The 72,089-nt window shown below is 38.8% G+C and overlaps 1 protein-coding gene across 1 annotated transcript; it reads right to left on the bottom strand.

The window, feature by feature from the left end:
• Positions 1–12,971: 12,971 nt before the first annotated feature.
• ASIC5 (acid sensing ion channel subunit family member 5) lies at positions 12,972–50,724 on the bottom strand. Its single transcript, XM_068990307.1, has 10 exons — positions 50,685–50,724; positions 47,901–48,207; positions 36,110–36,347; positions 35,364–35,489; positions 32,976–33,125; positions 31,155–31,302; positions 28,565–28,621; positions 26,376–26,544; positions 15,997–16,088; positions 12,972–13,162 (listed from the first exon to the last, which is right to left on the bottom strand). The coding sequence occupies exons 1-10, from the start codon at positions 50,722–50,724 to the stop codon at positions 12,972–12,974; spliced, it is 1,518 nt and encodes a 505-aa protein (XP_068846408.1).
• Between the last annotated feature and the right edge of the window lie 21,365 nt (positions 50,725–72,089).

The following is a 72,089-nucleotide window of genomic DNA, read 5'->3' as shown; positions in this document are numbered from 1 at the left end:
TACTTTGGAGTACACTGTGCAACAGAAATACTAGGACTCTGTTAATTCACACAGTACTTCCCTCTAATTTTCATTTCCGCATGTGATGTTGGTTTTGGTTCAGCATAGTATCCTGAGGTGGATTTCTCTTCCTTGTCCTTAGACATTATGAGACCGCTGAGCTTGTAGAGTCATAGATCTGTGTAGCAGAAGTATTTTATGTGCAGTTTTTGTCTCTGGAATGCACAGTTCACAGAGATTGGTTTCTTTTACAGTTGTCTAAATCATGCTTATAAAACCACATATCCCCAGTGTGCATGCAACTGTGTGCCCTTTCCTTCTCTGAAAGTGAAAGTCACTCAGTCGTGTTCAACTCTCTGCGACCCCATGGACTATACAGTCCATTGAATTCTCCATGCCAGAACACTGGGGTGGGTAGCCTTTCCCTTCTCCAGGTGATCTTCCCAACCCAGGGATAGAACCTAGATCTTCCACATTACAGGCAGATTCTTCACCAGCTGAGCTACCAGGTAGGCCTAAGAATACTGGAGTGAGTATTCTATCCCTTCTGTAGTGGGTCTTCGCAGCCCAGGAGTCTGAACTGGGGTCTCCTGCATTGCAGGTGGATTCTTTACCAGCCGAGCTACCAGGGAAACCCTCTCCTTCTCTAAATCACATTTTAAAATGAGTGCTGTAGATATCTTTAAAAGAATCAAGACTGAGATTAGAATTATGCAGTCCCTGTGTCATAGGGCTGCTGCTGCTGCTGCTGCTAAGTCGCTTCAGTCGTGCCTGACTCTGTGCGACCCCATAGACAGCAGCCCACCAGGCTCCCCCATCCCTGGGATTCTCCAGGCAAGAACACTGGAGTGGGTTGCCATTTCCTTCTCCAATGCATGAAAGAGAAAAGTGAAAGTGAAGTCGCTCAGTCGTGTCCAACTCTAGGCGGCTCCTTTCTTTTCCTTTTTTACTCCCTTCTTTCTTTCTTTTTCCTTCCCTCACTCCGTCCCCCCTTCCCTCTCTCTCCTTCCTTCTCCCTCTCTCTCCTCCCTCCCTCTCAAACCGAAAATAATATAAGGCATTTTATTGTAAGAAAGCTCCCTTTGGCCTCAAGAGGATAAGGGAATAGCTCCAAGGTGATAATGACTTGCTCTTAATAGAGACAAAAACTTTGCCAGCACTTTAGAAAGATGAACTCATTTACTGAGGATATTTGATTAGTCACTGTAGAAGTAACATTTAATTGATGGTTTACTGTGATTTGGGGCTTTCCAGGTGGCTCAGTGGTAAAGAATCTGCCTGCTATACAGGAGATGTGGGTTCGATCTCTAGGTCAGGAAGAACCCTTGGAGAAGGCAATGGCAATGCACTCCAGTATGCTTGCATGGGAAATCCCATGGACAGAGAACCTGGCAGGATACAGTCCATGGGACCACAAAAGAGTCAGACACAACTTAGCAATCAAACAACCGCAAAAACAAATACTGTGGTTTGTTAGCATATGAAAAAAAATTGAATGTCATCTGAAGCTTACATTTGAGTTATCTGAGCTACTCTACCTCTTTTTTCAGATAATAACTTAATGTAAATGTGTGAGAACATGGAATAATGAATTTGCTTAAAAGTTGGCATTGTGTGGATAATAACTCACTATATTGTAAAAATTGTTGAGCAACTTTGGCAATGCTCAATCTTCTTTTTCATTTTCTCAAAACCTCTAGCTCTGGAAAAGTTTGCGTCAATGGATTCTCTTTTCTTTCTAGCTTTTATTAAAGTAGAGTTGATATACAATGTTGTGTTAGTTAGGTGTGCAACAAAGTGAATCAGTTATACATATAAATATCTCCACTCTTTTAAAGATTTTTTTCCCATATAGGTCATTACAGAGTATTGAGTAGAGTTTCCTGTGCTATAAGGGGACTAATGCATAGTACTATTAGTTTTTAGTTGTCTAGTTTATGTATCACTTCAGTTCAGTTGCTCAGTCGTGTCTGACTCTTTGTCACCCCATGAATCACAGCACGCCAGGCCTCCCTGTCCATCACCACCTCCCAGAGTTTGCCCAAACTCATGTCCATCGAGTTGGTGATGCCATCCAGCCATCTCATCCTCTGTCATCCCCTTCTCCTCCTGCCCTCAATCCCCCCCAGCATCAGGGTCTTTTCCAATGAGTCAACTCTTGCATGAGGTGGCCAAAGTATTGGAGTTTCAGCTTCAGCATCAGTCCTTCCAATGAACACCCAGGACTGATCTCCTTTAGGATGGACTGGTTGGATCTCCTTGCTGTTTAAGGGACTCTCAAGAGTCTTCTGCAACACCACAGTTCAAAACCATCAATTCTTCGGTGCTCAGCTTTCTTCACAGTCCAACTCTCACATCCATACATGACCACTGGAAAAACCATAGACTTGACTAGATGGACCTTTGTTGGCAAAGTAATGTCTCTGCTTTTGAATATGCTATCTGGGTTGGTCATAACTTTCCTTCCAAGGGGTAAGCGTCTTTTAATTTTATGGCTGCAATCACCATCTGCAGTGATTTTGGAGCCCCCTAAAATAAAGTCTGCCACTGTTTCCACTGTTTCCCCATCTATTTCCCATGAAGACCAGATGCCATGATCTTTATTTTCTGAATGTTGAGCTTTAAGCCAACTTTTTCACTCTCCTCTTTCAGTTTCATCAAGAGGCTTTTTAGTTCCTCTTTACTTTCTGGCATAAGGGTGGTATCATCTGTGTATCAGAGGTTATTGATAATTCTCCCAGCAATCTTGATTCCAGCTTGTGTTTCTTCCAGTCCAGCGTTTCTCATGATGTACTCTGCATAGAAGTTAAATAAGCAGGGTGACAATATACAGCCTTGATGTACTCCTTTTCCTATTTGGAACCAGTCTGTTCTTCCATGTCCAGTTCGAACTGTTGCTTCCTGACCTGCATACAGATTTCTCAAGAGGCAGGTCAGGTGGTCTGGTATTCCCATCTCTTTCAGAATTGTCCACAGTTGATTGTGATCCACACAGTCAAAGGCTTTGGCATAGTCAATAAATCAGAAATAGATGTTTTTCTGGAACTCTCTTGCTAGTTTTGTATAGTAGTGTGTATATGTCAATCCCAATCTCCCAGTTTACCCCTCTTGTTTCACCTTTGGTAACCATAAGTTTGCTTTCTACATCTGTGACTCTATTTCTGTTTCATAGATAAGTTCATTTGTACCATACTTTTAGATTCCACACATAAGGGATATCATGTGATGTTTGTCCTTTTCTGTCTGACTTACTTCTGTATGACAATCTCTAGGTCCAACTCTAACAGGATTTGTAGGTTTAAGTCCCTTTTTATAGGATTTGTACTCCAGCTATTCCCCATTCTTTGTTCTGATTTTGAATATAGACATTCCAATGAGTTCATTTTTATTTTTGCTAAGGTTCACATAATCTGATGATAAATACAGCATAAGGGGAATTCTGAATTCTCTCACTGCTGCTGCCTGTGTGAATTGTTAGAGCAACATCAGACAGCAATTTGACAGCAGACAGTCAAGGTGGAGAAGTATGTTCCAGAAAATCCCAGAAATTTCACTTCTAATAACATAACCTAGATATATGTGTATGTACAAATGAACCACTTTGCTGTGCACCCAAAACTAATACAACATTGTAAATCAGCTATAAAATAAAATAAAAATTAAATTTAAAAGTAACCAAAAGGGATGTACAGACATTCATTGCAATATCTTTGCTATAGGTAAAATACTGAAGTTATGTGAATATGAATTAGTTGGGGAAAAATAAATAAATAATGATATATTTATTGGTAATTTTGTGCAATAAATAAACTAGATCTTCATATGTTGACATGGACACATAGGAAACATGTAAAATAAGAAAGCAGGCTTTAGACTGACACATTTAGCATGATTCAATACATGTAAAACCTGAAGGATATTGGGCAAAATGTGATATTAGTCAAATTTGGTATTAGTTAAATAAATATGGCTGTTATCTTATTTTCTTAAATTTTTCAGTTTTTTTATTATATTTAATAATCACTAAGGTGTCAATTGCATATAAATTGCTTTCTATGTTAATTTCTATATATTCAATTATCTTATTTAACTACTGATTTCTTATAAAATTTAAGTAATTTTAAAATGTCTGATTACATGTCTTAGCATGTTTAGACAAACAGGAATGAAGCAGACATTGAAGAGCCTGAGAGAAGCTAAATAGAGAAGATGTAACACTGAAGAGTGGGAAAGATTGCAGAGATCCCATGCAAAAAGAATATTGCTGCAAAAGGGGAGAGGATGAGGAGAGTTATTAAGGAACAAATCACCATGGAAACTTTGTGGGACAGAGAAAGAGCTGTCCTGGATTAAAAGGCCCAGAAAGAAAGATGCTGACTATGTAAGATGGACAGCTTGCAAAGGGTGACGGGAAGTTGCAAACAGTAAGACCATTTGAGGTGAGAGGAGTGGTCACACTATGACATTTGTCATATAGTAAATTGTTGAGAGGAGGTATGGAATTCCAGGAGAGTATTTGATATTCTGGTTTCAGAACTGAAGGCCTCAGTTACGACAGAGACATGAGAGAAAATGAGAAAGGAGAGAAAATGTCCAAGGAGAACAAACAGGATTTTGTGATTAGAGGTGGAACACATACTCAGCAGAAACAGCATTGTCAGAAATTCAGACACAGCAAAATCTAAACCTCCGGTCAATAAATAGTACTTAGTAACAGTTTAGTGGGCAAAGAACAGCTCGAGAACCGGGAGCTTTACAAGAAATAACCTGGTTTCATTTTCGCTTGTGAGATGAGCTAGATTCCATTTTGCTTAAGTGGCTTTAATGGTTTTGTCTGCTCTGGGAATTCTCAAATTTGTATAGAATCTTTTTTAAAGTTTTAAAAGATGCAGATCATTTTCTCAAAGTCTTTATTGAGTTTGTTGCAATATTGCTTCTGTTTTACGTTTTAGTTTTTTGGCTGTGAGGCATGTGGGATCCTAGGTCTCTGACCAAGGAGCCAACCCACACCCCTTCATTGGAAGGTGAAGTATTAACCACTGGACCACCAGGGAAATCCCCATTTTTAACAGTGTTCATGCTCACAGCATTAAAGAGTCTTCATGACAGCCAGGAATTGTTGCCAATGTGCCCCAGACACTGCTCTGAGGACATGTGCTGTCACGTGAGGCAGTGGTGGCCTCCAGTTCTGGGGCTTCTCCAGCTTTTATTCCTTACTGATCACGGGGGTTCTCAGGGTCTGTAACCAGCTCTTAGCTCCAAGGCAGCTCAATAAACACCCCCAACAATGCAGGTGCATGTGTTTCCCATGACCCACAGTGCTTGGCCTAATTTTCAGTTATCTTGGTATTTTGCTGGAAGTTTAAACTTTTGTTTTAGGTTCAAAGGATTCATTAACAAAAGAAACCACTCATTTTATACAAATAAGTAATTTCAATATTTAATAGAGAATTATCTAACTTATTTTCAATATAAAATCATTAAAAGAAAAGAAAAGCAGAAACAGTAGAGGAGAGTAACAGCATAAACATCACCTAACTGGGGCCAACTGACATCCAGATTTAAACAGCGCTGGGACTTCCCGGCATAACAGCAATCTGGAGTCCACATTGAGAAAAGGTCCCAGGCAGTGCATCCACCCCACTGGTGGGACTTCAAAATTGCAAGTTTGGGGGTTCCCACTTAGAATCCCAGGCCACAGATGGATATCATCATCAGTATGCAAGCAAATTGCAGCTCTGACTTCACGTCACTATTTTTTACAGTGCTGTTTGTTTTATCTTGCTAGTTGTAGGATTTTGTTAAGACTCAAGCTTGGTTGGCCAGGCCTCCTCCAGGGGCTCAAGAATTCCAAGACCCACTCCCTATCTTATCTATATTGTCATTCATCTTACTGGTAATAATTGGTGTACTTGCTATCAGGCACACAGTCAGGACAGTGTCCAGGCAGGTCAGAAGCAAGGTCAAAGGCCTGCTCTGCTTTCTTGGCTCTGAAGCCTGAACAAGGCCGCTTCCATTTAACGTCCCTAACACTTGGCTCTGAGCCAAGTTGAGTCCCATAAATCCCTTGAATTTTCAAGGTAATTAATCCTTGAGGCTGGGGGAGAGGCCACAGAACCAATCCTGTATTCTCACTTCCATCTCCTTGCTACACATCCCCCAGGCACTGCTTGTCATTCTTCCTCTAGTAATTTCTATAATAGTCAACCCGTAGGAGCAGACTAACGAAAACACTGATGACTGTCAGGACTTGCAGCTTCCAGTGAAATGCAGGAATTCGCTTTCAAAACATGCTAATGATGACCACAGGTCTCACAATTTTTTTATATTCCTTAACCACTTGGATTATTCATTTCCTTCCTTAATCCATTATTTTTTGCACCTTCCAATAGCTTTCATAGAGAAATTCAACTGCATATGGTTACTCTCCCAAACTTAAATTTACTTCTTTCTCTGGCCAATTAATCTCATGAGCTCTGACATCGGTGGGGAGTTTTAGGTTAATTCCTGAAAACTTACGTTTATCCTGAGATTATAGTTTACTTAAGTTTCATTTATTTTAAGGTTTACAAGTAAATCATAAATCTTTTATTATGACACATAGCTGCTGTGGAGCGCTTCAAATATACTTTAATAACACATCTCAGTTAACAGAAGGGCTTCCATGGTGGCTTGGCAGGTAAAGAATCTGCCTGCCACTTCAGGAGACTCTGGTTTGATCCCTGGGTCTGGAAGATCCCCTGGAGAAGGAAATGGAAACTCACTCCAGTATGCTTGCCAGGGAAATCCCATGGGCAGAGAGGCTTGTCTATGGATTCCAAGTGGTGTTCATGGTGTCCAAGAGTCGGACACCACTTAGTGACTAAATTACAACTCAGTTAATATTACAATGTTATGTCTCAAAGTTTCCCACAAAGATCTCTTTTTATACAAACTGCACTTCCAATGAACAAAGGAGTTACTGGAGGCCAGTGGTCACTAAATTTCAGGTCCATCTGGACTGGGGGAGTATTCCATACCTTAATCTTTAAGAAACAGATTTCCAGTGACACAGGATTCCAGGTATCATTTTGACACACTGACATTCTTCCTTCTGACTCATTCAATGTACTGTGGGGAAAGTTCCTTGGTAATTCAGAGTGCTCTGGCCAGAAAATTATTGTCACACTGTAGTCTGTGTATAGTCATGCTTCAAATGCATCCCTCTATTCAGAGTTTCCATCATCCCTCACCACTGCACTTTAAAAAATATAAATAATACACTTCATTTTTTGGAGCAGTTTTAGGTTGACAGAAAAATTGAGTGAAAAGTAGGGAATTCCCATACACCCATTACTCTACCACCTCTGTCTTTCCCTGTTATTGATGTTTTGCATTAATATGTACATATGTTATCATTGATATCCCTATGTTGGTATATTATTATTAACACAAGTCCATAGTTTACTTGAGAGATCACTCTTTTTTTTTTAACATTCTCTAAATTTTGACAAATGTCTAACGTGTCCACCACTACAGTATCTTGCAGAATATTTTCACTGTCCTAAAAATCTCCTGGGTGTTACTTCCTTTCATCCTTGAGTCCTGTAAACCATTGATTTTTCTTCTTACATTTTTGTCTTTTTCCAGAACACCATATAGTTGGAACCATACAATATGTTGTCTTTTCAGATTTGTTTCTTTCACTTAGCAATGTGCGTTTAAGGATCTGCTATGTCTTTTTCATGGCTTGGAGCTTATTTCTTTTTACACTGTTGCACTTTTAACACAATAGGTTTTATTGTAATCAAGACATTAATGAAAGATATAAGCCCTTTCCCAGCAGGGTTGGAAAGTACAATGTTCCACTGGTTTAGAGATATGAATAGTGTATCATGTCTACACATAATCCTCTCAGGCATCCTCTAGTAATGCCAGGACCACTTGGCTCAACACACCAAGTTCTATTTCCCAGGTACCTACTCTCTTAGGTTGTTGAGATCGATATTATCTAAGCCAGTGGTGACACTTCTACCTGTTATATTTTATGCATGTACATGAATAGTACCCTCCAGAGGTAGTGAGTTCAAACATTCAGCTTCTATGTGCAATTATTTCTGAAGATTCTTTGGGTGACTCATCGGTGACTTCTGGCTGTGTAAAAGCATCTTTGTCATAAGCATGACTTGAAAAATAAAACCCAGTGATGATTTCAGCCTGCTCTTCGTTCAGGCAGGTCATCAAGGGGTGCTAATGATACCTCTTCTGCTATGAATTCAAGTAGTTTTTTGGGTTAATTTTATAAATAGGCTTAAGGTCACTTTTCCATCTTAGAGGAAAAACAAATCCAGGGATCTTTTCCCTATGGTTCATGAACTGCTGCTCCTGAGAGAATTAAGAACATTAATTCTTTCATGCAAGCCCTCTCTCAGGGAAAGTACGACAGCATCCTTCCTGATGTTATTTGTATTCACAAGCTCCTTTCCCATCTCCCCAGTTTCTCCTTGTCTGTTGTTGACCTGTTTTAACTCAGACTTGGTTTTATAGATTCAGTCAGACTACCCACAGTCAGGCAAGTAGCAGAAATCTCCCTTCTGGAATGTTCCCTTTTGTCCAGTCCTAAGGAGCACCTTCCAAAGGCAAAGGCTTTGGGACCACTGTGGCCATGAGCAGGGGGCCAGCATCCTGATCAGTCCTAGGCGAGCCGCACAGTGTGCATTTCTCTGTTCTACTGGGGATATTTATACTTTCAGGGGAATTGACAGTGTGGTGTCAATTGTTTGCACAGTGATGCTCCCCTCCTTCAGGACACACAAGTGCAACCCTTGATGAGCAGTGACTAGATCCAGGAAAATAAGGAAAGTATTTTGAGATGAGAAGTCAGTGTGTGATCATAGCATCGTCAGCCTTCATTCTCATCCCTGTACTCTTTGAGAAACCTTCTCAAAGATGCTCCTCCTCCACTGTCCCTCATAGTGTCAGCTCAGCTCTTCAAGACTATCACAGTCTCTGCATCTTTGAGTAAAAGTGTTTTGAGTCCAGTTTGAAGGTGGTAGGAAATTTCCTAAGATCAGACAGCTTTAAGCTTCTCACTGTTTTGGTGTGCTGACAACAGTGATGTGTCACTTTGGTCCATGAAATGTAGTGGGTAGAATCAAACAGAAACACAACCTGTTGCATCAAACCCTTAATGACGAGACTGGCTTCAGTCAAAGGGTAATACAGCCCAGGGTAGAAATCATGCCTATTCCCGTCAGAACCACTTTGAAGCCACCAGGGTTACTGGTAAGGATTTTAACAATCTACATGCTAGTGTTTGTCCTTAAGCATCTTACCCAAAGCCTTTGAAAGCAGTTCTTTTCCTCTCAGTCTTCTGGACTGTGCTTGACCATATGGGAAAGGAATACACCATCTTCCTACCTATTATTATGTAGCTGGGACATCTCTGTGCTCACTTCCATTCATTTGCCAATTAACCAGCTCCAGGGCCAGAACAAGCAAGCCTCAGCCTTCATATGCCACATTCCCTCTGAGTCAGCCATGGGGTTTTCCAGGCGGGCATCTCATAAGCTGCTCTGATTCTCCTTCAGAATTCTGACAGAGATTTCCAAAATCACCTTCCTCATTGAGAGAAATTCCTAATCGTCCAATTATCTTGGGCCCATTTGACTGGCCACACATATCTATAAATATCCAAGTATTATTCTGGAGTGGGAATCCCAAGGGTCAGTCTCCCCATTGAGCCTTCTGTTTTCCCACTGTGTGGACTCACTTTTACCTTCTGCAACCAAAGTGTTACCCTCTAAGTGTGAAGGGAGGCTGGTTTCCAAACTGACTTTCAGTTAAGAATTTTCCATCAGTACCTCAGGCAGCTTGCTTTGAGATAGCAGAGAGGGGATTGTAACGTTTAGGGCATAGAGCAATAGGAGCTGGCCATTGAGATTTTGTTTACTGGCTTTATTTTTTACTTGTAACATTTACTTGTTGAGTCTCAGAATATTAAGTTCTGTGCATCTTTTTTATACACCATGTTCATTTTTTAATTTTCATTTTTAAATTAATTTTTGTTGGCAAATAGTTGCTTTATAATGTTGTGCTAGTTTCTACTGCACAGCAAAGTGAATCAGCTATACATACACATATACCTCCTCTCTTTTGGATTTCCTTCCCATTTAGGTCATGACGGAGCACAGAAAACAGTTCCCTGAAATTAGTTATCTATTTTGTACATAGTATCAGTAGTGTATATATGTCAGTCCCAATCTCCCAATTCATCCCACCCTATCCCCTTACCTGTCTTGGTGCCCATGCTTTTCTCTACGACTGTCTCTATTTCTGTTTTGCAAATAACATCATCTGTACCATTTTTACATTTCATATATGTGCAATAATATATTTGTTTTTCTCTTTATGACTTATTTAACTGTGTATAACAGTCATATATATATACATTCACATCTCTGTAAATAGCACACTTTTGTTCTTTTTATGGCTGAGCACTATTCCATTGTATATATGTAGCTTTATCCACTCCTCTGTTGATGGAATGCTAAGCTGCTTCCCTGTCCTGGTTATTGTAAATGGTGCTGCAGTGAACACCGGGGTGCATGTATCTGAATTGTGGTTTTCTCTGTGTATATGCCCAGGAATGGGATTGCTAAATCATATGCAATGTGTATGCTGGGCTCTAGTTTTAATTTTTTAAGGAACCTCCATACTGGCTTTAAATGCACAGCTACAAACTGGTTTTGGATACAACGTTCTTCTTCCCTTCCCTCCATGTGCTCCAGAGTCCACATCAAATGTGCTCCCTGAGTACCATTTCCATTGCAACAGTGACTCTGCTGAGTTGCTCTGTCTTTATTGAAAAGTCCTTCTGATATTGCAGTTATGAGGGGACTTAGATGTCTCAGTGGCAGGATATATCTTCAGCAAAACCTGGTAACACATGAACAATTGACTCCTGGAAGAATTCTAAGTAGTTGCTGCATCTGGTGACTGACAGTCTTAAATTTTCAGTATTTTATGCTGAGATTTGATATTAAATTTCTACCAAAGACTAATCTGCATATATCCATTTTCTGATACTTCCAAAGAGATTCTTACTTTAATTAAAGTTACAGTAGTCACTGTGGATGGAAATCAGGCAATTCTAGAGGTTCTCAAATCAAAATGGAGCAAAAGATGAAACTGACTTATTTAAGTGATAAGCCACTAGTGGCAAAGCCCTCTATCTTATGTGATAAATGCATCATCAGAGGGCTTTTTCTTTCTTGCTCCCCAACCCACAGTTTCCTGTTCAGCCTAATGCCTTCCACTGCAGCAGCACTGCATCTTCCAAGCTGCCCTTTCAGCTCTAAGATATTGCCTTCCGCAGCGTCAGCTTTCTTTATGGCTTCATTCCTTCTTAAGAGGAGGTTTGTATTAAGGACTCAAACCTTTATCCACATCCACCATCACGCTCTTCAGTGTTGTATCACTTGAGGGTGACCCATTACTGGCTGTCATGTCACAAACAGGTTTGCTTGTTTCCACAATATTTAAAATGCTTCAGAAGGACTAGACCTTTTTTTTGCTGGGCGGAGTTGGGTAGGCAAGGGGGTAAAGTTGCAATTTTGACTTTCAAAGCAAAAAATCTCTGTGTGGCTACCTTCATCAAGCCCCAAAGAAGTAGCACTCATAAATGAATACTCGTCTCAAGGACTCTTCTCCATTTCATTCTCTTCTTCATTCCATTGCATTTACTCTCTGACTATTTGCTTTTGATTATTTAAGCAAAGAAATGAAGAAAACAGATTCCCAGATGGGTGATGGTACCTTTCAGCCACGTGGTCCAACTCTTACCTGGCCTGTCTATTACCATGTGCTGTTTATTTATTTATTTTTGAACATTCTAATTTAGTTAGTTTTTTGGCTGTGCTGGATCTTTGCTGCTGCTCCGGGTTTTCTCTAGTTGTGGCGAAAAGGGGTTACTCTCTAGTTGCAGTGAGCAGGCTTCTCATTGCGGTAGTTTTGCTGCAGAGTATGGTGTCTAAGGTGGGCAGGCTTTAGTAGTTGTGGTTCTAGAGCTCAGTAGTTACAACTCCCGAGCTCTGGAGCACAGGGTCAATTGTTGTGGTGCACTGGCTTAGTTGCTACACAGTATGTGGGAATTTCTCCGACCAGGGATCAAACCCGTGTCTCCTGCCTTGGCAGGTAGATTCTTTACCACCGGGCCCCCACCGGTGCCCCTCCCCTGCCACCCCCGCCACCTGCTGTTTAGATGGTGCATTTAGTAACAGAGTCACAAAGAGAAGAATAGACTAACTGCCTGAGGGATGATAGCAGCACAGCAAATCTTGTATTTCCTCCAGAGATTAAGGATGTATACACAGATATTAGAGATAAGCACTGTGTTCTCCCAATATACTACAAATTTACTTTCACATACATTTCTCGTAAGTATCCACCTGTACAGGAAATAGACATAGATATTGTCCCTCCAAAAATCAGTTACATAATAGGACTTTCCAGACAAAAGAAAAGAAATCATGCTGAACTTTCCCCAAAATAAAATCTCTCAGAAATTTTATAAAGCACAAATTACATGCGCTGCTTCCTGAATAAAGAAGTATCTTGTCTCCTCAAATATAGCATATCTATCATGTCTAACTTATGTAGTTAATCATAAAGAGTGTCTTTTCTATTGCACATGCTTTCAATCATTAATAAGTATTTCTGAAATGCCTACTATATAATCTCTACTGTTCTGGGTACTGGGAATTAATCAATTAATTCCATGGTGGAAAAAAACCCAAGACAGCGCTTGTTTCTTTTTTTAATATATAAATCAATATGGATGTGTAATTAAAGACACAGACAGAGATGAAGTATGTATAAAAAGATAGATCTCTCCAGGACTATAGCATAAAGTTACAGAGCAGTGAATAAGCCGTGAGTAAATCTGAAGGTATCGTGAAGAGAAGAACAAATGCTTTTGTCCTAAGTGGACATCAGCATACCTCCATGCTGTCTTTATTCCCCAGGTGATTCTGAGGTGCAGGAGCGCCCTGGGCCATTTCAGGGATCTTCAGCAAGAACAAAATGCATATCCAGTAGAAATTGGTGAATATATACTCAATAATTTCTATAATTGTAATCACACTGGCCCCACAAAATAGGCCCAGCTGACCACCAACATCTGCTGTAATAAAGCCAATAAAGAAAGTGAATAAATCATGCTTATTCCATAAAAAGCAAATTAAACATTACTAGATTTTAAATTATTTGAAGCTCAAAAGTTAATAATAGCTGATATATGAATATGAGCTAATGGTATTGTTTAGCATAAATAATGCAGTAGCAATAAATAATACCTCAGAGTAACATTCACATAATTATCTCAAAAAAGAAAGAAAGAAAACATAAATTCTATTTCCAAAAATACAACTCAAGGACTTTGGAGGGTATTAAATCTCAGCAAATTCATAAAACATCCTAGACAATCACACATTCATTTCTAAGTGGGGAACAGAATGGAGAGCAGAAATTGGACACCAGGACAGCCTTACTGGTTAATGATACTTTCCAGGAACAGATTTCCAAGCAGTTTATGACCTCAAGTGTCCAAACAATTTCTTTGTAAGCATTTGCAGTATTTCATTGAACTAAGATATATGAACACAGTACTGCCTTCTTTTTAACAAGTTTTTCAGCATCTATAAGTCTTTATTGTTTGTGCTTTTTTTGTGGCAAAATGTATATAGAATAAAATTAGCCATGTTAGTCAGTTTTAAGTGTACAATTCTGTGGCATTAAGTACATTCCCATTGTCATAAAATCATCACCAGCATCTGTCTCCAGAACTTTCTCATTTTCCCCAGCAGAAACTCTGTCCTCATTAAATACTGACTCATCACTGCCCTCTTCCCCAGTCCCTTGCATCCACCACCCTATTTTTCGTCTCTGTGAATCTGACTTCTCAAGCACTGCCTTTGTAAATAGATTACATTACTAATCTTATCCTCTTTGCCCTGAGCCATCCTTAGGACAATGTTATTTTTGTAAGACCTGGCGACGGATTGAGTATGAAGGTGAAAGTTGCTCAGTCCTATCTGACTCTATTGGAGAAGGCAATGGCACCCCACTCCAGTGTGTGACCCCATAGACTCTATACAGTCCATGGAATTCTCCAGGCCAGAACACTGGAGTAGGTAGCCATGTACTTCTCCAGGGGATCTTCCCAACCCAGGAATCAAACCTAGGTCTCCCACATTGTAGGTGGATTCTTTACCAGCTGAGCTACCAGGAAAGCCCATCCAAGAGCACTGAGGATTCTGCATTGTGTTGAGGAGATTGGCTCAGCCACCAGGGTTTGACCTTGGTCACTCAACCTGACTCTGATTCCTGTTCTGTCTGTTCCGCAATCTCCTCTGAGAGACAGTGAGATCTGGAATTCAGTGGTTAAGTTTGCCAAGGACTGAATGATGGAGAAGCATGAACAGGTAGTGTTTGTAACTTAAATGCAGATTTTACTTTTTCAGGTTCTTTGCAGCCCAGTCTGGGTGGAATTTGTTGCAGAGGTCAGTGACGCTGATATTCGACCCAGACATGGGGTTAGATACATCTGGGTGAAGGCAGATGCTGAGTGACCATGAGACCATGCACTGAACCCTGTACTGTGCACAGTCATGGCTGATTCTTTCAACCCCATGGACTGCAGCCCGTCAGGTTCCTCTGCTGTCCACAGAGTTTTCCAGGCAAGAATAGTGGAATGGGTTGCCATTTCCTCCTCCAGGGGATCTTTCGAACCCAGGGATGGAACTCATGTCTCTTGAGTCTCCTACATTGGCAGGCGGTTCTTTACCACTGCGCCACCTGGGAAGTCCATGAGCCCTGCCTTATTTGTGAGCACCCCGCTGCATTTGCTGGAGACATGTCCAGAGCCTGGAAAGGTGTCAGATTTACATGACAAGTGAAAGACAAGCACCATGGATTATTTCTTTCCATTGATAAGCTAAACCTTAAATATGAAAGGAAAATAAACTGATAGAAATTTTTTTAAAATTGAGGAACAGACATTTCTACAAAGAAGACATGCAGATGGCTAACAAACACATGAGAAGATGCTCAACATCACTCATTATCAGAGAAATGCAAATCAAGACCACAGTGAGGTACCATCTCATGCTGCTTAGAATGGCTGCCATCAAAAAATCTACAAACAATAAATGCTGGAGAGGGTGTGGAAGAAAGGGAAACCCTCTTACACTGTAGGTGGGAACGCAAACTAGTACAGCCACTATGGAGAACAGTGTGGAGATTCCTTAAAAAACTGGAAATAGAACTGCCTTATGATGCAGCAACCCCATTACTGGGCAAACACACCAAGGAAACCAGAATTGAAAGAGACACGTGTACCCCAATGTTCATCGGAGTGCTAGGACATGGAAGCAACCTAGATGTCCATCAGCAGATGAATGGATAAGAAAGCTGTGGTGCATATACACAATGGAATATTACTCAGCTATTATAAAGAATGCATTTGAGTCAGTTTTAATGAGGTGGATGAAACTGGAGGCGATTATACAGAGTGAAGTCAGTCAGAAAGAAAAACACCAATACAGTATATTAATGCATATATCTGGAATTTAGAAAGATGGTAACGATGACCCTATATGCAAGACAATAAAAGAGGTACAGATATAAAGAACAGACTTTTGGACTCTGTGGGAGACGGTGAGGGTGGGATGATTTGAGAGAATAGCATTGAAACATGCATATTACCATATGTGACATAGATGACCAGTGCAAGTTCGATGCATGAAGTAGGGCACTCAAAGCCGGTGCTTGGGACAACCCAGAGGGACGGGGAGGGGAGGGAAGGGGGTTGTGGGTTCAGGACAGGGCGACACATGCACACCCATGGCTGATTCAGGTCAATGTGTGTCAGAAACCACCACAAAATCTAAAGTAATTGGCCTTCAATTAAAATAGATAAATTAAAAAAAAATTGAGGAACAGCTAGATAATACTTACCAAGTAACTCAGAGACACTCACTGCTTTTTGCTGCTGGGTTATCTTATAGTTTAAGTCACTATAGTTTATTTCAATATTCACAAGATTCTCCCTGGGGATAAAAAAGAGTTCATTGAGCTCAAGATTGTCACCCCAATTTTATTTTTTCAGCTTTTGAATTACTTTCTCTTTTTTGGTTACTCATATAAACATTGCCCACACTTGAACATGTGGAATATAATTAAATTTATCTGTCTTTGATATTTGCCAACTTTCAATCATATGAAAAGAAATCTATGGTTCTGCTGATATTTCTGACTTTGTCATTTTGACCATGTACTTGAGGTAGGTGGGCAAGCATATTTTATCAAACAGTTAGGTATCTTATTTTGTACCTTTAAAATACTTAGACCTAAGCTATGTTGCCCTCTTTATAGCATCAAACCTTGCTTCTATCACCAGTCACATCTACAACTGGGTGTGGTTTTTGCTTTGGCTCTGTCTCTTCATTATTTCTGGAGTTATTTCTCCACTGATCTCCAGTAACATATTGGGCACCTACCAACCAGGGGAGTTCATCTTTCAGTGTCCCATCTTTTTGCCTTTTCATACTGTTCATGGGAAAAAGCAAAAATCCTGAAGTTGTTTGCCATTCCTTTCTCCAGTGGACCACATTCGAAATAAGATTGATTGTAATCTTTGCACCCAAAGATGGAGAAGCTCTATACAGTTAGCAAAAATAAGACTGGGAGCTGACTGTGGCTCAGATCATGAACTCCTTATTGCCAAATTCAGACTTGCCAAACTGAAGAAAGTAGGGAAAACCACTAGACCATTCAGGTACAACCTATATCATATCCCTTATGATTATACAGTGGAAATGAGAAGTGGATTTAAGGGACTAGCTCTGATAGACAGAGTACCCGAGGAACTATGGATGGAGTTTCATGACATTGTACAGGAGACAGGGATCAAGACCATCCCAAATAAAAAGAAATGCAAAAAAGCAAAATGGCTGTCTGAGGAGGTCTTACAAATAACTGTGAAAAGAAGAGAAGTGAAAAGCTAAGGAGAAAAGGAAAGATATTCCCATTTGAATGCAGAGTTTCAAAGAACAGCAAGGAGATATAAGAAAGCCTTCCTCAGTGATCAATGCAAAGAAATAGAGGAAAACAATAGAATGGGAAAGACTAGAGATCTCCTCGAGAAAATTAGAGTTACCAAGGGATCATTTCATGCAAAGATGGGCTCAATAAAGGACAGAAATCATATGGACCTAACAGAAGTAAAAGATATTAATAAGAGGTGGCAAGAATACACAGAAGAACTGTACAAAAAGATATTCACAACCCAGTTAATCATGATGGTGTGATCGCTCACCTAGAGCCAGACATCTTGGAATGTGAAGTCAAGTTGGCCTTAGGAAGCATCACTATGAACAAAGCTAGTGGAGGTGATGGAATTCCACTTGAGCTATTTCAAATGCTAAAAGATGATGTTGTGAAAGTGCTGCACTCAATATGCCAGCCAATTTGGAAAACTCAGCAGTGGCCACAGGACTGGAAAAGGTCAGTTTCATTCCAATCTCAAAGAAAGGCAATGCCAAAGAATGCTCAAACTACCGCACAATCACACTCATCTCACACGGTAGTAAAGTAATACTCAAAATTCTCCAAGCCAGGCTTCAGCAATGCATGAACCATGATCTTCTAGATGTTCAAGCTGGTTTTAGAAAATGCAGAGGAACCAGAGATCAAATTGCCAACATCTGCTGGATCATGGAAAAAGCAAGAGAGTTCCAGAAAAACATCTATTTCTGCTTTATTGACTATGCCAAAGCCTTTGACTGTGTGGATCACAAGAAACTGTGGACAATCCTGAAAGAGTTGGGAATACCAGACCACCTGACTTGCCTCTTGAGAAACCTATATGCAGGTCAAGAAGCAACAGTTACAACTGGACATGGAACAACAGACTGGTTCCAAATAGGAAAAGGAGTACGTCAAGGCTGTGTATTGTCACCCTGCTTATTTAACTTCTATGCAGAGTACATCATGAGAAATGCTGGGCTCGAAGAAGCACAAGCTGCAATCAAGATTGCTGGGAGAAATATCAATGACTTCAGATATGCAGATGACACCACCTTTATGCCAGAAAGTGAAGAACTAAAGAGCCTCTTGAAGAAAGTGAAAGAGGAGAGTGAAAAAGTTGGCATAAAGATCAACATTCAAAAAACTAGGATCATGGCATCTGGTCCTATCATTTCATGGCAAATAGATGGGGAAGCAGTGGAAACAGTGGCTTTATTTTGGGGGGCTCCAAAATCACTGCAGCTGGTGACTGCAGCCATGAAATTAAAAGACGCTTACTCCTTGGAAAGAAAGTTATGACCAACCTAGACAGCATATTAAAAACCAGAGACATTACTTAGCCAGCAAAGGTCGGTCTCATCAAGGCTATAGCTTTTCCAGTAATCATGTATGGATGTGAGACTTGGACTATAAAGAAAGCTGAGCACTGAAGAACTGATGCTTTGGAACTGTGGTGTTGAAGAAGACCTTTGAGAGTCCCTTGGACTGCAAGGAGTCCAACCAGTCTATCCTAAAGAAGATCAGTCCTGAGTGTTCATTAGAAGGACTGATGCTGGAGCTGAAACTCCAATACTTTGGCCAGTTAATGCAAAGAGTTGACTCATTTGAAAAGACCTTGATGCTGGGAAAGATTGAAGGCAGGAGGAGAAGGTGATGACAGAGGATGAGATGGTTGGATGGCATCACCGACTCAATGGACATGAGCTTGGGTAAACTCTGGGAGCTGGTGATGGAGAGGGAGGCCTGGCATGCTGCGGTTGATGGGGTCACAAAGAATTGGACATGACTGAGTGAGTGAACTGAACTGAACTGTGTTGCCCTCTGTTGCCCTGGGCTACCCCCCCATTAGGAGAGGTTCTGACCACCTTTTGTGACAGTCTTAGCTGACTTATTCTATTCTCAGCCTTTATTCTAACACGGTAGCCCTCACAGGCACAGACAGAAGGTTTGGCAAATGGTCTTTTAATTCCCATTTGACAAAGGTAGTATTTATTTTTGTCTCAGAGGTTGTTGAGTATTGAATTAGACATGACATTGTGTTCAGTACTAATCACTATAGCTTCAGTTTGAATGCATTCATGTCATGTTGGTATTTAGGGAGAATAATTTTTCTCCTGACCTAATAACTTTTCTGTGCTTCATTCCTGAGAAACTGGAAAAAGACATTGAAAGTAAATATCTACTGAGTATATGATTTACAAATGCTTGACTGTGTGTCTAACTTTAATTCAAATCTGGGTCCTGTTCTTTGTGACTTATGTGGTCCTGGAGAAACCACCTTCTTTTCCCAGGTCCTGGTTGCTTCTTCTGTAGTCTGGATTTCAGTTCTGTGGCAAGAAGCAATTAAATAATAAATGCAAAGAACTGACACAGAACCTGCATCTATTGTGCTTTTAATAAGTGGTAGTCATTTACCTTACATCATTAGTATTTTGGGCAGAGACAGTTTTCTCACTGTTTTCTGGAAATCTTTATATGCAGCCAGAGTGGCTAAATAACTATTTTGAAATAACTCTTATGTACACTTACCATCTTCAACCCAGACACTACCTTTGAATTCATTAATACATCTAATTGCCTCTTGGTATTCTACTTGATGTTCAACAGACATTTCAAATATTCCAAGTCAAACATTAGATATTTCTTCATTTTTAATGCAATAACACTTCACAGCTAATGCATCAGTAAGTATTTGCTTTACCTTCAAATATATCCAGAATCCAACCTCTCACCCATCCACTGAGACCACCTTTGCCTAAACCTCCATCATCTCTCACCTGGATTTTTCCAATCGCTTTCTGGTTTCTCCTTCTACTTCTGACCTTAGTGTACTCCATCTCAACAGATACCCTCTGCTCTTCACACAAGAACCAAGGCAATACTTTTGCAACTTGTAAATCATATCACTTTCCTGCTGAGAGCTCCCCAGAGATTCGCCCTCTGTGGCATTATGAGATTTCTGTCTACCACTGACCTGTTCATGGTGACTGATGCTTACCCATCCTTGGCTATCATCTACTCTGCTTCCTGCCACACCAATTTCCAGGCTATTCTACCCATATATAAGATGCGCTTGTCAGCCTAGGACTTTTCTTGGCATGTGGTTTTCCTTCCTGAAGTGCCTTTTTCCCATTAATATTGAGACCAGCTCTTATATCACCTTAAAGCCTAACAATTTTCAAAGTGTGGTCATAGACCTCTACTGTGCATGCCTGCTTAGTCGCTCGGTATCAGATTCTTTGAAACCTCATAAACTGTAGCCTGCCAGGCTCCTCTGTCCATGGGAATCTCCAGGCCAGAATACTGGAGTAGGTTGCCATGCCATCCTCCAGGGGGTCTTCCTGAACCAGGGATGGAACCCACACCTCATGGATTGCAGGTGGATTCTTTACCAATTGAGCCATCAGGGAAGCCCACACAGACCCCTAGGGATCCCTGTTATCTCTTTTGGAAGTTCACAAAGTCAAAATTATTTTCATAAAATACTGACATGTTATCTAACATTTCCACTATGATTATTATTTCAAGAAAGCTGCAGTAGCCACTTTTGATATGGAACATCATTTTCACTTGAAGGAATGGCTGACAAACTATAGTTCTTAAGAATGTGAAATTTGGCAGAGATTTTCAAAATAATAAACAAAATGAGCTTGTTGCATCAAGAATAACTGATAAGACTTGAGGTCAATAATAAATTTTAAGCTTTTAAAATTAAAGCTTAAAAATTAAGCTTTTAAAATTAAAGCTAAAGTTAAAATTCTGGAAAATTTATGTCTGCTATGAGGAGCTTGATAACTCAACTTTTAAAGACTTTTATGATAGGAAACAGAGAAGGCAAAGGGAATCCACTCCAGTACTCTTGCCTGGAAAATCCCATGTATGGAGGAGCCTGGTAGGCTGCAGTCCACGGGGTTGCTGAGTTGGACACGACTGAGCGACTTCACTTTCACTTTTCACTTTCATGCATTGGAGAAGGAAATGGCAACCCACTCCAGTGTTCTTGCCTGGAAAATCCCAGGGACAGCGGAGCCTGGTGGGCTGCTGTCTATGGGGTTGCACAGAGTCGGACATGACTGAAGCGACTTAACAACAGCAGCATGATAGGAAAAGTAATGTTATTACATTGCAATGTGTATTATATAATTAAGTAGATTGATATTTGGAAAATGCTCATAGCTAAAAGAATTTTTCTAATGCCCAATAAACGATGTTCCAAACCATGCACAAATAAAAGACCCATTGAAAGTGCAAGTTTGTATAAAGTGCAAGTGAGTATAAATAGAATTGCATATGAAAAATTCACTGATATGTTTTGACGTTTCAGAGATGACAGCTTTCAAATGCCACCCCACCCCTTTCTTGTCCTCAAAGAGTTAAAGTGATGAGAAAGCCATGCTCTTCCCCCTTTGGCACCTGGGAGAGCTCAACCACACAGACCCTGGCCCTCATCTCAGATTGTTTGTCCAAGTCCTACCTCAAAACCATAAGGCCAGGCAGACCCAGCTGCCTTTTCTTGTTCTCTCACAAACCAGGAAAAGTTCTGCCTGGGAGCCTGTCCTTCTGTTCACAGAAAGTGTCATTATGTGAACAATAAGTACATTTTTCATACCCTCCTGATGCATGTATGGCAGCATGAATCTCAACAGTGCCATCAAATGTTGAAACTGGAGCCTATTTAACAGAGTGAAGTAAGCCAGAAAGAAAAACACCAATATAGTATACTAACACATATATATGAATTTAGAAAGATGGTAATGCTAACCCTGTATGCAAGACAGCAAAGGAGACACAGATATATAGAACAGGCTTTTGGACTCTGTGGGAGAGGGAGAGGGTGGGATGATTTGGGAGAATGGCATTGAAACATGTATAATATCATATATGAAACGAATCGCCAGTCCAGGTTCGATGCATGATACTGGATGCTTGGAACTGGTGCACTGGGACGACCCAGAGGGATGGTACAGGGAGGGAGGAGGGAGGGGGGTTCAGGATGGGGAACACGTATATACCTGTGGTGGATACATGTTGATGTATGGCAAAACCAATATAATATTGTGGAGTAATTAACCTCCAATTAAAATAAATAAATTTATATTTAAAAAATAAAGAGTTGACCTCAGTCCCTCTGGGCAAATCACAAAACACATACTGATGTTAACATGTAAGAAGCTAGTCTTGTTGATTTTTGATGTATCATCAAAGAAAAATATCACAATTATCTATAAAGGCTTTAAAAATAGGCCTCCCTTTTTGAACTATACATTTGTTTCATGCAAAGTTGTCTTCATGTTCTCCAACCAAACAACATAACCCAACAGATTAAATGCAAAAATGAGAATCCAGCTGTCTTCTCTCGTCAGACACTGAAGACACCTACCACATCCTAAAACAATACTACTCCTCTTCCTAAACATTTTTGGAAATAGTTAATCTTTATAAAAGCTTTTACTTACATTACTGTATAGCACATTCATTATTGTTGTTTTAAGTGAATCAATAAATTTAAGAAGTCACACCTTACTTTCCTAATATGGCAAATATTGATACTTAAAACTCACATGAAGGAGAACTCATTGGACTCCTCAGTGATTCTGAAGACTGTAAAGGGACTTTGACACTGATAAGTTTGAGAAGCACTGGGTCTTTGCTCAGCTATCACCCTGCCAGGACAGTCTTACTTGATCTCAGTCCTTCATGCTGAGACCAGCCCTCCCCGACTCTGACTCCTTCTTTCCTTTCCCTTCCCCTCCCAGGCACTCAGCACCATGGCTGGTTGCCCCATATATTTATTGTCCATCTTCACTCCACAGGGCACGCGTGTAGCATGGCAGGGGTTTATCTTTTATGCACAGAAGTATCTCTAGTTTTTAGAGCACTCCAGAATACTGGCACACAAAAGGCACTCATTTCCAATTTGTGAAATGGACAAATAAGGGAACAAATCAAAGAAGAAAACAACGAATGAATAAATTTATAAATATTTAACCTCTCTGTCTTTTAAACTGAGGTAAAAATCAACTACCTGATGGTTTTCATATGCAACAATAGTTTCATTAAGAAAGATCTTATTATGTAATGTAATATGTAAATGGGAAAAGATTTTGGAATAGATATGTGTATATGTGTAACTGGATCAGCTGTACATCTGAAACTAACACAACATTATAAATCAGCTATCAGTTCAGTTCAGTTCAGTCGCTCAGTCGTGTCTGACTCTTTGCGACACCATGAATCGCAGCATGCTAGGCCTATAGTCCAATATAAAATAAAAAGTAAAAAAGAGAAAAGAATAGGTTCTATTAGCAATGATTCCTGGAATTATGTGGTATCTTTAATAGCTGGGAGGCATGGTTGTAAATCACTCTCCTGATTGTTTACCATTTAGAAATCAATATTCCCAAATAGAATTAATTCAAAATATATCATTAATATGTTTACTTAATTTCCATTGGTTTAACCCTGGGTAACAGGGGAATGTACTGCGTTTAAGTAGCTAAGCAAGGGGTATCATAATATTTGCAAATAATAAAACAGCAGCCAAAGTGAAGGAAATAATAAGGTTGTTTTGGAAGCTGACAAATTTTAGCAATATTGCAATCTTTTTGTGATCCAAATTTGCGTGTAAACTGATAATACTGTTTAATTTCCCAAGCACAAAAGTTAGAGCCATTTTCCAAAATTATCTATTTGCATTTTGGAGAGAAGATAAATTCAACCCCTATAAAAATATCACAAGGTTTACTCAGCTCCTCCAGAGTGAGTGACTTGCTAGTAATTTGGGTCTCTTTGAAACTACATTTCATGGTGATAGGAAAATTTTTCAGAATTTAGATCCAAGAATACTTGTTTATGTCAAGAGGTACATTTATAAAATAAAACCTGGATTTTAATGAGGGTAAGAAGATCAAAGAAAAAATAGAGTGTTTATCCCATTTATAAAACACTAAAAAATGCTTCCACATGCTTAAGTTTTAGTGATGGATTAATTGAGGGGAATAATTTTTTTAATAAACCAAATCATTTTATACAAAATTTACTTGAAAATTCATTCAATTAAACAAAAATTTATTTTGCTAATGAAATTGGCCTAAATTGAGCCACAATTCACTTCCATAGGGTCTGCTTCAATCAGGCTAATCTTCTTACCTCCTTCTTGATGGAATCCAGCAACTGCCACTTGGGGCTCCAGACTGGTCATAGTCTTGGGCTGGTTTGTGCCACCACCATCACACTTCATGGTTAAATTAAGAGTGCTTTAAACCCTACTGATGCTAAGCTTTTGTAACTGCTTTCCTAACAAACTGTATGCTCTTTCCTGGTGGCTCGGTGGTAAAGAATCCACCTGCCAATGCAGGAGATGCAAGTTCGATCCCTGGGTCAGGAAGATCCCCTGGAGAAGGAAATGGCAACTCACTCCAGTATTCTTGCCTGGAAAATCCCATAAACAAAGGAGCCTGGTGGGCTAGAGTTCATGGGTGGTGAAAGAATCAGATACCACTTAGCAACTAAACAACAACAACAAACTCTTCATGTTTTCTGATTAACCACTCTTCGATTTTTGATCTCTGTACACAAAGCAAATTTTTATTTATATATGTGATTTCTAACCCCTGGCTCTGTCTAGGATTTGGACAGCCCTGAGTCCAGCTGTGTTTGTTTAGCCACTCGCCTTAGCCCTCCCGGCACTGGCCTCTGCTAGTCACAAGCCTGCAAGGTCCCCATGCGTCAGTTATAGGATGAGGTTAATGGGTAGCTACTTACAGTAATATAAATTTTAGGAGAAAAAAACAACAACATTCTCTAGAGTCATTTTGTTTAACAATGAGTTTTTTTTCTGACTTCACCAATATGTCTCTAAAATAAAGCCCACATCCTCTGCATGATAAACAGGGAGCCCAGGAGATTTTTTCCAGCCAAAAAATCACATGAAGTGCTCTTCTCAGGCACAGCTAAGTATAATAGGAATAATATTATAAACACATCAGTTTTCCATATTAAAATGAAATAGAGGCATCAATACTAGAGACAGAAGTGCTGACAAAGATATAGCTGCAAATTTTCTAGCTTTCTATCTTTTCATCCAACTGTTTAAAGTGATGCCCTATCAACTCCATCTTAATGAAAAGACTTTTTCTTCCTGATTTGAAAGATCATTTTATTGTCTAGGAATTTACACTGGGAGAATGTTTTTTTTGTTTGTTTCATTAAAATACATACCAGCTTAAAACCTGAAATATGCTTTCAAAGTCAGATACTTGGCTGTACAAAAGTAAATCCACATTTAATTAATTAATATATTTTATTATAATAGACTTAAGTACAAACACCAAATGTATTATATTGATATTTCAGGTCCTCAACTTAAAAATATGAATAAAATACAAAGATAAATATTATGATGCTGCCTGATTTTTAAAACATTTTTTATGAAGTTTGATTTATTTCTGATAGGAGAGTGATACAGCAGGAGACCTAATATAATCTTTAGTTCATCAAAATTGTAGTGATGTATCCCTGTGGAAAATATACAGAGACCAGAGTTTAGGTTTGGGGCATAAATTCTCTGTGTGCCACTAAGGACCTTCACAGGACAGTTCACTTGAAATGCATTAACTTTACTCCTTTCCTCTGTAAAATGAGAATAATTTGTATTCCCTTTAATTAATACAGTTATTAGTATACCCAAACTTTATAAAATATGTGGTTGTGCTTAGCTGCTCAATCATATCTGACTCTTTATGACTCTGTGGACTGTAGCCCGCCAGGCTCCTCTGTCCATGGGATTCTCCAAGCAAGAATACTGGAATGGGTAGCTGTTTCCTTCTCCAGGGAATCTTCCCAGCCCAGGGATTGAACCCAGGTCTCCTGCATTGCAGGTGGATTCTTTACCATCTGAGCTACCAGGGAAGCCCAAGAATATTGGACTGGGTAGCCTATCGCTTCTCCAGGGGAACTTCCCTACCTAGGAATTGAACTGGGGTCTCCTGCATTGCAGGAGGATTCTTTACCAGCTAAGCTGTAAGGGATTTTCATGTTTTCAGTCGTGTTAGCATTATTCCCCAGTTGGGCCAAAAGTGTAAGATCATAAGCAAATTATTCAGTCCTTATTTCACTTTTCACTCAATTAAGTTAAGGGATTGAAAGACAAGCTCTTTTCTACCTTTAAAATTCTAGGCTTTCATTGATGATTCACTGCTGTCAGCCCTTGCTTCCTGTGATTGATCAGAATTTCATTCCTGGAGTCTTTGAAAGTAAAGAAAATATGTATGTTAATTAGAAATAATATACAAGGCTGAAACAAATACCTGATATATTGCTGGCTTTGATTCAACTTCTTGGAAAGATATTTCAAAGCTTTTTGGCTCGGAAAAGTAGAATAAGAAATGAACGCGGGGTATTCTGTTTCTTCACAAGGTACAGGGCAGCTGGAATTGTGTGTTCCCACCGTACACAATCCCTTAACTTCAATGTGGTCTGAGATGAAAATTAGGACAGGATATTTGGAGAAAAAGATTATTTCACAGTGGGGAGGACAGAGCTTTTCAAAATTTTATCATTTCACTTTCACTGTGCAAGAATACTGGGGTGGGTTGCCATTTCCTTCTCAAGGGGATCTTTCTGACCCAGGGAATGAACCCACATCTCCTGCTTGAACGTGGATTCTTTACAGTCAGAGCCTTTAGGGGGAAATCCCTATGTTTAAAACAGTGGTTAACAAGTTCAATCACTGCTTCCTTAACAAGTGGTATTTATATTCTGTTTACATTTTAGTACAAATAGAGCAAAGAAGACAATATAAATCATAGGGGTTAACCTTGAATTCATGGTGTCACTGGATTCATATCTTTGTTAGAAGTAAGAATTTCTTACCAGAAAGTCTCTGGGCTTGTTTTCATAAGATATTAGACATTTGGATAAAAGATGGAAAGTTTTTGTGACCTTACATCACCTTGAGAGGAACTTAGAAACATCATCTTGAAAGTGAGTGACACAGGTTTAAACCAAATGTACTCTTGGGCTTGTTTCAATAAAGATGGTATGCATCGTGCTGTGGGGTGCTGAGGTCCTTGGGTCTGGGGATGCAGTGACTTTCTCACTTAGTTTCCTGTCCTCTGGCTTCTCCTCAGCAACCACAACCCCCATTTGAGTGTGTCTTGGGAAGGGAGTGGTGTTTGCCCACAGGCACTTTTGGACCAGTGACTGGGCCCATCTTGTTGCTCTTTGTTTTCAGCAAATGTTCCAGTTCTTGTTTTCCTTGTGGTTTTGTTACTGAAATTCCAGTGAATCCTTTGTTCACCAAGACCTTGAATAAGGACCAACTTTGGGCTTGTTTTCTAGATTCTCCTATTGATACTCCTCTGAGAATGACTTTTGTAGGCATCCCCTGTTTCTGAAAGATGACTGTCAATAATCTCACGTTTTCCCTACACACACACACACGCACCTACATATACATGCACAGACACATACATGCACGTGCACGCACACATGCACTCTTCTGATCCCATTTCCCCATAAAACTCCCCCAAGAAGTAACTGCATGCATAATGTTTCCCCAAACTTCACATTCATCCTTTTTCAGGGAAAGGAAATGACAAGAAATTTGACAATGTAATTTTAACTCCTCACTTAGTAATGTGACTTCTGCATATTCAGCTTGTAAAGCTGTTTAAAAATATCAGATCATTTCTACCCATGCCCGTTCCATGAAATATTTTACAGCCATTAAAAGGAGTCTCTGAAATCTGGTCCTGCTTTCCTGGAGATATTTCTGCAACAGGTTAGATAAGCAAGTTTCATAGAAGGGTATATAGTATGATTCCATTTTAATAAAATAACCAATGACTTAAAATCATAAATAGAAAACTATATTTGTGGAGAAAATTATGGTAGAATGTATTGGAGTGTTAACATTGGTTGAGAGTTAAGGTAAGAGATATATAAGTGAACGAAGCTGTCCCCAGTATGAGTGTAATGTACATTGTGATTCCATTTATGTAAAAACTATCCATACACACTTATATATAAGTTACATGTAATGAAATGAATGAGGAAAAGAATGATCATCTAAATTGTGACAGTAATTTTCAAACTGATGCTATTTCTATTGATTTTCAAGTGATTCTTTCCTACTCTGTAGTGTTTGAACTAATCACAAGTGTGTTTTATGTATGTAATAAGAAAAACCAACAAAGCTACTTTCATTATAAAAATGTTTACAGTTTAAAAAAATTAGAAGTAAAAACCACAGCTCTCTTACTGTCACTTTGATAGTGCATATCTTTGATTCAGACGTATTTTGAAGTAAGAAAGGCTTTTCATTGTGTTTTACTGTGTAAGCTATTGCCATTAAATTTAAGAACATTGAAAAACTACCTCTATAGTCTCTCTTGTTTCATTTCTGAACTATCTATAGTATGATTTAAAGTCTTGTATGATTCTGAGCAACTTTCATATAAATCTTGAAAGTAGAGAAATAAATTAAGCCACTTACCGAGTATAGGAGACACACAGTTGTAAAACTTTTGTAGGTCACACTCTATCCCATTTCCTTAAAAATAAAAAGGGTAAATATACAGACTTTACATTTTATGAAATGAGTGAAATAATGACAAAAACACTCTTCATCTATCCTTTTGCAAAAACTAGTATGAAAACACGGTACCCGATGAAAATGCAGACTGGGAGGAAGAAAATAATGTTTTTGTTTTCTTCCATGTTTCTTTCCATTTATCCATTTCATTTAAAGTCTTAAGACCCTGATGCTAGAAAAGATTGAAGGCAGGAGGAGAAGGGGATGACAGGGGATGAGATGGTTGGATGGCATCACTGACTTGATGGACATGAGTTTGAGCAAGCTCCAGGAGTTGATGATGGGCAATGAAGCCTGGCATGCTGCAGTCCATGGGGTTACAAAGACCTGGACGTGACTGAGAGACTGAACTGAACTGCAAGTAGGAATAATGATTTCCAACTCTTCATATCTTTGGAATTTAAACTCACTTTTACATTTGTCGTCTCATTCTTTCCTACGGTGATTGTAAGACGTGTAAATCACCATTTCACAAATGAAGAAACCAAGTTTCAGAAAGTGGCTTGCCTAAGCAGTTAGGGGGCTTAGACTCATCTCTTCTCCTTCTATCCAGCTCCCTATATCTGTTGATTTAAATATGCATAGACCCACGCACCTGGTGGGGCTGCCTATCTAGTGGTAGGATGGGGCAGGGAAGTAGCACTCTCTGTGGAGCACCTGCTGTGAACCTTGGGACAGAATCAATCTCAATCAGAGCTGGGTTTCATCCCAGGCTGATTCTAAAACTTCAGTCTTTGCATGTTAATGCAGCAGTTGTCTCTTGCTATAACCCATGCATCTCTGGGGTGAGCTCAATGTTTATTCAATGGTCCTGAAAACAAACAACAGAGAGTGTCACTTACAGTCTGTGGAGAAGTTCAGCTGACAAGGGGGAAGTGTGCTTTGGGAAGAAGTGAAAATAAAAAAAGAAAACTCTACCTTGAACACTGAGTCTATGAGAAGTCTCTCTTACCACACTGTGGCTTACTTCTTGAATGATATTTCTCTCATTACCAAGAACAATGTGCTTCCCAGGTGGCTCAGTGGTAAAGAGCCTGCCTGCGATGCAGGAGACGCAGGTTCAGTCCCTGGGTGGGGAAGATCCTCTGGAGGAAGGCACAGCAACCCACTCCAGTATTCTTGCCTGGAGAATCCCATGGACAGAGGAGCCTGTCATAGGCCAGTCCATGGGGTCGCAAAGAGTCAGACATGACTGAAGTGACTGGGCACGTACACATCAAGACGATGAAATTTTGGAAATGATCCACATCTGAAAGGCTGATTTTTAGAACTACCTCTACAATTTGCTAGTGGGAGTTCTTCAGCTAGTTGCTTTGATGTGTATAAATCTCATTCCTCATCTGTTAGCCAACTTGGATAACTAAGTATCAAATCAAATAAGATATATTTCTGTAAGCACCCCAAAGTTTGTGCAAATGTCATGCTTTGTGTTTTACATTTCATTTTGCCTAGTGTCCGGTTCTTATTAGTTATTTCATTTTTGTTTTTGTTTTCAGAAATAATACATTTTAAAACTGTGACATTATTTTTCATATATCAACTTGGACCCTTTCCTGTAACTTTGGAATTTTCAGAGCCAGAATTAGCAGTTTTATAGAATGCCAGTTTTGGAGGAGCCACAAGACCAAAAATAAAAATTCTAGAAAGAAGGAAGTGATGATTCTCAAAATATCTGAGAAGCTGTTCGCCGAGTTGCAACCCTTGTTGTAGGGGCAGCATTATCATGTTCATGTGTGAGTGTGTGTGTGGTGTGTGTGAGTGTTTGTGTGTGTGTGCATGTGCATGGGGTGTGTGATGGGCCATCACATGGGGAACTGGTAAACTTGTAGGACCAGACTGGTTTCACCCTTTAAATCACTCTACACTTCTTCATAAATACACTGGAGAATAGGGTGAAGGAAATCTGAATAGAAATATCCAGCTGTTACATGGAGTGAGTTCTGTGTCAAGCAGTTTTGAGACTACCTCCATCCGTGTTATGACTCACTCCATCCGTGTTATGACTTGTCAGGCCATGCAGCTTGGGTACATTATGCTGCTCCTCACTTTTCAGGAGCTGCAGAAGTTAAATGCAAGGCCAGCTCCATCCACCCTGCTCCAATGCCCTGTCCAGGGCTCAGCTCAGACATCCGTGGCTCTGAAAGCATTTCAGACTGGGTGCAAAGGGGGACTTTCTGACAACAACAAAAAGGTCTCAACAAGGAAATATTCAGTATTGGTAAGAAGATCTACTGTTTCTTTCAAACAGAGAAAATCTTGATGAGCAGCTTAAGAGCACCCAACTGAAAATGTTGAAATCAGATTTGGGGACCGGCTCAGACAACACAAGGCTCTTTTCTTTTCCAGATATCTCTGCTAGGAGGTTTATTTGTCAGGTGGATGGTTTTCCAGCATAGAATTTCTTAAGAATGTGCAACAGCTCTCTGATACCTTTATTTCCATGTTTCAGATGAAGTAAAGAGTTATAGAATGGGACACAGCCTCTATTTACCAGGAAGAAGGAAAGGCAGACATCCACACTGCTTCTTGATGTGCCAAGCTTTGCATTCCTGCAAGCAGCCAGAGGTGCTATAGGTCCTGAAGTTCTGCAGTTTCATGTGGGGATTGCATTCTCCCCAAGGGTATTCCTGATGGACTGTCTTAAGACAAAATAAACACCCGGGTCAGAAGATCTGTCTGACTCAATACACCCCTTTTCTTTTCTCTCAAGCCTTTGATATTCTTTAGTTGACTACATTTGTCCACTATGCCTACTCTATTAACCTGAAAACCCCTAAAGTTAAGTCTACTATTTGCGCTTTAATATCCACCCTAAATGCTCTGTGTTGTTCAGTCGTTCAGTCATGTCTGACTCTTTGCGACCTCATGAACTGCAGCATGCCAAGCTCCCGTGTCCTTCAGCATCTCCTGGAGTCTGCTCAAACTCATGTCAATTGAATCAGTGATGCCTGTACCTGTAGTGAATCAATAAAATCAGACAAAGTGCTCCAAAACTGAACTCCTACAAGGAAAAAAATCATTTATTGACATATTTTAGCTTATTTATCAACCCACTCACAAAACAGCAACCAAAATTATACACACAAAAAGATCCTTTAAAACAGAATCGAAACATGAGAACAGCTTATGGTTGCCAAGGTTGGGGGAAAATGGGCTGAGAGTTTGGGATTAGCATATATAGGACGGATAAACAACAAGTTTCCACTGTATAACACAGAGAACTATATTCAATATCCCATGAGATATCATAATGGGAAAGAATGTAAAAATGATGTATATATATAGATATATATGTATAACTGAATCACTTTACTGTACAGAAGAAATTAGCACAACATTGTAAATCAACTAAACTTCAATTAAGAAAAGATCCTTTGGTGGTGGTTTAGTCCCACCAAAGATCCTTTACTGAGTACCTAATATATGCCAGGCAATATGGTACTGTTTTCTTTATATTATTTCACTTAAACCTCAAAGTAACTGATTTGGCCACCTGATGCAAAGAGCTGACTCATTGGAAAAGACCCTGATGCTGGAAAAGATTGAGGGCAGAAGGAGAAGATGGTTGGATGGTGTTGGAGGCTGAGATGGTTGGATGGCATCACCAACTCAGTGGACATGAGTTTGAGCAAGCTCTGGGAGATGGTGAAGGACAGCTTGGAATGCTGCAGTCCGTGGGGTCACAAAGAGTTAGACACAACTGAACGACTGAACAACCACAGAGTAACTGTGAAAGGACACATTAGCCCTTGGCCCTCAGTGTGCAGAGAGGAGATGGAAATTCAGGAAGTTAATCCCGAAAATTACAGAGCAAGGGGCTGCCAAGTGGAAACCTGTCAGACACTGGGATTCTAAGACCTGCTCTGCCCACTGACTTTTTCCTTCCTAGAAAGTCCTGTTGAGAAAAACCACAGTTCAGCCACATGGACTTCCTTCTTAATGTCCATTTTCAACTCAAAATTCAAAGTTGACTTGGGTTTGCTGGGCTTCCCAGCTCTCACTTACACTGTATCCGTGAATTTGGTTTTGAGCCTCCCAGTAATGGAAACGTATCTGAACTGAAACTGTTGAATTTCTGGTGATGTTTGAAATGCAGGAGAGAAAAGAGTTTTAATGAAATGTGTTATTATGTATTTATGGGATCATTACCCCACTGAGGGACACAGCCTCTATTTATCAGGAAGAAGGAAAGGCAGACATCCACACTGGTTCTTGATGTGCCAAGCTTTGCATTCCTTCGAGCAGCCGGAGGTCAGAGTTCCCTCAGACTCTGAATTTTGTGATTATATGTATGTCTTTATTTGATATTTACCTTCACCTGGCGGATGGTCACCCGTGTATGCATTCCCACTGGTGAGGACAAGCCCAAACCATCAAACTGCGGCACCTTCATGGGTGAATGGATAACAAAGGTGATCCCAGCGTCGACGAAGCCAAGGGTTGGGTCATCTGTAAATTCCTCCTGAAACAAACAAGTATTTCTTCTCAGATTACAAATTGATGTCAATTATGCACAAGATGAGTTTGTGCAGAATTTTGTGCAGAGTTACTCTCATGATAGTATTTGAATAACTTAAAAATCAAATACTTCATGTCAATATGAGATCTCCTTTTATATAAAAGCTGTGAAAATTAAACACCTAAAGACCTACTTTTCATGGTTAAGCTACACATCAAGGCCTCGGTCATTTTCTCCCCGTCACCTCTTGCCTGAGGCAATTTGAATAGAAATATGGAAGGTATGGTATCCTGACTGTCGCCACCTGGTTCCCCTGGCCCTCTCCTCACCTGCCTCTTTAGTTTCTTTCTCCTTGGCTGTTCTCTTTACTTATTTGTCTCAGAAAATCCTTTGGCCCTCTGCTTCTCTTTGCAGTTAAAATATTTGGCCTGACTTAAAATTCAAATTTATTTTCTCCTAAAAGTAAAGACTTATACTACTTCTTTAGCACTAGTGCTTTTCTTCTGTAAATCGTATGTCAGATAAAGAATTTTTTACAAGAAAACAAATATGTATATGTAATTGTTCATTACATAAAAGCATACATTTCAGGAGCTCAAGCTTTGCTTTTTTATTGGTTAGGTTTCTTGGTTGGCTTTCATATATTATCATAAAACCAAATTTCTGGTTTATCGTTTCTCTTTTTTTTCCTAAGAAGCCAGTAATTCTTCATGATTAGGATCAGAAAGGGCTTTTGGAGGCATATTGTGTTTATTCCTGTGACTCTGAGGCAGGAAGAGCACACTCCCAGGGAGGCGTCAGAGTGAGCCTGTTTCACCAACCCACAGCAGCGAGCACAGCTGGAAGGAACCCCAGCAGTGCAGACATGAGCAGCAGACGCAGTTCCACTTCCAAAAGGCAGGACTCAAAGCAGCCGGTTTGTCAGAGAGGCACAAGAAATTTAAGATCAAACTTCTGGTGACTTTATTAGTTATAATTTCAAGTTATAAGCAGAAGGGGTGGCCTTGATGAGGGACTAGGATGATTTTTCTTGTGAACAGTTAACTGCACATGCAACAACAATAAACTTGCTCAGTCTTGCGTTTGATACTCAGGACCCTATTTCTCCTAGCCCCCCTGTAACTCTCTAAGGAACACTTGACTGCTAGTCTGGAGAAATATCTCAGCTCTATTTACTTACTGAACTTTGCACTGAATTTGCAGATTTTAATTGCACTCTAAAAACACTGGGGGAAATTCTAGCTTATAGAAGTTATTATATAATATTTGAAGTGAACATGTGGCTTATATTTAAATAACTTGAAAATATCAATGAACTAGATATACAAGTCTGGCTGTGTGTATCACAATGTGCAGTGCTGTGGACTCTTGAATGGAATACAGGGGAAACTATGAAGCGTGGCTTAGGAGAAATTCCTGGAAAGTAACCAATCATCTTGTTCACTTGGATTGGGGAGTAGTTTGGTGAAATTCAGGGGTGCTACCTTTATTTTTCATCTCTTCCATTAATTGTGTGATTCTGAATACTTCATTCAATAGCATTTCAAATCTTCATTTACCAGATCATAACAACGGAGTAGAATGCCTCTAAGTGTGTAACACTACAAATGATTGTGCAAGACAGAGGGTGAGGATCAACCTTGGGTGAGAGTTACACCAGGTAGTCTTGAAGGAACACTTCTGAATTTCTTAGGCGCCTGGACAGCTGCCACCTAGGTCTAAACACTTAGAATCTACTTACGCCAATTACAAATTTACAAAACTGGCTTAGGCAAAGCCTACTGATACAATATTTTTGCAAAGCAATATTTTTTATCACCTTTTCAGACTACAGATTTCTATGGTTTGTCAAATATCTCTGTATGGCTTCTTTCTAAAACATATTGCCTATTTTCATGAAAATCTAAACATTTATCTGAACATTAAAAATTCATAGGTCTTCTTGAATTACTATATACATTGAGATTTAGAAATCTTTAGTTTCCTTGTTTTCTGACATGAACATTTCCAGCATCATAAAAATGACAGTAAGTAACATAGCTAAAAATGTCCAGGTTATTCCTCTAAACTGTACATTTTCAATCTCCAAGTCTGTAGTTTCATCCTGAGAGTCTTGACTAAATTAATAATTAAAAAAAAGAAAAAGACATGTGGGAACGATTCAACAGGGCACAGCGTCCTGAAACTCCTGTGCATTCTTGTTTGGCTTGAACCTTGGTGAAGTTTAAAGAAATTCAATACCTGATTGACATTGAAGAGCAAGTGTAAGCCTCTTCCAGAAACACTCACTTTTTCCTTCGCTTGGATATTTTCACCATGATTAAAGGTAAAACAGTTTCCATATTCAGTGAAGACATGTGCAAAATCCTCCAATATGAAAATAAAGGAAAATACAATCAGGTGAGTATTTTGGTCCTTTCAAAGTTTAAATGCCTATAACTTTCTTTTCTTACTCATAATGCTTGAGAAGCAAAAACAGCAGGAAGAATAGAAATCTGGCGATTTTAGTCTGTATTCCAAAAACAGCTTTCTTTTTTTTTTTTTGTAAAATGCACCTGTCAATTTGTATCTGATTATCTAGTTGAGACATTTTCATGTGCAGTTGACCCTTGAACAACAGGGATTTGAACTGCATAGACTCATTGTTTTAAAATAAATACCCACCACAGTTCAGCTCAACCTATGGTTGGTGGAATCCTCAGCTGGGACTTGGAACCACAGATAGGGGTTTCCCTTTAAGGACAATCCTGCAAGAAATATCACCAAATATTTCTGTCGTCTATCTTTCCTTATCTAACTGTATGAAAAAGGAGGTATGTCCCATGTGTATTCACACCTCCTGATATCATAAGGCTGAGCTAAGGACATGTGATCTTGGAGCAAATTTAAACTGATTCCCCATGGGAGTAAACTTTACCTCAATGCAAAATAATACAAAGAAGTAGCTTGTTATATTGATGAAATTTGAAGAAATAGTGCAACATTACCTCTGGGCCACATGGCTTTCCAAAAAATTCACATTCTAACAATGTGCTGCTGTTGAGATAAAAACCATTTTCCTTGACAAACTCTGTAATGCTGAAGTTTCGCTCACTTGCAAGGAAATCAATAGCCTCTTTAGAGCCAGTAGAATTGGTACTGATTTCCTGAAGATGAAGGACTTTGGATACGATATTCCATAAGAAAAAAATAATGCCAAATGTGGCTGCAGCTTCTGCTTGGAACCTATTTGTGGAAATAAAGGCATTGTTTAGAATAATAAACACTTGTTACCTCAAAGATGGTATCTGAACTCTATCCTTTTCTCCTCCTATCTCCTATATTTTCCCTCATTTGTAATACATTCAAGCAAAATTGGATTACTAAGAGGTCTTTGTCACCTGCTGCAATCTATCTTGAATTTCTACATATAATTTCATTTACCTAGAATACCTTCCAGACCTTGCTCTGGATACATCCAAATGGATCTTCACAACCCAACACTGAGAGAGGTGTTAGGAATTGTTAACACTATAGGAACCAGATTTCCAGGGTTCACATCCAAGCCCCACTGTGCTCTATGCTGAATCTGTGTGGCTGCCTCAACTGCATTGCTAGACTTCTCCCTCTTGTCTGCATCTGTTTACAACCTGCAGTTCATTGCAGAGTGGAGGTGTGGTTGTTCTGTACATTGTGAATGTGGATCTGCCACCCCAGCTTGTCTGCACTGGGCAGTTCCCCCAGCCCTGTCTAGTCTCCTCAGACAGCTTCTGCTCCTGGGTCAAGCAAGGGTGCAATCTGAAAAAAGATGCCAACTCCTCCTGCACCACCAGGATCGGAGATGAAACACGCATTCCCAGCTCATGTTTGTTTCCTTCATTTCAAATCTATCTTTTTTTCTTCTTTTTTTTGGCCAATATTTTTATTTTATTTTATTTTTTACTCTATTTTACTTTATAATACTGTATTGGTTTTGCCATACATCAACATGAATCCGCCATGGGTGTACACATGTTCCCAATCCTGAACCCCCCTCCCTCCTCCCTCCCCATACCATCTCTCTGGGTCATCCCAGTGCACCAGCCCCAGGTATCCTGTATCCTGCATTGAACGTAGACTGGTGATTCATTTCTTATATGATATTACACATGTTTCAATGTCATTCTCCCAAATCATCCCACCCTCTCCCTCTCTCACAGAGTCCAAAAGACTGTTCTATACATTTGTGTCTCTTTTGCTGTCTCACAAACAGGGTTATCATTACCATCTTTCTAAATTCCATATATATGTGTTAGTATACTGTATTGGTGTTTTTATTTTTTTCTGGCTTACTTCACTCTGTATAATAGGCTCCAGTTTCATCCACCTCATTAGAACTGATTCAACTGTATTCTTTTTAATGGCTGAGTAATACTCCATTGTGTATATGTACCACAGCTTTCTTATCTTCCTTTCTAAGCACAGATCCTGCTGACTTCAGATCCAACACCAGAAACAGAGGCAACAGACCTGCAGAGACTGCTTACCCAGCCCCTATGGTTCAGTGGGCTGAATCCCTATAATAAACCCCTGGTTTTCTGCCATCCACAGAGGTTCTGCTTCTTGGATGGAGCCCTGACCGTTACAGCCTTAAGGCTATGATAGTGCATTTTCTCATCTCACTGTCACACAGCTTCCTCACTTATGAAACTGGTATTTGTTAATACACCAATGATGAAGGTTAATATATTGATTTATTTAAATAACACATCAAACAATCATTTAGATGATTAAACTATTTTTCCTAACATATTTCAAAGAGTGTAAGGTAAATATTTATTAAATAAATGCCTCATTATTGTCAAAGCAACTTGCTGGCAATTAAAGCAGAAGTAATGTGTTTGCCCTAATAAGTGCCTTGTAATTCTTTTATTTTGCTGGACAGTTTCTGCTTTGCAATCTGTATTGTTCTTTATTTTCATACCTTAACTTCTTTCAATATGTGATTTTCATATTTTGGATGTTATATTATATTATTACACAATTTGAAATGGAACACACTTCCTCTCCTCAAATCGGATGCCAGACAGCATAGAATAAAATACATACCCAGCTGGTAAAGAATCTGCCTGCAGTGTGGGAGACCTGGGTTTGATCCCTGGGTTGGGAAGATCCCCTGGAGAAGGGAATGGCTACCCACTCCAGTATTCTGGCCTGGAGAATTCCATGAAATGTATAATCCATGGGGTCGCAAAGAGCCACTTTCATTTCATTCTTGGTGAGCATACAGGACCATGCGGTGCATGGTGTGTGTGTGACTTTGCTTCTATGTCACAAAATCTGTATTTTATTTTCACTTTCCTTTTGTATTATCTGTAACGTAATTTTTCATTCTCAGGACAGTCACATTAAACCCTTTCTCAGTCAAGGCGGGACATACACAAAACCAAAAACAGGAAAAACAAAACAATACAATCAAACCAACATCATATCTGTTTAGAGATGCAAAACAGCTTTTTTTGACCAGGTTTTAATACAATACCTTATGTAACTAGCTCTAAGCCTCGCAAGACCTCTCTTAAAACCACTGCCCCAGGTCCCAGAACCCTATAAGTATTCTCTTTGAACTCTTTTCTTCAGAGACACTATTAAGCCTCCACCCTTGTGGTATTTTATCTAACTAGAATACATTTAACACTCTTGATTTTCTTGGGCAAAAGTGTTTTTAGTGATCTTTTGGGAAGTTAAAAACAGACACTAGTAACAAATTTTGTGAAGAAGTGTTTGCTCTAAACGGAGGGATGAACCTTCTGCTGACTTCAGGTTTCTAACTCTTTGACTGACAGGGGACCAAGGGTCTGCTCCAAAGCCCTGTGACCTTGGAATCCTACACAGATTGAGCCCACACCACCTCATACAATGTTCACTGCATTCTATTCATGATGATTAAGCAGAGAAATGAAGAAATTATTACAGGTGTAGGAGGTCTGAGCACAATATATTAAAAGGTTAAAGAGGAGAGGATTTTAGAACATTATTTTAGAACTATTTTTTATACTATTAATAGATCATGGAGTAATTTAGGTGGATGAATTAAACAGTGAATAAAGTCCAACAGTATTTGGAACAAAAGTGATAAATTTTGTGAGACATTTTTGTTTGGCATAACATCTAAGTGTTTTTCTCCAAGTTTATTTTCAACTTTAATTCAAGCTCCAAAACTCTTCCAAATATAATTTTTCAGAAACCTTGTTTAGTGATAGCTTGTCTTACTCTTTCATTTCCTATACTGATAAGTCTAGTCAAACAAAACAATAAAAATATGATATGTTTAAACAGTTTAAGAACTGATAACCAATTACCAAACCCATCTTTCTTAGGTGTGTTAGTACCTCTAACTACCTTTCCCCAAATTATATGACCCAAATGAGTAAGCTTCTTTTCAAGTCCACGTTGATGCCTCACTCAGTCCTTTGTTGAGCTCCATCAAAATAGATCCAAGTGTATGTGTGTTAGAATCAATTTCCAGATCCTCTGCTCTAACTCAGCATTTAAAAAGAAACACCCAGTGAAGTAGGCCAGAAAGAAAAACACCAATACAGTATACTAACGCATATATATGGAATTTAGAAAGATGGTAATAATAACCCTGTATGCGAAACAGCAAAAGAGACGCAGATGTATAGAACAGTCTTTTGGACTCTGTGGGAGAGGGAGAGGGTGGGATGATTTGGGAGAATGGCATTGAAACATGTATAATGTCATATATGAAATGAGTTGCCTGCCCAGGTTCAATGCATGATACTGGATGCTTTGGGCTGGTGCACTGGGATGACCCAGAGGGATGGTATGGGGAGGGAAGAGGGCGGGGGGTTCAGGATGGGGAACACGTGTATACCTGTGGCGGATACATGTTGATGTATGGCAAAACCAATACAATATTGTAAAGTAAAAAAGAAAAAAGAAAGAAAATGAAAAAGAAAAAAGATTTTTAAATTAACTAATAAAATTACATATACTAATAAAAAAAGTAAAAAATAAAAAGAAACACACACAAAGATTCTTCTCCAATTTATGAAAGAATTTTTACCTGTCAAGCATTACAAATCTTAGCATATAATGCACCTGGTGTATAGCAATCTCAAGGCCCGTAACAGGCGAACACTGGAGGAAGACTCCTCTAAGAATTAATCAAAGCTCCTTAAACTTTGTCTTGTCCTGTTATGCACATATTTCTGGCTAGGGTGAAGCTTGGCATTAAACATAGGGTATTTGAGCCTCTACTGGATCCTCTGAATTGAGAAAAGTTGAAGTAATATGATAAAACTTGTCATTTCATTTTTATTTTCTGAGTTACTAAAATATAGGGTTTTAAAATTTTTATTGGAGTATAGTTGCTTTATAACATTTTGTTAATTTTTACTGTACACAAAAGCAAATTAGTACTCCTTCTTTTTTGGACTTCCTGCACATTATTTTAAATGAAACTGAGTTGCTGTGTGCAAATTCCAGATTATTGCAATATTAAAAAATGTGAAGTGTATTGAAGTGAAGACACTTAGTTGTGTCCAACTCTTTGTGAGCCCATGGACTGTAACCTACCAGGATCCTCCATCCATGGGATTTTCCAGGCAAGAGTACTGGAGTGGGTTGCCATTTCCTTCTCCAATTAAAAAATGTTCACAGGTTAAAATTTGCATGATTTTTATCAATGAAGTAATTAAATATTTATAAAATCATAAACATTTATTCTTAATAGTCAATCCTTATCATATTTTATCTCCTAATATTTATTTATCTCAAAATATTTATTTTTGATCTCCTAACATTTATTTTTCTCATAATATTTATTTTTGACCTCCTAAAACTAAGACATTAAGTTATTTAAAGCTATGGTTAAATTTTTAGCTGCCAATTTAAAATTTGCAACTGAAATACATAGTTTTTCAAACTTCCTTTATATGGAACATGAGGGAAAATGTTTGAAGACCACTGGCTGTGAGAACAGGGGAGTGCACAACCTAAGTTCTTTTCTTGATCCATCAGTCATTTGCTAAAGAGTGTTGGTGAGATGCTGGTGAACTGACATTCAAAGTATCTATTTTTAAAATCAGACTTTGAGAGTTGAAGATGTCTCTAACCACCACAGTATTGATGATGTATTAGTTGTTACCTAAGAAAGAGTAATTTTCTTATAATTAATAATTTTCCTCTTCTGTAATTTTGGTTTCTACACTATTGAATCTCATTTTTCATCTGGATATTACCTATATCTAACTGCAGGGTATACTATCAGTTTTTTCTTAATGCCACCATCCAACACCAGAGTTTAAATCATTGATTTGAGATTTGAATTATGGAAAATAAACTTTTATACAAATAAAAATTTAATAAAAACATGATAGTACTTAAATTATAGGGTATTAAATATTTTCCTTGAGATCATTCTTCTTTTTTTAATCCATGCATTTCCTGATCAGCACTGCTTGAGTTGCAAATGTAAGTTTAGGTACCCTGTGTGTTTCTTCATTCATTTCAGAGGGTTGTCTAACACCATGTGATTTTTTTTCTTTCATTGGTTATTTCGTGTGTGCTGTTTAATATCTCTATATTAGTTAATATCCCAAATTTCTTCCTATTATAGACTGCTTATTTCACTCTGTTGTATTTGATAAACATACTCTGAATGATTAAATATCTTCTAAATGTATTGAAGCTTGTTTTATGGTCTTGATACAACTTGCCCTAGAAAGTGTTCCATACGTACATGAGAAGAGTTAGTAATCTGCTGTTATGTAGAGTGATCTATAGGTATTATGGGCCTAAGTATTACACACTTGCATTTTAAAACAAGCAAGAGAAGAAAGAAGAATAAACACACATTTATAATGTCTTTTAAAATTGCAAAAGTATATTTACAGGTGCTTTTAGTTTTTCATATGGATTTGAAAACTCTCTGAGTTTACTTGCTTTAAGTCTGAAGAACTTTTTAGTATTTCTTGTATGATGGGTCTGCTAGAATGAATTCTCTCTGAATGTTTTTATTTTATCTTCATTTTAAAGATACATTTTTGTGCAAATTTGGGGAGTTTTGACACAATATATTAAAAAGAAATTTTTCTTCTGTATTTTCTCTCCTCTTCTGGTACTCCCATTTTACATATATTTTTATGTTTTTAGTATCCCCCATTTCTCTGAGGCTCTTTTCATTTTCCTTCATTAGTTTTTCTCTCTGTTTCTCAGCTCACATACTTTGTTAATTTATCTTCAAGTTCATTGATTCTTTCTTCAGCCACTTCAAACCAATTGCTGAGTCCCTTACTGGATTTAGTGAATTTTTCATTTCAGTTATTATACTTTTCAAAACCAGAATGTCCCTTTGGTTTTTTGTATAATTTCTGTCCTTACTGATATTGTTTGCTTGATGAGACATTATATCTTCCTTTCTGTCTTCAATCACAGTTTCTTGAGTTATTTGTATTATAATAGCTGCTTTGATGTCTGCTAAGTCTGATACCCCACGCCCAAGGTAAGAGAAACCCAGGTAAAATGATAGGTGTTGCAAGAGGACATCAGAGGGCTGACACATGGAAACCATAATCACAGAAAACTAGCCAATCTGATCACACAGACCACAATCTTGTCTACTCAGTGAAACTAAGCCATGCCGTGTGGGGCCACCCAAGATGGGAGGGTCATGGTGGAAAGGTCTGACAGAATGTGGTTCACAGGAGAAGGGAATGGCAAACCAGTACAGTATTCTTGTCTTGAGAACCCCATGAACAGTATGAAAATGCAGAATGATAGGATACTGAAAGGGGAACTCCCTGGGTCGGTAGGTGCCCAATATGCTACTGGAGATCAGTGGAGAAATAACTCCAGAAAGAATGAAGGGATGGAGCCAAAGCAAAAACAATACCCAGTGGTGGATGCGACTGGGGATAGAAGCAAGGTCTGATGCTGTAAAGGGCAATATTGCATAGGAACCTGAAATGTCAGGTCCATGAATCAAGCTAAACTGGAAGTGGTCAAACAGGAGATGGCAAGAGTGAATGTCGACATTCTAGGAATCAGCAAACTAAAATGGACCGGAATGGGTAAATTTAACTCAGATAACCATTATATCTACTACTTCGGGCAGGAATCCCTTACAAGAAATGGAGTAGCCATTATAGTCAACAAAAGAGTCCGAAATGCAGTACTTGGATGCAATCTCAAAAACGACAGAATGATCTCTGTTCGTTTCCAAGGCAAACCATTCAATATCACAGTAATCCAAGCCTATGCCCCAACCAGTAATGCTGAAGAAGCTGAAGTTGAACGGTTCTATGAAGACCTACAAGACCTTCTAGAACCAACACCCAAAAAAGATGTCCTCTTCATTATAGAGGACTGGAATGCAAAAGTAGGAAGTCAAGAAACACCTGTGGTAACAGGCAAATTTGGCCTTGGAATGCAGAATGAAGCAGGGCAAAGGCTAATAGAGTTTTGCCAAGAGAATGCACAGGTCATAACAAACACTCTCTTCCAACAACACAAGAGAAGACTCTACACATGGACATCACCAGATGGTCAACACCAAAATCAGATTGATTATATTCTTTGCAGCCAAAGATGGAGAAGCTCTAGACAGTCAGCAAAAACAAGACCGGGAGCTGACTGTGGCTCAGATCATGAACTCCTTACTGCCAAATTCAGACTTAAATTGAAAAAAGTGGGGAAAACCACTAGACCATTCAGGCATGACCTAAATCAAATCCCTTACGATTATACAGTGGAAGTGAGAAATAGATTTAAGGGACTAGATCTGATAGACAGAGTGCCTGATGAACTATGGATGGAGGTTTGTGACATTGTACAGGAAACAGGGATCAAGACCATCCCCATGGAAAAGAAATGCAAAACAGCAAAATGGCTGTCTGGGGAGGCTTTACAAATAGCTGTGAAAAGAGAAGCCAAAAGCAAAGGAGAAAAGGAAAGATACAAGGATCTGAATGCAGAGTTCCAAAGAATAGCAAGGAGAGATAAGAAAGCCTTCCTCAGCAATCAATGCGAAGAAATAGAGGAAAACAACAGAATGGAAAAGACTAATTTTCTCTTTAAGAAAATTAGAGATACCAACGGGACATTTCATGCAAAGACAGGCTCAATAAAGGACAGACATGGTATGGACCTAACAGAAGCAGAAGATATTAAGAAGAGGTGGCAAAAACAAACAGAAGAATTGTACAAAAAGAGCTTCACAACCCAGATAATCACAATGGTGTGATCACTCACCTAGAGCCAGACATTCTGGAAGGTGAATCAAGTGGGCCTTAGAAAGCATCACTACAAACAGAGCTAGTAGAGGTGATGGAATTCCAGTGCAGCTAGTTCAAATCCTGAAAGATGATGCTGTGAAAGTGCTGCACTCAATATGCCAGCAAATTTGGAAAACTCAGCAGTGGCCACAGGACTGGAAAAGGTCAGTTTTCATTCCAATCCCAAAGAAAGGCAATGCCAAAGAATGCTCAAACTACCGCACAATTGCACTCATCTCACATGCTAGTAAATTAGTGCTCAAAATTCTCTAAGCCAGGCTTCAGCAGTACGTGAACTGTGAACTTCCTGATGTTCAAGCTGGTTTTAGAAAAGGCAGAGGAACCAGAGATCAAATTGCCAACATCTGCTGGATCATGGAAAAAGCAAGAGAGTTCCAGAAAAACATCTATTTCTGCTTTATTGACTATGCCAAAGCCTTTGACTGTGTGGATCACAATAAACTGTGGACAATTCTGAAAGAGATGGGAATACCAGACCACCTAACCTGCCTCTTGAGAAACCTATGTGCAGGTCAGGAAGCAACAGTTAGAACTGGACATGGAACGACAGACTGGTTCCAAATAAGAAAAGGAGTACATCAAGGCTGTATATTGTCACCCTGCTTATTTAACTTCTATGCAGAGTACATCATGAGAAACAATGGGCTGGAAGAAGCACAAGCTGGAATCAAGATTGCCGGGAGAAATATCAATCACCTCAGATATGCAGATGACACCACACTTATGGCAGAAAGTAAAGAGAAACTAAAAAGCCTCTTGAAGAAAGTTTAAGAGGAGAGTGAAAAAGTTGGCTTAAAGTTCAACATTCAGAAAACTAATATCATGGCATCTGGTCCCATCACTTCATGGCAAATAGATGGGGAAACAGTGGAAACAGTGTCAAATTATTTTTCTGGGCTCCAAAATCAATGCAGATGGTGATTGCAGCCATGAAATTAAAAGACGCTTACTCCTTGGAAGGAAAGTTATGACCCACCTAGATAGAATATTGAAAAGCAGAGATACTACTTTGCCAACAAAGGCCCATCTAGTCAAGGCTATGGTTTTTCCAGTCATCATATATGGATGTGAGTGTTGGACTGTGAAGAAAGCTGAGCATTGAAGAATTGATGCTTTTGAACTGTGGTGTTGGAGAAGACTCTTGAGAGTCCCTTGGACTGCAAGGAGATCCAACCAGTCCATCCTAACGGAGATCAGTCCTGGCTGTTTATTGGAAGGACTGATGCTGAAGGTGAAACTCCAATACTTTGGCCACCTCATGCGAAGAGCTGACTCATTGGAAAAGACTCTGATGCTGGGAGGGATTGGGGGCAAGAGGAGGAGTGGATGACAGAGGATGAGATGGCTGAATGGCATCACTGACTCAATGGACATGAGTTTGATGGAACTCCAGGAGTTGGTGATGGACAGGGAGGCCTGGCTTGCTGCAGTTCATGGGGTTTCAACGAGTCGGACACGGCTGAGGGACTGAACTAAACTGAACTGCAGTTTGATATGTAAGTTGGGCAATTTCTGTTGACTGTTATTTAAGATCCTCCAACTATTTATGGCTTGATAGCTCATTTTTTTTTTACCACTAATAATATTTCATTGAGTTGTAGGAGTTGCTTCTATATTTTGGTGGTTAGCTTCTAAATGGCTGTTTTTTTTGAGTAAAATGTACCAGTTATGGTTGTTTCTCTAGGGGAAATTTCTGTTAAGGTCCTCACACTGGCATACTCAAAATGATATGTGAAATTTCTTTTTGATATTGGCTATCTTCAACTAGCCTTTGCTTTTGTTAGAACATATACCTTCTGGACATCCCTCGTGGTCGATTAGTTAAAAAACTGCCTGCCAATGTAGAAGACGTGAATTCAATTCTTGCTCTGGGATCCCCTGTGAGGCAGGACAACTAAGCCCATGCATCACAACTACTGAGCTCATGCTCCAGAACCCACAAGATGCAACTACTGAGCACATCCACCCTAGAGCCTGTGCTTCACAACAAGAGAAGCCACAACAATGAGAAGTCTGTGTTCCACAACTAGAGAGTAGCCTCCCACTGGCTGCAAGTAGGGAAAACCCACACACAGCAATGAAGACCCGGTGCTGCCAAAAATAAGTGGATAAATTAAAAATGTTTTAAATAAATAAAATTTTAAAAAAGAACACATGCCATTTAAAATACAGTATGGTGCAACTGTATTGAATATCTTTATGGGGCCTTTGATTTAATTTTACTCTTTGGCACCTTGACACATATCTTGAAGTAAATCTAACTATTACCCATGCTGTAATATCAACTATATATTGAACCCCTGTGCTTCCCTTGTGGCTCAGATGGTAAAGAATCTGCCTGCAATGTGGGAGACCCAGGTTCGATCCCTGGGTTGGGAAGATCCCCTGGAGAAGGCAATGGCAACCCGCTGCAGTATTTGTGCCTAGAGAATTCCATGGACAGAGGAGTCTGGCAGGCTACAGTCCATGGAGTCGCAAAGAGTCAGACACAGCTGAGTGACTAACACACACATTGAACACCTGTCCAAAGAACCACCCCAAGGATGAGACAAAATGGCGTATATACTACCTGAACTAATGTAACAGAAAATACATCAAGCAGATATTACATCATTTTGTACACAGAGGAGTTGAAACTTTAAAAGGTGAAGTGATTCGTCCATGGCCAAATAGCTGATTAGCGGTGAATCTGAAGGAAACCACCTCCCCCACCCGCTAGGTGAAAATCCCATGTACAGGATTTCAGGTTTGACCACAGGCAGTAACAAGGGTTTTCATGAACGGCCTCATGGGAAAGTTCCCTCCCTACTCACCACAAGAGACCTGGTACACAACCAGGGACTTGCAGATCTCTGGAGGGAGTTGTGGCCAAGAGTGCAATAGCAACAGAGTGCTAAACCAAGTGTGTGCACAGGTCACATGTGTATGGAGCTGGACACATTCCTATCACCATAAACACCTCATCCTGAACACATGGGAACATTTCACATCTCCAACTTTAGCACAGTGCTTTCCTGTATCTTCAAGTTATTCCTCATCTCCCCCTACAAACTGCCTGGCCACCTTTTGACACTCACACTCTGTGACACTTAGACAGGGATGTCACTGTCTGTTCTCTGTGCTCACAGAGTCCTTGCACATACCTTTCATGTAATCTATAGTCACCATATATATTGCATTGTTATTGCTGATGTTTCTCTCCTTTTGGCTAATTGAAACAAGCTTTTTAAATGCAAGGATAAAAACTTGCACATCTATTTAACCACAGGGTTTGGTGCTTAGCCTAGCATATAATTGTGGAGGGAAAAAAGAAAGAAAAAAAGGAAAATAGAGAAGAAATCAATAAGCTTCTTAGCCCCCAACATTTCTGTTATTAAGACAGTTTAAGACCAGAAGTGGTTTTGTGTATATTAAATAGCACACAATAAACTATTTCAGCCATCCAAGAAAGATTACACCTAGCAAAGTTACAGAGACTTATTAAAAGTGTAGCTTTTACCTGTTTAAATTGCAGAAGGTCACAGCTGGGAACTCTATCCTCTCCACATACTGTACCTCCATAGATGTCGTGGTGGGCCACCTGAAGTAGTTGACGAGACGGCTGTAGACCTGCCAGACAAGGAGACTGATGGAACCCAGGACCACCAGCAACCAGACCACCTTGCGAATCCTACTCGGATTCCGGACAATGTTGTGGACTCCGTGGAAGGAAGTGGAGATGGCAAAGTCATGGTCAAACTTCCTACGATCAGTGTGAGGTGGCAAAGTTTTCTTTGAAAGGTAGAGCTTGATCTTTTCCAAGAGTCCTTACATTCAACCAAAGACAAAACAAGCAATAAGTTAGGAAAACCTAATGCTGTATGTGAAAAACACAACTCACATGACTTTCCACGTGCTCCCCGACTCAAAATTCATCTTGAGTTGCACAGATTCTTCAGGAGTCAAGAAGTGTCTACTACAGAGATCTAATAAGTATGTGATGCCTCTCATGAGAAAATGCCTCTAGTTAATGCAAACCTACTTTAACCCATTTCTTATTCTAATAGTGTGTTTCTCTTTAGTCAAAAGGGAAAAACATTCTCTGCCTAATGAGTTGGTTGTATTAGATAAAATAGCACCTGAGGATAGCTTGGCACCTCACCCAGACCATGATAAGTACTCAATTCATACTAGCAACTTGTGTTTTTCTATGAATTTGGTAGTGATGTGGTAGATGGAAGAGTTTCATGTCTAAAATTCTCATTTAAGAAATGAGTTCTTGGGTCTTCCTTGGTGGCTCAGTGGTAAAGAATCTGCCTATCAATGCAGGACACATGGGTACAATCCCTGATCTGGGAAGAGGCTACATGCTGGGGAGCAACCAAGCCCTGGGTCACAACTACTGAGCCTGTGCTCTGGAGTCCAGGAGATGTGACTACTGAACTCAGCATGCTGCTGAAGCTCGTGCACTCTAGAGCCCGTGCTCCACAACAAGAGAAACTGCTGCAACGTGAGGCCCATGTACTGCAACTAGAGAAAAGCCCAGACAGCAACAAAGACCCAGGGCAGCCAAAAATAAACAAATAAATAAATAAAGAGAGATGAGTTCTGTCTCGCAAATGCTCATGATTAACTGAATTAACTTTTATATCCTTTGTTTCAGTTCAGGAAGTATTCTTTCTGTCAACTAATCAGCATTAATTTAATTCCAAAAGGTTTCATTAAATCATTAGTTAATATTCCCCAGGTCTCTAATCAATTAACTAAGGTTAAGTTATGGGATATACAATGATACATAGACACCTATGAACATTTTCTAAGGGACTCTATCTCATCCACACAGCATTAAGGCACAATTACAAATTATTTTATGATTTTTTATACAGATTCTACACTGAGCAGGAAATTATGTATTAGTCTGATTAGCTTGACTTTGTACTAAGATTTTATAATAACTCCACAAACAGTTTTTTAAAATTGTTTGAATTTTAAACAGGTTATATATACACGTATATAATATATATATCCTGTCATGTGGTTATATATTAATACATACTTATTATATATATATGGGGGTTCCCAGGTGGCTCAGTGGGTAAAGAACCTGCCTGCAGTGCAGGAGGTGCTGGAGATATGGGTTCAATTCTTGGGTCAGGAAGATCCCCTGGAGGAGGGCACAGCAACGCTCTCCAGTATTCTTGCCTGCAGAATCCCATGGACAGAGGAGCCTGGCAGGCTTCAGTCCACAGGTCGTAAAGAGTTGGACATGACCGAAGCTACTGAGCATAGCACATTTTCTTTATATATATATACTCCTGCATGCGGAATCTCAGCTTCCTGACAAAGGATCAAACTCATGCCACGTGCAGTGGAACAGCAGAATTTTAACTTACTAGACTGCCAAGGAAGTCCCTAAATATGTGTATTTAGAGTAACTGCACAGCTCCAGAGCAAAATCAGAAATGTATGAAAAGCTTTTTGTTATTATTATTCATGAGCAAAATAAACTTAATAATGCTTGTTTACATACTATTTATCCATTAGCTATAATACATGTGGGGAATTGACTCTGACAGGACAATTCAGTCTCAGGGAACCTAGTGCCCTTCCATCCACAAGGGAAGAGTGATTTAGCAATCAGTATTTGGTCAACTGCAGTGTTTCTGGTTGTAAACATTACTCTGAAAAATGTAAGTTTTAAGTAGCTCTGTCAAAACTCAGGTCATTTATTATAAATCTACTTCTTGACAACTGCTCTGACTTTCCTGGGGTGTTCTCCATCATTTGCTAGGGCTTAGAAAGAATTCTTAAAAATATTTTTGGATGGATAGTGAAGCAACAAGGTCATGTATTACAGTCAGGAAGATTAGAATTTGTTTAATAAGGAGTCTACCAGTCTACAAAGCAAGAAACTTCTTACTTTCCCACTGAAATGGATACTTTGTAATTATTACAAGTGGCCCTTGCATTGAATATTGATCTTTACAGAAGCATTCTAAAGAACATCAAACAAGTTTTGCTGTATTTTAATATAAAAATTATAGGCACATGATAAATGGAAGCCAAATCAAATATAACTGCAAAAACAGATTCTGGTATACAAGGATATTTTAAAACCACATATATTTGACTGCTGCATACAAAATAACACTTTTCCTAAGTAACAGAAACTGTGTTACTTATAGTATATCTAAGTAATATTGGAAATCAAATTTCCCCAATGAAAATATAACCTCTCTTTCCTTTGTTAATTTCTGGCTTTTACAGATAAAAATTCTACCTGAGGATTTTACTCCTTACCCACCTTTCTTAGCCTGGGTATTTGATTTCTCAAACTGCTCCATCTCCAATTTCAATAAGCAGGAGTCCTTGAGGTCTAACCAACTTCCATCAATAACCATACTCATTTTGTGGCCTTTATATAAAATACAGCAGTTGAGGCTATAAAACGTGGGAGCAATTTAAATGTTTGTGTTGCTATGTTTTGCCTCATAAAGTGCATAACCTGCAAACTGAACACACTGGCAAAACCAGCTATGGGCCTCCATGGACTCATGAGAAGCTGTCATAGTGAAACCAAAAAACATAATTAAGGAAACCATTTTCTCAGAACTAAAGGGACAATCTCTACAAATATTTGTGGTTTTAGAATCCCCCTGAACAGGCTAAGTGACTCTGAAGACTCACCTGGGAGAAAGTCTTCATGGTCTTTATTTCCACCTCTCTTTACATCACTTTGAATCAAAAAGCAGTTGGAGTGAAATTTGTGGGGATAAAGATGTCTTTTCCTCGTTGAATTTTCTTTCTAAATAGTGGATGAAGGTTTTGAACAGAAATAATAATCACATGAAAATGACAAAATAAAACCCCAGAAAAATATCTCCTTGAGAGGAAATGGTTGTTGAAAGCATTCAAACTCAATCGAGCACAAAGGTTGGTTATTTGTTCATAGGAACAATTCTGAGAAATTATAAGGATTTATAATATTAAATAATAAACTGGAGACTATGCATTGTTGTGTTTAAACGGCACCATCTCTTGACAGAACTGCGGAACTGCCTGTGTCACTACTTAAAGCCTTTTAGAGTCACCATGATAACATTTCATATGATCACTAACCTTTAACATGGTAAGATATGTGTTACATGTATTTTCTTGGAAGCTTAGGACTCTAAGTTGAAACTATTCTTATATAAACTAAGAAATTTCAAACTAAGAAATTTCAAGAGATGTAAATGAAACTCCTGGGATGACTTCCCTAACTATGAAATTAAAGATTTCAGGAAGAGGGTCAATCGTAATGTATGAATTTCTCCCTTAGAGAGCTCTCCTTTGGGGTTAATGACAGCCTCAGTTACAGTCTGTTAAAATCCAGGTGCTCCTCACTTACGTGATCACTCTTCCTTCCCCTGCATGTCCTCCTTCTTTTCTTCTTCTGAGCATCTTTCTGCAGCATTCCTGGAGATTACATGTTCATGTCCTGTCAGTTACTCACTGTCTGAACTTTTAGGGGCAGACTCACTGGGTGATTTCAGTTTGGGAACAGACTTGTAGGTGATGGGGCCAACATGGAAAGGGCAGGCCAGGTGGGGGGCAGTAATAAAAATGGGAGCAGGTGCCCTGGGGGGAAAATGCTGGAAGGGAAATAGAGAGAGAGAAAGATAGCCTCCAAAGCCACATTTTATCTGCATCATAGTTTAACGAAAGCTCAGGCATAACCAGGGCTTCCCTGGTGGCTCATCAGTAAAGAATCTGACTGCCAGTGCAGGAGGCACAGGGGCCATGCGTCCAACCCTGGGTCAGGAAGATCCCCTGAAGTGGCATGGCAACCCACTCCAGTATTCTTGTCTGGAGAATCCCATGGACCAAGAAGCCTGGGGGGCTACAGTCCATGGGGCAGCAAAGAGTCAGACGAAACTGGAGTGACTGAGCATGCAAGCAGGCAGGCATAACTAGAAATATTTCTTTTTTTGATTTTTAAAATTTTTTGATGTGGAACTTTTTTTTCAAGTCTTTATAGAGTTTTTTTATAACATTGCTTCTGTCTTATGTTTTGTTTTGTTTGTTTTGTTTTTTTTTTTTTTTGATCCTGAGGCATGTGAGACCTTACCTCCCTGATCAGGGATCAAACCTTTACCTCCCGCATTGGAAGGCACAGTCTTAACCACTGGACCACCAGGGAAATCCCTACTAGAACATTCCTAAAGTCCCTTTCATGTATTCACTTCCTCTCCCTCTTGCTCACAAATTCTGGTTACTTCCACATAAGACCTCAGTGCAAACAGGAAAGAAGAGTGAAACAGAAGGTTGGCAAGACCTCTCCTGTTTTGCCTACCCTTTACGTGATAGAGAATAGCATTTTAAAAGCCTCTTATTTTTATGTGTATTCCTCACATGTGACACAATTAAAGACTGTGGTTGCTCTGGTCTGCCTGCCCTGATACCTCCCCCTCTGTCTTCTACTTTAGGATGGCCTTTCCAACATTGCTTCCTTTTCTCCTTCTCTGCTCAGTTTTAAAAATATTTCACTGTCACTTTCCTCTATCAGCAGCTGGTAGTAAATTTGAACTCAATCTTTGTCTGGTGAGGAAATACCCCCATTTACTTCATCATGTCCTTCTGTGAAATCTAAGCCCACCATCCATCTCACAAGTGCCTCTGGTTTCTTCTTTGTTAATTAATGTACCTCTTTAAGCAGCTCAGTGAAAACACAGAACCTCCCACTCCCTTCCTTCTGCTTGCCCAGCTCACTGCCCTTGATTTGCATAGCAAGGGGCTTTGGCAAAAGATCCATCTCCAGATTCCTCCCATCACCACCCCTTAACATGCTCACAAACAGACAAAATCAAATTCAGGGGGTGTCCAGAGGTTTCTAAATTATTATCTACCACTCTTGCACCAATAGTATCAGCAGCAGAAAACCACTTATTACTACTGATAAATACAAAAGGTGAAATAAAGAGAGTGGATGGGGCAGGGGGAGCATTTTCTCTGCCCTTGCATTTGAATTCAGAGCATAAGCAACATTAAGAATTTTATGAAGTGTCTAGAGAAGTATATTCTGGCACCACATTCATTATACAGACACATTTTTATTCTATTTTTCAAAAAAATCTTATGTGTTTGTTGTTGTTGTTGTTGTTGTTGTTGCTGCTTGTTTTTTGCCACACAGCATGTGGGGTCTTAGTTTCCTGGCCAGGGATTGAACCTGCACCCCCTGCATGGGAAGCGTGGAGTCTTAACCAGTGGACCACCAGAGAAGCCCCAAATCTTATGTGTTTTTAATAAAATTTTTGATCCCATTGAATCGACTTACATCTAAAGGTATCAAAAAGATCATCTTTAGCTACTACTTTTAAATTTACCTTTGAATTAAAACTTTTACTTTCTCTTTAGGAAAATGCATAACCATTAATAGTAATGCACAACTTTTTAAGATTTAGACAGATCTGATAATGACTATATGATCTGCAAAGGAAGACAATGTAAAAAATACCTTTTCTTGTATTATTTTGAGACACTCTTCTTAATAATCTTGGAAAGGACAAAATAAAGCAAACTCACAGCTTAGCATATCTTAACAAATACTTTCTGTCATTATATCTATTGTTGTGGGTAAGAATCCCTTAGAAATGGAATAGCCCTCTTAGTTAAAAAAAAAAAAGAGTCCAAAATGCAGTACTTGGGGGTAGTCTCAAAAAAGAATTATCGTTTTTGTTTTCAAGGCAAACCGTTCAGCATCACAGTAAGTCTATGCCCAAGTCTATGCCCCAGCCACTAATGCCAAAGAAGTTGAAGTTGAATGGTCTATGACGACCTACCAGACCTTCTAAAATTAAGACCAAAGAAGGATGTCCTTTTCATCATAGGGAATTGGAATGTGAAAGTAAGAATTCAAGAGATACCTGGAGTAAAAGGCAAGTTTGGCCTTGGAGTACAAAATGAAGCAGGGCAAATGTTAACAGAGTTTTGCCAAGAGAACACACTGGTCATAGCAGACACCTTCTTTCAACAACACAAGAGATGACTCTACATATTGACATCACCAAATGGTTGATACCGAAATCAGATTGATTATATTCTTTGCAGCTGAAGATGAAGAAGCTCTATACAGTCAGCAAAAATAAGACCTAGAGCTGACTGTGGCTCAGATCATCATCTCCTTGTTGCAAAATTTGGGCTTAAATTGAAGAAAGTAGGGAAAACATCATTCAGGTATGACCTAAATAAAATCCTTTATGATTATACATATGGAGGTCAGAATAGATTCAAGAGATTAGATCTGGTAGACAGACAGTCAGAAGAATTATGGACAGAGTTTTGCAACATTCCACAGTAGGCAGTGACCAAAACCTTCTCAAAGAAAAAAAAAAATGCAAGAAGGCAAAGTGGTTGTCTGAGGAGTCCTTACAAACAGCTGAGCAAAGAAGAGAAGTGAAAGGCAAAGGACAAAGGAAAAGATATACTCACCTGAATGTGAAGTTCCAGAGAATAGCAAGGAGAGATAAGAAAGCTTTCTTTTTTCTTTTTTCTTATTGTTTCTTTTAAATTGTTATTTATTAAAAACCATTTCTTCCTTAACCTTAGTATGGTCATTCCTGCTTTATTTGGCTATTCATTGTGTGAAGAAGTCTCTTTTCCTCTTCTCATTCGACATATTTTTGTCTTTGTGTTTCAAAAAGTGAGTTTTGAATTGACAAAATGCAGTCATTTTAAATTGAAAGTGATTGACATGACATTAATTTCAGGTGTACAACATAATGATTCAGTATAAGGGCATATTGCAAATTGATTACCACAAAAATATAGTTAACATCCATTGCAACACATAGTTTCAACATTTTTCTTGTCATGGAACTCTTAAGATTTACTTTCCTAGCAACTTTTGAATATATAATTCAGTATTATTTCTAGTCATCATGTGGTATAGTCTATCTGCAACACATTTATTTTATAACTGGAAGTTTATACATTTTGATCCCCTTCATTCTTTTTGACCACCCCTCATCTCTGGCAGGCACTGATACCCAATACCAAATGTGTATTTATGAGATCAGATTTTAAAGTATTTCACATGCAAGATTGATCATACAGTATTTGTCTTTCTGTGTCTGATATAGTTCACTTAGCACAATAACTTTAAGGCCCATCCATGTTGTCACAAGTGTCAGGATTTCCTTCTTTTTTAATGGCTATATTATATTCTATGTATGTATGGATTGTGTGTTATAGACATGTAATGGAATATTTATGTACATAATTTAAAAATGTATTCTTTTGGGAGTTCCTTGGTAGGCTGATGGTTAGCTTCCTGGTTTTTACTGCTGTGGCCTAGGTTCAGTGCCTGAGATCCTACAAGTGGAGTGGCCAAAATATAAATATACATATATTCTTATAATATATGTTTAAAATTGTGAGTCCCAATCAATTAAAGTGATTATTAATACTAAAGGACTTATTCCTGCTGTTAGTTTTTGTTCTCACATATGTTTTTTGTTTCTCAGTTCTTCCAGTATAGCCTTATTTTTTGTATGAACATTTTTTTTCTAGTGTGCGTTTCTTCCCCTTTCAAATTTTTGTATATTTTTCAGTTAATCTTTTTATTTTATTTTTATTTTTACTTTATTTTACTTTACAATACTGTATTGGTTTTGCCATACATTGACATGAATCCACCACGGGTGTACATGCGTAAGTGAACACTGCAAATAAATAGAGGAGAACAATAGAATGGGAAAGACTAAAGATCTCTTCAAGAAAACTGGAGATAACAAGTGAGCATTTCATGCAAAGATGGGCACAAAAAAGAACAGAAATGGCAAGGACCTAACAGAAGCAGAAGATATTAAGAAGAGGTGGCAAGAATACACAGAAGAACTATACAAGAAAGTCTTAATGACCCAGATAATCACGATGATATACTCACTCATCTAGAGCCAGACAATCTGGAGTGTGAAGTCAAGTGGGCCTTAGGAAGCATACAGTTCCGTTGAGTTCAGTCGCTCAGTTGTGTCCGACTCTTTGCGACCCCATGAATCACAGCACGCCAGGCCTCCCTGTCCATCACCAACTCTCGGAGTTCACTCAAACTCACGTCCATCAAGTCGGTGATGCCATCCAGCCATCTCATCCTCTGTCATCCCCTTCTCCTCCTGCCCTCAATCCCTCCCAGCATCAGAGTCTTTTCCAATGAGTCAACTCTTCGCATGAGGTGGCCAAAGTACTGGAGTTTCAGCTTTAGCATCATTCCTTCCAATGAATACCCAGGACTGATATCCTTTAGAATGGACTGGTTGGATCTCCTTTTGCAGTCCAAAGAACTCTCAGGAGTCTTCTCCAACACCACAATTCAAAAGCATCAATTCTTCGGCTCTCAGCTTTCTTCATAGTCCAACTCTCACATCCATACATGGTCACTGGAAAAACCATAGCTTTGACTGGATGGACCTTTGTTGACAAAGTAATGTCTCTGCTTTTCAATATGCTATCTAGGTTGGTCATAACTTTTCTTCCAAGGAGTAAGTGTCTTTTAATTTCATGGCTGCAATCACCATCTGCAGTGATTTTGGAGCCCCCCCAAAATAAAGTCTGATAGTGTTTCCACTGTTTCCCCATCTATTTCCCATGAAGTGATGGGACCAGATGCCATGATCTTCGTTTTCTGAATGTTGAGCTTTAAGTCAACTTTTTCACTCTCCTCTTTCACTTTCATCAAGAGGAAGCATTACTACAAAATAAGTTAGTGGAGCAGATGGAATTCCAGCTGAGCTTTTTAAAATCCTAAAAGGTGATGCTGTTAAAATGCTGCATTCAATATGACAGCAAATTTGGAAAACTCAGCAGTGGCCACAGGACTAGAAAAGGTCAGTTTTCATTCCAATCCTAAAGAAGGACAATGCTAAAGAATGTTCAAACTACCACATAATTGCACTGATTTCACATGCCAGCAAGGTAATGCTCAAAATCCTTCAAAGTAGGCTTTTGTAGTATGTAAAGTGAGAACTTCCAGATGTACAAGCTAGATTTACAAAAGGCAGAGGAACCAGAGATGGAATTGCCAACATTCTTTAGGTCACAGAAAAAGCAAAGGAATTCCAGAAAAACATCTGCTTCTGTTTCACTGACTACACTAAAGACTTTGACTGCGTGGATCACAACAAACTGTGGAAAATTCTTCAAGAGATGGGAGTACCAGACCAGTTTACTTGCCTCCTGAGAAACCTGTATATAGGTCAAGAAGCAACTGTTCGAATCAGACATGGAACAATTAACTGGCTGGTTCCAAATTGGGAAAGGAGTATGTCAAGGTTGTATATTATCACCCTGCTTATTTAACTTAAATGCAGAGTACATTATGCAGAATGACAGGCTGGATGAAGCACAAGCTGGAATCAAGATTGCTGGAAGAAGTATCAACAACCTCAGATATGCAGATAATACCACTCTAATGGCAGAAAGTGCAGAGTAACTAAAGAGCCTCTTGATGAGGATGAAAGAGGAGAGTGAAAAAGCTGGCTTAAAACTCAGTGTTCAAAAAACTAAAATTATGACATCCGATCCCATCACATCATGGCAAATACATGGGGAAAAATTGGAAATGGGTTTCATTTTCTTTGGCTCCAAAATCACTGCAGATGGTTAATGCAGCTATGACATTAAGATACTTGCTCCTTGGAAGAAAAGCTATGAGAATCCTAATAGCATATTAAAAAGCAGAGACATCACTTTGCCAAGAAAGTTTCAAGAAGTTAAAGCTATGGTTTTTCCAGTAGTCATGTACAGAGGTAAGAGCTGGACCATAAAGAAGGCTGAACAGTGAAGCACTGATGCTTTCAAACTATGGTGTTTGAAGACTCTTGAGAGTCCCTTGGACTGCAAGATCATACCAGTCAATCCTAAAGAAAAGGAACCCTGTATATTAATTGGAAGCACTGATGCTGAAGCTGAAGCTCCAGTACTTTGGCCAACTGATGCAAAGAACCGATTCATTGGGTAAGACCTTCGTGCTGGGAAAGATTGAGGGCAGGAGGAGAAGGAGGCCACAGAGGACGAGATGGTTGGATGACTGACTCAGTGGACATAAGTTTGAGCAAACTTGGGGAGATGCTGAAGTACAAGGAAACCTGGCAGGCAGCAGTCCATGGGGTCACAAAGAATCAGACTCGACTGACTGGACAACAACAATAAATAATTCTATTTTGCTTTGGGTTTGTATTAACACAAAAACAGAGCTGCTATTTTGTGCTGTGCCCTGTGTGTAAGCATTGTGGGTTAGTGTTTTTGTATTTGTTACAGTATATTGTTTTTTTTATAAAACACTAAATGAAAGAAACTAGCTACTGTATCGTATCCATTCAAAGCAAATAAATTCACATATTTAAAATGATAGCATTTGTCACAGAAAGGAAACTTATGTTACCACCAAGTCCAAGCCTCATTGCTACCTCCACCCTCACCCAGACAAGAGGAGAAGGAAAATAAATTCCATGATAGCAGGGTTCTTTTTTTTTTTTTTTTTTTGCTGTTGTTGTTTACCCAACAGGGTAGAAAAATAAGTGGTAAGTAAGAGGCAGTCAACAAATATGTCGAATGAATACAAAGTCTGTCCTAGCCTTGTACTTTTCTCATTATGCGCATGCTATCATGATACAAGAAAATTATAGTCATTAATTTTGTACTTTTATTTTGAAAAGTACAAACTTAAAACTGCATAAATTGTGCAATGAATACCTATATGCTGCTGCTGCTAAGTTGCTTCAGTCATGTCCGACTCTGTGTGACCTCCTAGACGGCAGCCCACTAGGCACCTCCGTCTTTGGAATGGGTTGCCATTTCCTTCTCCAATGCATGAAAGTGAAAAGTGAAAGTGAAGTCGCTCAGTCATGCCCTACTCTTAGCGACCCCATGGACTGCAGCCTACCAGGCTCCTCCGTCCATAGGATTTTCCAGGCAAGAGTACTGGAGTGGGTTGTCATTGCCTTCTCCGAATACCTATATACTCTACCATAATCCATTCATTTTTAACATTTTCTCACATTTGCTTTATCTTCCTTGTTAAATAAAGGAATAAAATCCATCCTCTTATTGCTTAAGAAAAAAGACATCTTCCTGTGTAAATATAATGTAAAAATCACACTCAGGAAACTTAATTTTTGACTCAGCAGTATAATTTAATATTCATTCTATACTGAACATTTCCAAATTTTTCCCCAGTCGAATTTTATAATATTTTATTTCCTAATCCAAAATCCCTTCAAGGATCATGGGTTTAATTTCCTTATCATTTGTATTCATTCACTTTTAATCCAGAACAGTTCCCTAGCCATTAGTTTATTTTTTTGTCTTCTCATCATATTGCTGTTTTGAGGAATTCATTCCAGATGTTTTGCAGAATGTCTCTCAAATCAGGGCTGTACAGTTTCTTCTTCATTAATCAGGCTCAGGTCAGGTACTTAAGGTCCCTGGAGAACCACTCGGGGATTGGTGTTCCTCACAAAGCATCAGATCAAGGAGCATGTGACCTCAGTCTCTTGTATCATTGACGGCAGGAAGCTTGATTACCTGGTTAAGGGAGGCCAGTCATATTCCTTCTTTGTAAATGCAACTTTTCCCTTTGTAATTAATAAGTAACCAGAAGGAAGTTAGACTTGTTCCCAACTGTTCACCCACTGATTTTAGCATAAATCAATGAGTCTCATCTGAATTAATTATAGCTATGGTGTTTATAGAATGATATTCTCTTTCTTTCTTCTTGCTATATTTTTTGTCACTATTCTTCTAAAAGAAGAGCTTTATCTTCTGATTTCCCTTGTTTTTTTAAAATTAGTTTTGAATTGTTGTATACATTAAAACTTATTTCTGTGGTTACTACTTTTTAAAAAAATTATTTAAGTTGACAACTTTTCTGGAAGGACTAATTGAAATATGTTTGCTGTATTTACTCCTGTCTCATCTTCCATAAGTATCTATTAAAAATTAGAAATTAAAAATACACTTTAGACAAAAATGTGTTAATCTGAGAATAAAAACTTGTGATGTTTTCTACTCAGATCAATTAATTTAAAGCACCAAAATACTTAGCTTTAGAAAAGAGATAGGATTCATAATTATTTTAGCACTCAGTTATTTGGGTGGCTGTCAAGAGTGGTAAGGTAACATGTAGACATGCTAACTTTTGGGGGTTCCTTTTAAGTAACTCAATTTCTTTTTCTGTCTTTATTTCACATCAAATAAAGATAAATAAATTTATTTATCTTTGTGTTTAGATATATGAGAAACAAAGCCTCTTGGCTCAACACAAAATTGAATCACAGACTCTTGTTTCTTTATCTCTTGACACTTAATAAGATGTTGACCTTGTTATCCAAACAATTCTGAATTTCATTTTAGTGCTCTGATTCAATAAAATGCCCATCCTTCAGTTTTTAAATATAGGAAGCTACTGTTTTCTACACATAGCAGTAAGATAGACAAGAAAATGTCACATAGCTGTAATATCATCATTAACAAACATGTATTAAATGTACCTCGATGATATCCTAATTATTTGTATGTGGAAAAAGCCCACCCCCAGCTGGTACGTTCAACCTTCTGAAAATGGAAAGCTCTGGGGACTCCAGCTCTGCCACAGCCTGCCATTGGTCCATTCTGTGGGAGGTTTGTTTGTCACTCAGTGCCTGCCACGCCACAAGGGAAACGGTCTCTGTTTAAACACCTCTGGGTTTTCCTCACAGCACTGAACATGTTTCTGTTATTGGCCAAAGTAGGGGAAGGACTCTACTAATGCTTAACCTGCAGGCCCAGGAGGTTGTGAAACTATGTGTCCCTATAGTTCATGATGCTGGGGTCAAGGTTAGTTGGATAGGGTCAACTTATCCAAACATTCTACTGGAGATTTTATGTTCCTGTTTCTTTTCTCAACTCTGATCTCTTATTTCTTTGTGCAATGGCATATTTAGAAAAAATTTACCTGCATTCCAACTACTTAGAGGAAAAATAGTGATTCCTCACAATTTTCATACGTTTGGAAACTATTCTAAAGAAGGCTATAAGTTGTGTGCTTAGCGTATCTTCAAGAAAGAAGGCAAAGCAAACTCAAAGATGGTGAATTTTTAAAATTGAACATTCAACAGGCATAGATTGTCAGGAATAATAAGAATGATCTAATTTTTCTCATGATCTAATTTTTCTCATGTGAATTTCACACACTAGAGGGGGGTAAATTAAAAAAAATTCATGTCCACTGGAAACTTCAATATGACCTTATTTAGAAATAGAGTCTTCATGGATGTGCTCCGTTAAGGATCTCAAGGTGAAATCATTAGGATTTTGGACATACAGAGGAAGCCATGGGAGGTGGAGGCAGTGATTGGAGGGACACTGTGCCTTAGCTGAGAATCTTTGGGAGCCCCTAGTGGCTGGAGGAGGCAGACATTGTATTTGCGGTAAATTATTTTAGCAGTCCTAAAAATCTCTTGGGCTTCCCTGGCAGCTCAGTGGTAAAGATCTGCCTGCCTATGGGAGAGATGTAGGGTACCCTGGGTCAGGAAGATCCCCTGAAGAAAGAGATGGCAACCCACTCCAGTATTCTTGCCTGGAAAATCCTGTGGACAGAGGAGCCTGGCAGGCTACAGTCCATGGAATCACAAGAGTTGGACACGACTTAGCCACTAAACAGCAACAACAACAACAAACTCGTACACACAATGAAGAGATATCTGGTGGATTTTTAACTGGATTTGTAAAAAAGTTGTGAGATTCCTTGGCAACTAAGCCTCATGATAAAGCCTAGTTTTCCGAAATAAACAGTAAGTTTCTATGTGAGACGAAACTCTTTGCAACTCTATAGCAAACAAATGTGACAATCCAGATGAATGCCAGGAAAGATACTGATGATATTGAGAAATGCTTCATGAAAACTATGTCACAGCAAAAGCCCAAAATCTCTGTAAGGCTTTCAATAAGTCAAGAACAATGAGAAATACTTTTACATCATACTTGGGTTTAGCATTAAATCTGTGGGGATAGTTGTCTTCATTCAACAAAGTCTGGACACCCTGCTGTTGTTCAGATGCTGCTCCCAGCTCTGTAAGAGGCATCTGTGAGCAAAACAGAGATGCCTGATTTTGTGGAGGTGCTAGTTTAGCAGGAGATGACAGTAAACCTAATTAGTAAGTAAATTACATAATGAGTTAGAGAAGGAACTGTGCTAGAGAAGAAAAAGAGGTAAAACATGTAGGAGAGATCAAGGGTCCTCAGTTGGAGGAGATGGTGTAGATGATGCTGGGGCAGTCAGTGTGTAACAGGAAAGAATAAACCTGACTCCATATTGAATCTGTTCCTTCTATGTTAACTCTGTTCTAGGGCTGGGGAAGAGAGAAGATGAAAATAATGTGAAGAACCAAGCTGAGGTTCATGGGGATGATTTTAAAGTGAATTCAGTAGAATGACACAAGAATAAAACACATGTATAGCTTTTAAAGTTTTCTTCTAGACTTTAAAAAAGGAGAAACAGGTGAAATTGGTATTAATCATATATCTCACGCAACAAAATAACTAGTATATTATTTGGACTTGTTATCAACATGATTATTAAAGAGACATGTTTCCACTCTTCTTTTAGCGCTTGATCTTCAAAATCTGGTGTATATTTTACACTCACATCTCTGTTTGGACCAAGAATACTTCAAGTGGTCAATAGCCACATGTATCTGATGGCTACTGTGTGGGTGGTGCAAGAGCAGGTGGTGGCTCCGGGGGTGACTGCCTGAGAGAAAAGGAACTTCAAGATTCTTAGAGGAGACAGAGAAACCAGAGGACAGATTGGACAGGCTGTGCATAGGGCAGTCTACATGCACTGAAAATTTCACGAATAAATAAAGGACAACCTCTGAAAGGAAAGCCAACCTGCAGGTAGGTAGAATCCTTGGGAAACATGAAAGGACTGTGCAGGACTCTGTCCTTCATATCAACAGTGACGAGTGATATAGTTTTCAGAAAGAAACAAAGAATAGTCTGAAAACAAGAATAAGAAGTGAGTGGACCACTGTAAAAAAGAATTGAAATAATACCATTTGCAGCAACATGGATGGACCTAGTGAGTGAAGTAAGTCAGAAAGAGAAAGAAAAAGAAAATACAATATGATTTCACTTATATATGGAATCTAAAAAGATGATACAAATGAACATATTTACAAAACAGAAATAGACACACAGACATAGAAAACAAACATGTGGTTAACAAAGGGGAAAGGTGTGTGTGAGGGGGTAATTTAGGAGATTGGGATTAACATGTACACACTTCGTTGTTGTTGCTGTTCAGTCACTGAGTCATTTCCAACTCTTTGAGACCCCATGAACTGCAGCACATCAGGCTCCTCTGTCCTCCACCATCTCCTGGGATTTGCTCAAATTTCATTGAATTGGTGATTTTTATCTAGCCAGCTCATCCTCTGCTGCCCTTGTCTTCTTTTGCCTTCAATCTTTTCCAGCATCATGGTCTTTTCCAATGAGTCAGCTCTTTTCATCATGTGGTCAAAGTATTGGAGCTTCAGCTTCAGCATTAGTCTTTCCAATGAATATTCAAGGTTGGTTTTCCTTAGAATTGACGGGTTTGATCTTCTTGCAGTCTTGTCAAGAGTCTTGTCCAGCACCATATTTTGAAAGCATAAATTCTTCAGTGCTCAGCCTTATTTATGGTCCAACTCTCTCAACCGTACATGACTACTGGAAAACCATAGTTTTGACTATATGGACATTAATATATATAAGAAATAGATAAAGAACAAGGACCTACTCATAGAACAGGGAACTTTACTCAGCATTCTGTAATAACCTATATTACAGGTTATAGGCTGTCAAAGACTCTGTAAAAGAATATGTGTATGTGTGTATATATATATATCCTTTCAAGGAGGTGCCCTTGGAAATTTCCTCCTTTCTGGCTTTGCCCTCACTCTTCTTTCATAAGATTCCATTCTTCTTGAGTCCTTGACTTTTTATAAGGAGTGAACTGGAAGATCTCAAAGAAGATGGCAGAATAGAAGGACATGTGCTCATCTTCTCCTGTGAGAATTCCAAAATTGCAACTAACCACTGAACAACCATCAACAGGAGAAACTTGGATTCTACCAAAAACAGAGACCCCATATGAAAAGGCAAAGGAGAAGCCCCAAGATGGTAGGAGGGGTGAAATCACATTTAGAATCAAACCCCATACCCACCAGAGACAGTAGGAGGGCTAAAACAAATCTTGTGCTTACCAAGCCCCAGAGTTAAATAAGCAGGGTGCCAATATACAGCCTTGACATACTCCTTTTCCTATTTGGAACCAGTCTGTTGTTCCATGTCCAGTTCTAACTGTTGCTTCCTGACCTGCATATAGGTTTCTCAAGAGGCAGGTCAGGTGGTCTGGTATTCCCATCTCTTTCAAAATTGTCCACAGTTGATTGTGATCCACACAAAGGCTTTGGCATAGTCAATAAAGCAGAAATAGATGTTTTTCTGGAACTCTCTTGCTTTTTCCATGATCCAGCGGATGTTGGCAATTTGATCTGTGGTTCCTCTGCATTTTCTAAAACCAGCTTGAACATCTGGAAGATCACGATTCATGTATTGCTGAAGCCTGGCTTGGAGAATTTTGAGCATTACTTTACTAGCGTGTGAGATGAGTGCAATTGTGTGGTAGTTTGAGCCTTTCTTTGGGATTGGAACGAAAACTGACCTTTTCCAGTCCTGTGGCCACTGCTGAGTTTTCCAAATTGGCTGGCGTATTGAGTGCAGCGCTTTCACAGCATCATCTTTCAGGATTTGAAATAGCTTCATTGGAATTCCATCACCTCCACTAGCTTTGTTCATAGTGATGCTTTCTACGGCCCACTTGACTTCACATTCCAGGATGTCTGGCTCTAGGTGAGTGATCACACCACAGTGATTATCTGGGTCGTGAAGATCATTTTTGTACAGTTTTTCTGTGTATTCTTGCCACCTCTTCTTAATATCTTCTGCTTCTGTTAGGTCCATACCATTTCTGTCCTTTATTGAGCCTGTCTTTGCATGAAATGTTCCCTTGGTAACTCTAATATTCTTGAAGAGATCTCTAGTCTTACCCATTCTGTTGTTTTCCTCTATTTCTTCGCATTGATTGCTGAGGAAGGCTTTCTTATCTCTCCTTGATATTCTTTGGAACTCTGCATTCAGATGCTTGTATCTTTCCTTTTCTCCTTTGCTTTCCACTTTTCTTTTCACAGCTATTTGTAAGGCCTCCCCAGACAGCCATTTTGCTTTTTTGCATTTCTTTTCCATGGGGATGGTCTTGATCCCTGTCTCCTGTACAATGTCACAAACCTCCATCCATAGTTCATCAGGCACTCTGTCTATCAGATCTAACCCCTTAAATCTATTTCTTACTTCCACTGTATAATCATAAAGGATTTGATTTAGGTCATACCTGAATGGTCTAGTGGATTTCCCCACTTTTTTCAATTTAAGTCTGAATTTGGCAGTAAGGAGTTCATGATCTGAGCCACAGTCAGCTCCTGGTCTTGTTTTTGCTGACTGTATACAGCTTCTACATCTTTGGCTGCAAAGAATATATATATATATATAAAACTGACTCAATTTGCTATACACCTGAAACTAACAAAACATTGTAACTCAAGTACACCACAATATAAGATAAACAGTAAATTTAAAAAAGTGAGTAGTATTTCTATCCCTGGCTGCTGGGGGCCAGTGTGAGGAACTCCACCCATGGCAAAGGTCATGAGGAAGGAGGCTTGGCACAGGCAAGGAAACCCCCTGTTCCCAAGGATCTAACCCCAAAACCAGAGTCTGTTTTATGCTCTCCCTCAGAGCTGTTTCTCTTGGAGAAGGAGTAAACGTGCAGCTCCAAGGCAATAAAAATTCTTGGGCGTGACAAGAGTGTTTCAGCTTACGGACTCCTCTGAAGGTTATCTAGCCCACCTGTATAGGTTCATCTGGCCACATATGACTGTTTACAGCCTCCCAACCTGAGAGGCACGAGATGTTTTAGACTTACTAAAGGCAAATTCTTTTGGGGAGTTGGAAATTATCAGTATAGTGGGTTGGTTAGGAATTACATTGGTGAAGGGTTTTTCATTTGTTGTGTCAATAATTGCTGCTAATTCCCTGCTCTGGGTGGGACAAGGATGTCTCAGGTCAAACCTCTCTGCTGACAGACTAGCTTGTGTGACAGGATTATCCATACTCCTGCCACTATGCACATGATTGTTTGCTACCTCTTAACCATAAACAGCACAGAGAGTTTTGCAGTATTTTGAGAGTCTTAATTAGCATAGGGCTTTTTCTTCTTGTTGAGTCAATGATTGCCACCAGGCCTCCATATCCTTAGGCACCTGGGAATATATTAATCAATGTATTTGGAATATAGAAAAGGAAATATAGTAGTTTTTGATGTTAGCAATAATAGACTTTTTGAGTTAATGGATTTTCTCTTTTGTAATAGATCACTGTACATTGTTATAAATCACTGTGTCCTTGCTATGTAAAAGTGTAACTTTATCATATCTTAAGGCTAAATAGATCTTAAGGGGAGCATTGGTGAAAGGATTTTCATTTGTTGGCTTGATGTTTGCTGCTAAATCTCCATATTCCCTGCTCTTATAATGAATATAACTAGCATATAGGAGAAATAAGTATTAACCTTTAAGCATATAGGAGAAATAAGTATTAACCTTTAAGATTAATCATGTTAACCTTGGGTTAAATAAATTCCTTTCTTGATTGTAACTCACTACACCCTCATCCTATAGGAATGTAACTTTATTTGGAGGGTGGTGCCTGGTTTAAGAAAAAACACCCTTGGAAGAAATAAGTTTTTTGGTTATCAGAAAGAAAGGATCATAAAATGTCAGCAGGTCTCACTCATGGCCAGAAGATGATGTAATATCCCTAAGACCTTTTTTTTATACATTTATGTGAAGCACCTGATTTTGATAAAGGTCAGGACTGCTGACCCCTACGTGACTCTCTATTCATCCCTATATGTAACAAAAGGTATATAAGCAAACCCAAAAAATAAAGAAACCAGATCAGTTTCCGGAAAGACTGATTCCCCCATGTCGTTTCTTTCTTGCTCCCTGTTTTTCTGGCTGAATTCCCATCTGGAGCATGGATGCTATTCCATGTAGACCAAGTTATTCAGCCTGTTTTTCTCCACTAATCTTCCTACTACACTATCCGTTTCTAATCTCTCTATATATCTGTAATTAAATATGTATTTTTCCAAGGACGCTGATGCCGTCCCCACCTTCGAATTCCCTGGATCCACCGGGGCTGGACCCCGTCACCTGGCCATGGTGGAAGAGATGCAGAGAGAAGAAGCAGGCATATTAGAGAGGGCTTCTTTGGGGATAAGTAACTTTGGGGAGATTTTCAGGACAGTGAAATGAACCAGTTAATCAAGAGACACTGGTTTGCTTACAGCTCTTAAGAAATGAGCTTTTTTTGCTGGGGTTGAAAAATTTCATAATAAAACTAGTCAAATACACACATCTTTGTCAGTTTGATTTTTCAACATAGGTAAACAGATTTGACTAAATTTATAATATTAAAAATAACTATTTTTCTAGATATGGGGATATTTGACTCAAGGTAAAGATTGGTTCTTTCTGGGAAGTGGAGCCCTGGTAATCATTTTTGAGTTGCTGCTGTTTGTATTGATATTGTTTCACAATGTGTACATTTTTGTAGGAATAAAGAAAAATTCAAAGACCTATTTTTCCTGGAGTTCTTTTAATTTTATATAATCTCTCTCCTGAAGAAAACATGGGGTTTTAAAAAAATAATTGAATAACACTGTTCTGCGTGTGTGTGTATAATACCATGTTAGATAATACATACAAAGGAGAGCCACAGTTACCAAGTATTTAATAAAGAAGGAAACCCCAGGCTGTGTCATCCCCAAATATACTTCTTTGACATGAAAATTATGTCGAGTTGAAGGCAATTCAGAAGCAGTAAATGCAGGAAAAGCTCCACACTTTCTGCCTAAAGCAGGAATTTTCCCTTTTTGCTGGAGTCAGACTCTTTATCAGCCCAGATAAAGTCAGCTGAAGACTCTACAAACAAGCCTTTTTCCCTTAGCCCTTATATCCTGAGTTACTTCTCCACTCTTTACTACATCAGACCCCTTTGTCTTGTTAATTCTTCACAGATTTATTGTTTCTCGGTCCAAGAAATATAAATGACTCCTTCCAGGTCTTCACTCCCTTATAAAGGCTCCTGTGTACATGTATAAATTCTGTAACATTTGTGTAATTTTCTTCTTTTAATCTGTATTTGTCAGTTTGATTTTCAGAAACAGCCAGGTACCCTCAAAGTGTCAAGGAACATGCTTTTCTAGCCTTCTGCAACAATCCTGAGCATTCTTTGTACATGAGCAAAATCAGACTTCACCAGGACAGACAAAACACCAAAGTAGGTGGCTAACCACAGCTATCCTCTGTTGGTATCAGTGTTTTCTCAGGACTGCTGAGGAATCTCTTTTCATGTGCTAAATTAATCTCACAGTTGAGGAGACAGCCATGGTTATTTTCCTCTGTGACCTGAGATCTACCCTTGGCTGGGGGCAGCAGCCATGGTTTGCAGGGCCCATGGCATTTTACAATAGCCTTTTAAGCTTGAGGTGACTGAAAGCTTTAAAATGAACCACTATACACTTAAGTCTGTATGATAATTTGAATTTAGCAAAAAGTTTAAAGCTTCCATTATTCTTTCAACGTAAATTATGTAGTTTTTCTTTTTCATTATGGTTCATCACAGGATACTGAACACAGTTCCCTGTGCTATAGAGAAACGTCTTGTTGTTCAGGCCTCCTATATATAATACATATACTAGCTTGCATCCACTAATCCCAAACTTCCAGTTCATCCCCCTCCAACCCTCCTCACCATTGCAACCACACATCTCTGTGTGAATCTATTTCTGTTTTGTAGATAAGTTCATTTGTGTCATATTTTAGGTTCCGTATATGAGATATCATATTTATCTTTCTCTATATGACTTACTGCACTTAGTATACTATGTTGCTGCATATGACATTATTTCATCCCTTCTTATCGCTAAGTAATGTTCCACTGTACATATATTTATACCACATCTTCTTTATCCATTCATCTGCGGATGGACATTTAAGTTGTTTCCATATTTTGGCTATTGTGAATAGTGCTGCTATGAACATAAGGGTACAGGTATCTTTAAAAAAATTAATTTATTTTAAGATGTAACAAAGATGAATATTTTTAATGATGAAAGGTACAATTAACAAAGAATATAGACCTCATAAACCATTAGACATCTAACAGAAAAGAAACAAAGGTATATAAAGCAAAAATCAGAGGAAATATAAGGAAAAAAATATAATCATAGTGAGACATATTAACATTTCCCTGAGAATATTTTATCAAGTGCAGAAAAAATAAGAATAGGAGTATCTTGAAGGATGTTATTAATAATTTAAATATAATAGTTTATATTTATATTACTCTTATATCCTACATAAATATATTTAAAATTTTATATCTATAGGTTGTTATTAGATTTCCATAGGAAATTTACAAAAACTGGAAAAAGATAAACATTACTAAATTTCAAAAAGTAAAATTCTTTTTTGTGTGATCCAGTTATACATATACACATATATCATTTTTGAAATTATTTTCCATTATAGTTATTACAAGGTATGACTATAGTTCAATAGTCAATCACAAGACATTGACTATAGTTCCCTGTGCTGTGCAGTAAAGCTTTGTTGCTTGTTGCATATCTATTGTTTTAAATTAGAAAGCCAGCATTCTACTCATACTAACTCAAAGTGGAATCAAAATGTCATAAATTTTTTAGTTAGCCGAAAATTCATGTGTTTTCTCAAATATATATAATACATATTATTTATATATATGTATGCAAACACCTTTCTATTATGTTTGATAAAGGCTTGAGAAAGAACGTAAAAAAAAGAGATGGAGAAATTGGAAAAAATAAACTAAATGAAATAGAAGCACTGAATATGAAATAGAAAAAGTGAAAAAACTAGATAAAAGTAAAAGATTTTAAAATATTTCAGTTGTTTTTAAACATGGCTGTTCATTAGAAAAATATCTGGAGCTTTGGAGGAAAAAAAGCCATACCGGAGCATTTATATTTTTCAAAAAATTTCAAGATAATTCTGATATGCATCTGGATTTTAAAAGTGATTGCAGGTTTTTCTGTTAAATGTTAATTTGGTGATATAGAATTCTATTGTTTTTCTGTTGACCAATCATGATACAATGGTATTAAGTGAGTAATAGTTACATAATCACAATAATAAAAGATGTTTATCAGTTTTCACAGTCAATAGAAAGTGAAGTGGCTCAGTCATGTCTGACTCTTTGCGACCCCATGGACTGTAGCCTGCCAGGCTCTTCCATCCATGGGATTTTCCAGGCAAGAACACTCGAATGGGCTGCCATTTCCTTCTCCAGGGTATCTTCCTGACCCAGGGATTGTTTCCAGGTCTCCTACATTGCAGGCAGACTCTTTACCGTCTGAGGCACCAGGGAATCCTCACAGTCAATAGCCAGACAAAAAATAAAAGATAATTACAATTGCAAGCCATATTGGGAATGTGATTACTCTAACAATGTAAAATAATTACATTGTTTTTTGGGGTTCAAGCAGAGTGATGTGCTAAGTGCAAGTGCATACATGCACATGTTTGCATCTGCTCAGCCAATCTATTTCTCTTAGTTGGTGCATTAATCCATTTATATTTAAGGTAACTATTGACATGTATCATCCTTTTACATTGTCTTAATTGTTTTGGGTTTATTTTCCTTCTCTTGTTTCCTGCCTAGAGAAGTTCCTTTACCATTTGCCGTAAAGCTGCTTTGGTGGTGCTGAATTATCTTAACTTTTGCTTGTTTGGAAAGCTTTTGATTTCTCCATCAAATCTGAATAAGAGTCTTGCTGGGTAGGGTAGTCTTGGTTGCATGTTCTTTCTTTTCATCACTTTAAATATATCATGCCATTCCCTTCTGGCTTGTAGAGTTTCTGATGAGAAATCATCTGATAGCCTGATGGGGGTTCCCTTGTATGTTATTTATCTTTTTTCCCTCATTGCTTTTAATATTTTGTCTCTGTCTTTAATTTTTGTCAGTTTGATTACTATGTGTCTCAGTGTGTTTCTCTTTGGGTTTATCCTGCCTGGGACTCTTTGTGCTTCCTGGACTTGGTTGACTATTTCTTTTCCCATGTTAGGGAAATTTTCAGGTATTATCTCTTCAAATATTTTCTCAGGTCCTTTCTCTCTTTTCCTTCTGGGACCCCTATAATGTGAATATTGGTGTATTTATTGTTGTCCCAGAGGTCTCTTAGGCTGTCTTTGTTTCTTTTCATTCTTTTTTCTATATTCTGTTCTATGGCAGTGATTGCCACCATTCTGTCCTCCAGATCACTTATCCATTATTCTACCTCAGTTATTCTACTATCAGTTCCTTCTAGTGTATTATTTATCTCTCTTTGTTTGTTCTTTAGTTCTTGTAGGTCTTTGGTAAACATTTCTTGCATCTTCTCAATCTTTGCCTCCATTCTTTTTCTGAGATCCTGAATCATCTTCACTAGCATTATTCTGAATTCTTTTCTGGAAGATTGCCTATCTCCACTTCATTTAGCTGTGTTTCTGGG

The sequence above is a fragment of the Capricornis sumatraensis genome, chromosome 17, assembly GCF_032405125.1.
Source record: "Capricornis sumatraensis isolate serow.1 chromosome 17, serow.2, whole genome shotgun sequence".
Taxonomy (NCBI): domain Eukaryota; kingdom Metazoa; phylum Chordata; class Mammalia; order Artiodactyla; family Bovidae; genus Capricornis; species Capricornis sumatraensis.
This window is presented reverse-complemented; position numbering and strand designations above follow the sequence as displayed.

Excerpts from the sequence above, each read along its gene's own strand:
- ASIC5 (XM_068990307.1), bottom strand. The coding sequence starts at position 50,724 with ATGGAGCAGTTTGAGAAATCAAATACCCAGGCTAAGAAAG. Across the intron at positions 28,622-31,154 it reads TCTGCCTTTCCTTCTTCCTG|GAAATGGGATAGAGTGTGAC; the intron begins GTAAATAGAGGC and ends TTTATTTTTAAG. Across the intron at positions 16,089-26,375 it reads CAAAGCCAGCAATATATCAG|GGAGAATCTTGTGAATATTG; the intron begins GTATTTGTTTCA and ends TTTTATCCCCAG.